Raw genomic sequence first — 72,089 nt, forward strand, 5'->3', positions numbered from 1 at the left:
GGGCCCACTGTGGCTTCAGGTTTTTGTTTCAGACACTGATCTTAGTTAATTAGCATGTATTTATTTCTCTTCTCTTATTCTACATGTAGAAAAGCACAGCAGCATGATTTTTACATTTGTAAGACATTTAGAAATATTTCTGTTTTTGCTAGAGATTTAAATGCTTAACTCTCTTTTGTTGATTTCATTATAGTTTACCCTTTCTCTGTGCAGTTTTTCCCCTTCGTTGTATCTTATTAATGATAATTAAAAATTAGCAGAGCAGATATGCTGGCAAACAACACAGGATAATCAAAGGCTGCAACTACTTTAGATAGATAGATAGATAGATAGATAGATAGATAGATAGATAGATAGATAGATAGATAGATAGATAGATAGATAGATAGATAGATAGATAGATAGATAGATAGATACTTTATTAATCCCAAGGGGAAATTCACATAATCCAGCAGCAGTATACTGATACAAAAAACAATATTAAATTAAATAGTAATAAAAATGCATTTAAAAACAGACAATAACTTTGAGTAATGTTAGCATTTACGCCCCCGGGTGGAATTGAAGAGTCGCATAGTGTGGGGGAGGAACAATCTGCTCAGTCTGTCAGTGGAGCAGGATGGTGACAAAAGTCTGTCACTGAAGCTGCTCCTCTGCCTGGAGATGATCCTGTTCAGTGGATGCAGTGGATTCTTCATGATTGACAGGAGTTTGCTTAATGCCCGTCGCTCTGCCACAGATGTTAAACTGTCCAACTTTAATCCTACAATAGAGCCTGCCTTCTTAACAAGTTTGTCCCGGCGTGAGACCCACTAATTAGTAAATAATGGATTAATTAAACAATTACAACACCTAGAAAAGTAGAATGAAAATCAAGATATATATATATACTTTTTTTTTTTTTTTAACAAACTTAGTTTTCTAATTTCTATTCTGTTCCCAAAACACAGAACTTGGGAAATAACACAACACTTAATTAGCCTAGGAATCCAATTAAAAACAGGAGCTGGTTGGAACAAAAACCTGCAGCCACAGTGTGCCCTCCAGGACTGAGATTGAGAACCCCTGGTCAAGAGTATTGTCCATTGCTGACTGAAATACATTGCTATCTTCACAGTATGACTCTCCTTTTTTTTCTCTTTATCCATCCTCCTTTTTTTTTTTTTGTTTTCTAATTGTTTTATTTATCAAGTTCCTTATTTATCAGTGAAAGGCAGTATATGGCATATAGATTGGTTTAGCTTCTTTTGCATGCCATTTACTTTCTACACCTCAAAGCCTTCTCTAAGACACAAACTGTTAATGTTATAAATGGTTCACTTCAAACTTTAACATTCATTTAGCTCTTTTGTTTTATTTTACATTTGGCCTTTTGGAACTGAGTCATGGTTTAAGTAGGAATGTTCTGCATCCAGTCAGGTAATGTAGTCTATCTGTCCACCTGGTGAGGTCAGTATATCATGCTGATAATGCAGTTATGGTCAACACCTTCATCATGTCAATAGTTCAGTGAAGAAAAATGAAAAAGCAGCGGTGGAAAGATCAAATGAAAAAGACTGGAATGCCCATCCCTTTGACCATTTTGATAATCCACCTAAATTATCTTTAAGGTGACAAGAAAATGGAGCATACCATGACCACAAGGCAAGAAACAAACTTGGATAGAATGTCACTCTATCACAGGGCACCATTTGACCAAAACCAGGGTAAAACTGGGATTTGGAAAGTAAACTGGTGCATATGGGCACTAGGAGAACATGGAAATTCCACACAGTCAGTGACCGGGCTGGTGTTTGAAAAGAGTGATTTGGAGCTGTAAGGTAGCATCACTAGCCACTATACCAGTGGAATGGGGTAAAATAAAATAAACAGAATTACTTACTAGTTGTTATACTTACATACAAAATTAAGATTTCATATTCTGAGAGATGGGGACTTAACTCTCATGTTCCATCAGCCACCATAGATTTGTTCGCTGTTCTACTTCAGGCAAAGATTACATTTTAAAATATTAAGTAAATTGGGAGTGTTTATCTTCAGGTGGTCTGCATGATGTTTTAGTGTAAAAGAACAAGACAGTTTTAGTGATAGAAGACATAAAGTGACCTGCAGACCAAAACGGTCACTAGTCAGGTGGGTTTAGAGGGCAGATTGTTACACTGGAGTCCCATACAAACCCAAACCCTGGATAGAGCGGCTCAGTAAAGGAGGCGTTGAACGTGTGTAGGAGGGTCATTGTGTGTGAGATGCTATAAAATGACAGAGATCCAGCAGACCAGTCCAGGTACACACCAATTCTGTGACTGCAGGGGGCGCTGATTTGCATCGTCTTGTTATTGTGCCATGCGGTGTAACCGGAAACAGAGCAGCAGAAATCCCAGGACTTGTCATTGCGCCCAAGAGCACTTTCATCTCTTTCTCCTTTCCTTGCTATTCCTTTATATGTCACTCCAATGTCAATCTCTTTTCCACTCCACTCAACCTCCCAGTAACAACGGGTCCCACTCAAAGCCTCTCTGCACAGAACTTCAAGCCAACTGTCAAATCTGTCAGGATGTTTAGGATACGGGATCTTTTTCATCTGACTTGTCACCTTCTTGTTCCCTGCCGACAGGTATAGACAATTGTTTGCCGTGTTGGGATCCAGTGTGAGTGGACAGAAGTCTGAATGAAGAGAAATTAAAAGAAACCAAGTTGAAGAAATCTGCTGGCATTGTGACATATGAGACTTGAACCTGAGGGTAGCAGTGCATCTAACAGAAACAATTACATTTGTGACTTTCATGATGTTACTGACATATGAGTAGATCTGAAATCAAACATCTATTATCATTAATGTGAAGACAGTGTGGGTAGCAGCTGCAGATGTCACGTGGTCCAGAAGAGGGCAGCACTTGAGTTTTTATAGTCAGGGAGTTGGTCCTGTCCAGTGAGGTCGGGATGCAGATCCGAGTTGGGAACAGATGGAGTGAACAGTGGAAGCTTTGAAATGAGTGGATGAGTGTCATGAAAGAACATAAAACAGTAAGTCTGAGGTCAAAAGAGGAAAGTGGTGATCAGCAGCACAAGGAGCAGAGTGACAGGAGGAATAAAGAAATATGGGACCACAGGACAGGTGGAGGAGAAACATAGAGTAAAGGAGGACATAGAGAGAGAATTGATGTTTGAGAACAAAAATTTAAAAGACAGGAAGAGCCAGAAATGAAATGGGGTAAAGGCCTTGTTTAGAGAACACTGAAAACATTGAACATGGGGACAATGACTGGGAAAGAAGAAGAGAGCTGGCAGATTTGATGGAAAGGATGAAAGTGGGGTGTTGTGTGCAGAAAACAATGTGAAAGGGAAATAAGACAAGAGAATTGGGAAGAGGATTTAACTCATTATAAAGTGGTGGAAATGAGCATGGAGTAATAGTGTAGGTCTAGTAGTATCCAAAGAACTAAAAGATAGACTTGTCAGTGTGAGTAGGAGGAGTGATAGAGTGAGGAGTGTCAAGCTAGGCTTTGGTGAGACTGTAGTTAATGTCATTTGTGTATATGCTCCTCAAGTGGGCTGTGAGGAAGAGGAGGATTTCTGGGCAAAGATGTATGAAGAACTTAGGGAAGTACAGAGGGAGTAAAGGTGATTGCTATTGGTTATTTAAATGGTCCTGTGGGAAAGAGCAGGGAGATGACAGAAAAGGGACATGGAGGGCAGTGAGTAGGGGGATCAAAAAGGAAGGGGAGAGGATAGTAGATTGAGCCATGTCATCTGATTTGGTAAACCTTAACACATTTTTAGGAAAGAAAGTAAATCAGCCTGTGACTTATACCGTGTTTTTCCCAAAAGAAGACCTACTTTTAAAATAAGCCCTATAATGATGTTCAGGCTGATCTGTAATACTTAAGATCATCAGCTGAAAAGTAAGGCGCCTAAGGCCAGGTTTATACTTCACGCGATGTGACGCGTGTGCCCGAAACATCCATTAAATTCCGTGGACACCTTGCCATAATATCTCTGAAAAGGATGTTTAATGATTACATCCATCAATTCGGGGATGCGTCAATGCCGGCATCAACTCATCACAAGGCAGTGTGTTTGAATGGAAACTGGAGCACACAGTGGAAACCCACCAGGAAAACATGCAAACTCCAGGCAAGGATCACAAGGGACGTGATTCCCTGCAAGACAACGGCGCTATCACTCTGCCACCGTGCCACCTCATATGTGTAATTATATTAACAGTATTTATTATTTACATTAAGTTAACGATTTATCTGTAAAATCTAACATACTGTACATACTTTAATGCATTTCATCATGAAAGTGATATGAAGTATAAATCTAAGGATTCTAAATGTGCAGAGAGCTGGAATATTATACATTTAATGTCTTCTGTGTGGTGATCTATTGCTGCTTGTTGCTGCTGTCCGTTCAGGAGGAAGCCCCAGAAGTGCATTGCGATTAACAACTGGGTTGGTTTTAAGATGACGTTTACGATGGTCTACTTTAATGATAAAATAAACTACGAGGTTAAAGTGGACATTTCGAGTTTAAAGCCGAAACTTTGATCACAAAATAGACATTTTCATTATGTCCTTATTTTTTTTTCTCTGTGGCTCAAATACGCCGCTATACATTCTGATGGTATTGTAAGGTACAAAAAAAAAAAAAAGGCACAGAAGATGGTATGTGAGACTTTTAAAATGTATCGTGTCATTACTTTGGGAAATATGTGATGCTTGAATATAAAAGCAACATGAATACATTTGTATGTCAGGCATTTTGCTTCACAGCATCAAACATCAAATCACTTACTTCGATACTAGAGGATCCTAAAAGCGGCTAGAGTAGCAAGAAATTCAGGCTGGATTTCAAGGTTTCAATATGGAGAGTTATGAAGATATTCCAGAAGAAGATGACATGACTGTATTTGGATAAATGTATATTGTTGTACATGAATAAATATAAGATATCCCCTGAAAATAAGCCCTAGTGCATCTTTTGGTGCAAAATAAATATAAGACCCAGTCTTACGGTAGTACACGGTAGTACTGGAGGAAGGGAAAGCCAAATAAACTTTCTAATGTGTAGAAGATCTCATTTGAAAGATGAGACAGGTGGCACAGTGGTAGTACTAATGCCATGCAGTAAGGAGATCATGGGTTCAGAACCCCAGTCCTCCCTGTGTGGTAGCACCTTGAGTAGTGAGAAAAGTGTTATATAAATGTAATGAATTATTATATAAAGAATTGTAAATTCATAAATGGTGACAGTGCAACATAAAGTGGTGGTGATGGGCAGGGAAATCAAAACCAGCAAGAGAGTGAAACAACAGCAGCACACCAAGGGTAAAGAGGTGGAGATTAAAAGAGGAAAGACTTAAGAACAGGTTTAGGGAGAAAGTCTGAAATGAAGTGCAATCATCTGAGAGTGTGTAGGAATGGTGGGAGTAGAACAGCAAAGCTGTATTAAGAGCAGCTGAAGATGTGCTGGGTAAATTGACATGAAGGAGCCCTCCTGGGCACAAGGAGACATGATGGTGGAACACATACAGGATGTGATAAAAGGTAAGAAGGAGGCAAAGAAGAAGTGTCAATCTGGGAGGAAGAAAGATAGCTATAACAACAACAATTATTTCTATCGCACATTTTCATACAATAATGCAGCTCAAAGTGCTTTACAAGATGAAGAAAGAAAATGTTATAAAAAAAACATAAAAAGATAAAATATAAAAATAAGATTAGATAGAGAAATGTATAGGCAAACAAACAAAGATGCAAAGGAGGAAGTGGCCAAAGCACAAGTTTTGGAGGAGATTTACCAAAAATTGGAGACCACAGAGGAAGAGAAAATTAATTTTAGAACAGCAAAGGCTAGAGTCTAATCAAGGATGAATTTTAGTCAAATAAGGAAAGTGAAAAATGAGCAAGGTATGGTCTTAAGTGATCATGGTAGGATAAAAAATAGATGGTACTTTGAAAAGCTGTTGACTAAAGAAAATCTAAGAGTACAGTAGTAATTTGGGATGGAGTCCCAGATGATGGGCTAGTACCAAGAATAACAATAAGGAGGGAGGGAGTAAGGAACGCTCTGAAAAGAATCACAAAAGTAAAGGCAACAGCACTGAAATACCAGCAGAATAGTGGAAGAGTTTTGGAGAAGACAGAGTAGATGTGGTGTGGCATCTAATGCAGAAAATCAACGAAAGAAGAGAGAATACCAGCGAAGTTGAGGAACAGTGTGATTGTTTCCATTTATAAGGAGAAGAGCGATACTCAGGAATGTGAAAACTATAGAGGGATAAACCTGATGTCACACACAATGAAAATTTGTGAAACAATCATAGAGGGAGGTATCAGGAGTATTGTGTGATTGAAGAATTAAGGCAAAGGTGAAAAGTAAGGTTTTTAAGACAGTGGTAAGATCAGCAATGATGTATGAACATAAGGCATGGACAGTAAAGGGAGTGCAGGAGAAAAGATAGATGTGACAGAAAGAAGAATGTTAAGATGGGTGTGTGGACTTACACAAACGGACAAAATAAGAAATGACACAGTCAGATGAAGAAGAAGAAGTTATAGAGAGAAGGTTTATGGAAGAGACCACCATAGGGTGGAGTAGTTTGGATTAATGCCAGGGAGAGGAAAAACTGATGCAGACTTTGCATTGTGACAGCTCATAGAGAAGCATTTAGAAAAACAGCAAGGGTTGCATATGTTGTAGATTGATTTTAAGAAGGCTTATGATAGAGTGCCACATGAAGAGGTCTGGAGGTACATGAGGGAGAAAGGAGAACCAGAGAAGTATGTGAGGATAGTCTAGGATATGTATGAGGGAGTGAGAACTCAGGTTAAAAGCAGTGTTGGGATAACAGACAAGATCCCAGTCAGAGGAGGTCTGCATCAGGAATCTTCTTGAAGTCCTTACCTCTTTGATCTGATTATGAATGTTTTGACTTGTGGGATAAAAGAGCAATCCCCTTGATACAGGCATTTTACTGGTGATATTGTGTTGTGTAACACCAGAAACAAAGAAGTGGAGAAGAAGTTGAAAGAATGGGGAAGGGCATTGGAAGATAGAGAATTGAAGATAAATAGGACAAAGAGGACAGAATATGAGGGTTAATGATGATCAGAATTCAGAAGTTAGCCAGCAGGGTCAACTACTGAAAAGAGTGAATAAATTTAAAAATCTAAGATCAGTGGTAGCCCATGATGGAGAATTAGATGCAGAGAAAAGCCATAGAGTGCAGTGTGCAAGGAACAATCGGAAGAAGGTATCAGGAGTATTGTGTTACTGAAGAATTAAGGTGAAGATTAAAGGTAAAGTTTTTAAGACAGTGGCAAGACCAGCAATGATACAGTACATGGAGCAGAGACATGGGAAGCAAATGGAGCACAGGAGAAAACGTTGAATGTGGCAGAAATGAGAAGGTTGAAATGGATATGTGGAGTTACAGAAAAGGACAGAATAAGAAATGAGATAATCAGAGGTGCAACAAAGTGGGAGAGATAGCTAAGAAAGTACAGGAAAGTAGGTTAAAGTAGACTGGACATGTAATGAGGAGAAACAAAGATATGTGAGCAAAAGGTTAGGTTGATAGATAGAATAAAATAAGATCTGAAGGAAAAGGGCTTTATTGGTGAGAAGGTGCAGGGCCAAGCTTTTCAGCGAAGCATGATCAAACACATCGACCCCACAAAGAAGTGGGAAAAGACTAAGAGAAAGCAGTAAAGAAGAAGCCCTCATTTTCCAAATCTAAGTCATGTCAAAGAATAAATATATATTTTATAAATTTTATTTGTATGTTCCAGAATAATTTACAGCAATTAAACAAATTTAACATCTACTTGGTATAAGCAACAGCCTGCTAAAGTGTCGGCAGTGACCTGATGAAGACCAAGTGCTGACAGGCCTCTATTAGATGGGAATGAGCAGTGGGACTGTCAAGAAGTGCTTGTCCATAAACATTGTGTGTTTAATCTGACATCTCAAGTAATCAAAAATAAACAAGTAAGAAAATGTATGCATGGAGTAATGTTCAGGGGTGTTTGGAAACTTACGTAAACGGATTTAAAAATAAGTTCATTTTACATTTTTTAGTTACTTATTCAAAGAGGTAGTTATCACATTTAAGTTTATTAAATATTGTTGCAACAATAAGTCATGTTCATAAAATAGAATACAATTACATAAAGTAGAAGACCACATGAAATGCTTTTTTAGCAGCACTTTACAATATCATGAAGCTAAAAATGTGCCTAATGACGCTTGAGACTCAACAGCTTTATAGATAGCAGAGTCCAATTTAAGTGATGTCAAAATGTCATTGATAAATTAATATGCTGTTGTTAGTTCCAGAGTGACTGGAGTTCAAATTTCCTAAACATAACATTTTTAAAAGAAGTTCCAATAGAGAGGTAAAATCTCTGTTAAAATCCAAAGGCAGCTTAGATAGAGAGAACTTTATTTGTTGTCATGGTGTAATACTACATTTTTCTTCATGTCACTGTATCTGGACAGTACTGTTATGAGTTTTATTCACATGTGCATGTTAACTGTGGCACACAGAGGCTCAGCAATTAGAATTGCTGACCAAGCATTGGATTAGATAGCCAAAGACAACTGGAGGCTTGTATAGTCAGCTTAAACACAGGTTAGGGTATTTCTGTCCTCTATCAGCACAAACCTTCTTTCCTTCTTGGGAGAATGAGAATCGACATGTAAGCACTATGATATTTCTGTATTTTGTGGGAGAGGAATTCAGCCCTTGTTTGGAAACGAGAAGACCAGCAAATGAAGCAAGAACCATATAAAAGGTCTGGACAGTGGCCAGACCCTTCGAGGCTGTGCCAACAATAGGTGTTGGAAACCCTCCCAGCGTAGGGACGGAAAAATGGCTGACTGTGTTGATCCAGATTCCCACCTGGATAAAGTCTGTCCATATGCCTCCCCGTCTGTAACTGCGTAAAACGTCAGTAAATGTAAGCTAAAAGATATTTTGTCTCATGTGATTCTTGTACCGCCGTAATCACTATGGGAGGGATATCGCCTTTTCTGGTATATTATGATATTGTTTAATTATTTAATAAGCCACAATATTAAAAGAACACATTTCCAAGAGAGCTAATGCCTCTGCAGGAAACATAATGGCGTAGTCGGCAGGATTGTGGCTACATTAATAATTATATTATTATATATTAATTATAATATTTTATATATATATTAAACATATGCTTACACTGATGAATGGGAGGCTCGGTAATAATATTTGATATATATATTTCGGATTGGTTGCGCGCACGGTCATGGACTCCGGCCGAGAATTAAAAACTGCCTTAACATGCCTGGCCTGATTAATTTATCCCATCAAAAGACAAGAGGCGGACTTGTCAAACTCGGCACAGTGCATGAGGCTGGAAAGAAAGCCCGACATCTGTCGGCGAATCGTGGTAGCGTCTGCTACCTACGGTATGAGAGTGAACTTTAAGGTTGGACTTTTAAGTTTAACGCATAAGTGGGACTAAAATTGGACAAAATAAATGGAATACAACAAGATTGAAACTGATGGCACGAGACTGGCTGTCCAGTAAAATGAAACGGCACTCACAGGGCAGCACAGATTAATTAATGGCCGTACGAAGCCCAAAATCTACCTAGAAAAGTAAATGCCGTGTTGGGAAACACGTATTTACAATAAATTACATCGCTAGCCTTTAGAAAACAATATTGAAGGCTATAAAGAACGGCGCGTTATTGTATATTAGTTGCGGCAGGCAGACAAGACATGCAGGCATTGCACTCACCTTGCCGTTTGCGTGGTAATCCAGCGGAGCTGAAAAAACTTAAAGATGAAATCAAAGCAACAGCGATAGAATCCATAACGTCTCAATCACGATCGCTAAAATAATTTGTAGAAATCTTTAATGGCATCCAAGCAGCCCGATGCAAAAATACAAGCTTCGTCCACGTGTTACAAGCAGTCTAAAAGACGCCAGCTGTTTCTATCAGTCTACCTACAAGGGTAAAGGTTACAGGTTAAAGGTTTTGGCAAAACCCCCACCTATTTTGGTACTTTTAAGAAATTGCCGTGTGTTTAAACACACAGAAATAATTAAATTACCTTTTAAATATAGCTTAAATAACGAACATACTTTATAAGCTAATGTTTAAAAAGAATTTGTAAAACGGTGTACACATATAGCGCTAAAATGCAAAAGAGCTCGAACAACAAAGTGGAAAAAGAATAAATACATTTGGGGTTAAAACTTACAATAAGAACAATTGGTTTAAAGCAAATCAAAAAAAAGAATGTCTCCACTTTTGTTTAAAACTTATAAACGTGCAAAACATTTTTTCTTTTAAACCCTGATCAAGTTTAAAGGAAAAATACTCTTTAATAATACTAAATAATAAGGGAGACAAGTTCTCACGGATATGTAGCATGTGCCCGATTGTGCATGAATGGAGGTTATGTATTTTGGGAACTCTTAAGGGAATGTATGGTGGCGCAGTGGTTAGCACACTTGCCCGGTGATATGAGATAAAGGTTCAAGCATGTATGTTTTCCTTGTTAAGTCAGAATATTCTTTGTGACCGCATAACTTTTCTGGGAACACTTTCTTGTTGTGGAATTGTGCTGCGTGATTTCCTCGCGTGGATTTTCTTGTTGTCGCAGAATTTACGGATCGCCACGGGTAATACGTTACCCTCGTTTGACGCTGAGTCGTAATGTTCGCCACGAAAATTCCATGATCTGGAAAATAGCGCGTATGAAACTGAGGTAAGAAGCATTCCTAATATTTTCAGTAATATCAGCTTGCGGCCTGAGATGTTGTTTGATTAATAATAAGCATGAAGGAAAAGACGTGCTTAAGTATGTTGCATGGTGAAACCCTATAGATAAACAAAAAAGCACAACCTCGAGTGAGTTTATAGCACGTGTGCTAGAAATCGAGAACTTTATTCTGTGAATGAAGTATTGTTGTAAAAGAGAACGCGAGTATGTGAATACATGTGAAAGAATGAAGCAATTGCCAAATACTGTGTAGAAATGACTGAAACGAGTGAAGGTTGATTGTCTGTTCTCTAGTGAACGAATTTCTGCTTTAGCTAAGTAATTCTACTTGGACATGAAGCAGAGTTTAGAATCTAGAAAAGAAAATAAAAGACGAATAAATTATTTTTATTCAGAGTCTGGGGTGGCAGATGCGTGTTTATGTCATTTGTACGTCTGTCTTTCTATGTTCGTCAGCTGACTAAGAATGTTAAACTGTAGAAATGGGAGACGTCCCATATAATAATATTCAAAGTTAAATGTAATACATGTGAATATCAATAGTGATCATGACTGGTGATTGATAACACAATCTGTGCCTGGTCTGTGTTTTGAAGCCTGCAAACAGATGCAGAGTTTAAATAACGCCATGACTTATTGACCTCGACGAATCTCAGAATAGCTTGTAACATGGTCAGTTAAAGAGAAGAATTTTCAAATCTGAATTTCATGAAAAGTGTTATAAGCATAAAAGTTGCATTTAAAATCTATAGATGTTCTTGTTCTCCAGATTCAGCAAATCCAGTGACCAACGGATGGAAAACAAACTATGTTTTTATACAAGTTGCAAAAAAATAGCTTAATAGCAAGTTTGGGCATAGCAATTAGAAATAATCTAATCGTAGGATAGTGAATATTTATCAATCATAAATTAATGAATAGCAGCTATTAGAATAATTTTCTTGCATGCTGATTTAGTGCAAGTGTTAAATGTTTTAATGACAATATGCAAACAATGAACACTAGACTGATTTCATTCTTTGAAAGAACAGTATAGAGGGTTTACATATTTTGATGTATGACAAATGATTATTATTATTATCACTTCAGTAATTACAAAATGTATTAGAAATCATGTATTGATTTGTTTCTGTAAGTGATTAATTTTAGAAGACTTGTTATTGCATCCATGTATTAGGTTAATGCTCAGTGATAATGCACACAGCTCAATGGATTATGCAGTTATACATTAGAAGCATTAGTCTATATGAACTGTTATAAAATCTTACAGATTTTGTCTTTTAATAAGATCAGCTATATGATATGGATGTTATAATGTAGGCAATGTGTGAATTTTGTGTAATGTATGATGATCCTACTGAAGAAACATTGTCACTAGCATAGTTTAAATGTATTACTCTATTTCTTGCTGTTATTTTATGAGACTGAACTGCGGGTCTAGAATTGTCATTTATAATGCTGCATTTGTATGATACATATGATTGGGAAATAATTGCTTTATGTTATGTATTTGCTCTACCTTCCACCCTTCTCTAGTTAGCATAGCAAGTAGCTTATGGTTTAGCCACTCAATTTAGTGGTTAAAGCCTCTCCATTCAGTGGTAAAGTTTATGAATGAAGTAACAGGTGGTGTATATACAAACGAAGATTTACAGAGACTGTACTGCGCTAATGACTTTTAATCTGTTGCACATACCTGAGAATAGCTGGTGAAGAAACACTTGCTTTCCAGAGGGAACGGAGTAAAGAACTAAAGAAAGATTGCAAGTCCAGCTACTCAGATTTGATGCCATGAACTAAGACAAGTTTTATGGACTGTGGCAGGGACAGGCTGTAGCCACTGAGGTGATGTGACAGCTGTTGAAGGCTCCCATGAATGACCACTGAATACAGTGCAAGCTTAGAGGGAAGTGAACCTCTGCTAAAAGGGACAGTCACCATGTGTTCATCTTATGAGCTCCCTACTGATAAAAGGACTGTTTACTTTCTGTTCCAGTAACAACAAACTTTAGTGCCTTGAAGCAGTCACACTTTGTTCAGACGGATCTGCAAAGTTACCAATCTGCAAAGCCACCAAGAAAGAGACTTTGTTAACAAACCACTGGGTTGGACAAGGCATATATATATATATATATAGCAAGTCTAGGAAAATACTTGAAACTATTATAAGAAGGGCTCAAAGGTATGAGGATATGCATGATTTATCAATGATGTGAACTTGTAAATTGGTAACTTGGAATAGAACATCTGATAGTGAAGTTGGGGAGGATAACAGATAGTGAATGAACAATTATGCAATAATACTAGTTAAGAACAATTAATAATCATAGCAATGAAGCTAGAATAGCATCTGAGTTATGTTACAACTATTGTAACTCATAAAGGGATCAGACATCAAAGGGTGGGCACATCTAGCAACATATTGAAGCTAGAAATGATAGAAGTGCCAAAGAATAGTGTAATCCATCAAGATGCTATATAGGATTCTAATATAATCTGATGCTATGACACCCACTGCATGAATTCAGTAATATGTAGATACAACACTGACTATGTAAGAAATAACGGCAAAAATCTCCACTAACACCATTGATGAGATATCACTACTTGATAACAGCATGTTAAATGTAACTGTTTGTCCATGTTTACGCTGGTTTTAGATGAATGGTACAGAAGCTATAGTGATACTACATCTCACATGTCCGTAAATGACTTGAAATATTGACACTGTGATGGGGAATCAAGTACCTTTTGTTTTGTGGATATGACTTTCAAATATTGTTTTTTGTCACAGATCCAGTGACAAAGGGTGGCTTGTAATACTACATTTTCTTTATGTCACTGTATCTGGACAGTACTGTTATGAGTTTTATTCACATGTGCATGTTAACTGTGGCACACAGAGGCTCAGCAGTTAGAATTGCTGACCAAGCATTGGATTAGATAGCCAAAGACAACTGGAGGCTTGTATAGTCAGCTTAAACACAGGTTAGGTATTTCTGTCCTCTATCAGCACAAACCTTCTTTCCTTCTTGGGAGAATGAGAATCGACATGTAAGCACTATGATATTTCTGTATTTTGTGGGAGAGGAATTCAGCCCTTGTTTGGAAACGAGAAGACCAGCAAATGAAGCAAGAACCATATAAAAGGTCTGGACAGTGGCCAGACCCTTCGAGGCTGTGCCAACAATAGGTGTTGGAAACCCTCCCAGCGTAGGGACGGAGAAAATGGCTGACTGTGTTGATCCAGATTCCCACCTGGATAAAGTCTGTCCATATGCCTCCCGTCTGTAACTGCGTAAAACGTCAGTAAATGTAAGCTAAAAGATATTTTGTCTCATGTGATTCTTGTACCGCCGTAATCACTATGGGAGGGATATCGCCTTTTCTGGTATATTATGATATTGTTTAATTATTTAATAAGCCACAATATTAAAAGAACACATTTCCAAGAGAGCTAATGCCTCTGCAGGAAACACATGGAGAAATGTGGCTTTTTACAAAAGCTAATGACAGACAGACAGCTGCACATTGTATCTGATTTACAGATCACTTCTTAATGTAAATGCATATTGTTTGCTTTTTTACATTCTGTTAATTTTGTCAATGTAATTTAATGTTTTATTTAATTTCTATAGAGTTTTAAATATGTAAAATCCATTGAGCCTGTCAGTGGAAAGTTAGAATTGATACAATGTAAAAACACATAATGAACTGAAAATAGGTGTCCTTTCAGTTAATCAGTTCTCACCATTAAGTAAGAATCTGGAGAACCCACTTATAAAAAACCGGACAATTCAATTAATAATTACTTGTTGCACATGACACGGTAAGTAGCTGCGCCATTAAACAATAGCACGCTGCTTCACTCTATCATTGACTTGCCAGCACCTATGCAGGTGTCCAAGCTGCTGGGAATGGAATCTGGAGGTCTTGAGTTAAAAGAAAGAAATAATACAAGTCTTTAATAATGAACTCTTAAACTCTTATATAGCTCAAAGCTAGCTTATAGAATATGTTTTGTTTCCTTGATACCTCTCAGTTTCACAGATGTTTAATGCCCCCTAAACATTCTGATTACAATTGGACTTTTCTCATAAGAAAATACTGTGACAAGATAAAAATGATAAGGCTGTCAGTTTGGTGACAAATAGATAGATAGATAGATAGATAGATAAAATAAGATAAAAGGTGGAGTTAAAGAAACAAACAGACCACTTAGAGGGGAAAATGGCAGAACATTGTCTGTGTCCACATGGAGCACCAGGGCTGCGACTGGAAGTCACTACCTTAACCAATCACTACACTGAAATGAAGATTTCCTGTAGCAGTGAATGTCGTCCAAGGTGCTGAATAGTTGGACCTGTGGTTAGTTAATTGAGATATTGAAGATAATAAAGTGAGACAGATTCAAGATGAGATCAGTAGTCATCTGGATTTGTAAAGTACTTTTCTTTGAAAACATTCTTTGAAAAGATTTTGTAGAATTCTCTCATATTTGCAAAATTTGAACACTAGCAGGTGAAGTTATTGACTTAAGGTCCCACAGCATGTCACTGGTGAAGACTGTAGTTTAAAGTTTGTTACTTTAGGCAAATGGCCAAGCAACCTGCTATGAAAACTAACATTCTCTGTTTCTCCTATTTGAAGGCACTGCCCTCCTGCCTCCAGTGAGACCCATCACTTTTCTGCCTGGCATCCTTTTCTCTTAACAATGGGAAATTGGCTTTTAACCACCCAGTGCAATACCTAACAGTCCTAGTGTGTAACAGTGCTACCTGGTGCACTCTAGTCAAAGTCACAAATAGAACATTTACTCCTTCACTGGTCTGAATTGAGCTATTATCCATAAAACACATTACATTGTTATACTCCACTTAGCACACAATAAATTATATTAAAAAATCAATGTTTTGATCCATCGTTTGATTAAACTCAACATAACTACAGACAGACTTACATTTTAAGAGTCCATTTCTGGTCCTCAAATTCTGTGGGATGTGACGTGAATCATCAACCCCTTAGAAAAGAAAGACAAGAGCAGAATATGAACCTTAAACACTTGTGATGAGCAGCACAGATTCATCTACCTGGTCAACTGAAAACACACAACCCACCAGGCTCACTGATCTTCACAATCTCCCAGCTGCTGATCTCCTCCAGACTCTTCTTCAGATCAGATAAACTCATCCTCAGAGTCTCAGGAAGCAAATCTTCAGTAACACTTGTGGCTGGTATGTCTTGATCTCCAAGAGGGAAACAGAGAGATGGAAACTTCTGCAAGAGAAGAAGAGAGAACGAGGACATAAGACACAAAGACTTGTATGTTACAAAGTCCTGCTGGTTTCCTTTGGAGTGAATCTCTCACCTTTAGGAAGTGGATGTGGTTATCTATTTGTGAAAGTTTGGCCAGCTCAGTGTTTCTCCTCTTCAGCTCTTTGATTTCTTTTTCCAGTTGCTCCATGAACTCTTTAGCCTTTCTCACTTTCCTTCTTTCATGACCTCTAATGACCTCAATGACCTCTGACCTCAATCTCTCTATGGACTCAAGTACAGACCTGAAGATCTTCTCATGTTCCTGCACTTCTCTCTCTGCTGAGCTCTGATCAGACGAAAACAGAAATTAATTTTAGTGTGAACAGCTTTACAGAAGTAGAAACTCAAATTAGAAAAAGTGGAAAAGCAAAGTGGCAAACAGTTTCTTCAAGATTAAGCATCAGAAATTACAATATTGAAAGCATTTAGGCCTTTATATATGAAAATGTTTTAAAAAATTGATGACAATTAAATTTTAGGTTTAAAAAGGTCAACATCTTTACTAAATAGCTACACATTTTTATGTTCAACATTTAAGTATGATAATGGCAAATCTATTTGTATAAAAGCTATTTTTATAACACCCTTGAACACACATGCACTGTGATGTTCTCACCTGAATCATCTCTATGGTTTTCCTCATCCGTTTAAGTTTGTTTTCTTTTTTTTCAATTTCATTTTTCACTTCTTCCTTTCTCTCCTCCAGCTGATTCTGTATAGAGACAAAATAGAGGAGAGGTATCTGGAGATTGAGGAAGGAACAAGAAGCAAGTGTTCATCAGCTGAGCATCATGGAGCTGAATGTGCTATGTGGTTTCTGAAATCTTTTGGGAATCCCCCAACAGGATGACACACTGAACCGCGATTGCTGCGTCTGTGGAGGACTGCTTGACTGTAACCAAGGCAACTGCTGGTTTGAAGCGCCACAGCATTGCGCCATGGAAACAACTACGAGTTGATCTCAGTCATGCTATAAACTCCTGTCTTTTGATGGGTGATGAAAAGAACATTATAAATGAAGGTAACAGCATTACTTGGCCACGACCCTAACTGATTGCTGTGTCTGTGTTTGGAAGAATGGTAGATCCTGCTACAATAAATAACCGTGCTCTTCCTGTTTCTAGCTGAATAAAACTGGTTTTGCTAAAGTACTGAGACTCAGCCTCATTTTTGGGGTACAAGACAGGGACTCACACATCATATTGCAAGATACGTAAAGGACAAGACTACAGGGAGGATTGAAGACAATGGGAAAAGAAGAGTGAAAGGAGAAAGGACAAGCGAGTCGATGGAGTGATGGCCTCGTTGAGCGATCAGGAATTTAGAAAAAAGATGGAGGAGTGAAAGTTAGAAGAAGTGAGGAGAATGTCTGGTTTATAATTTAGGATTAGATAGAAGAGATTAGGCTTAACTAAAATGCTAGAATTCTATTAGGAAACAATACGAACACGTAATCAAAGGCAAGGAAATTCTGAAGTATTTTTAGTTTAAATTTTCAAAATGTTTTAGTACTTCTTACATATGAAGAGATGGTGATCAAGCTAAAAGAACTGAGAGGTCAAGTTGTGGTGTGCATAAGAGTATAAAAATCATTCAATTATGTAGAACAAAGTATTACATCTGACCGGCTAACCTCACAGCAGTTTCATTAAGATTTGTTTTTAATGGCTTCCACAAGCTGGATCCTCAGTGTAGCAACAACAGTGGTCAGAATTCATGAACTGAGCACTTCTGTAGACCCTGCAGTTCTGAAACAGCCTCCAGCGTCTGCCCACAAAGATGTGATCAATCTCCTTAACAGAACCACCAGTATTGGACTACCAAATCCAACGATGCGGCTCAGGACACAGGAACCAGAATCCAATAATCTGCAGCCCATGGCCTTTGCAAGTTCAAGGAACATGGAGCCATTTTCACCACAGTCACCAGACACATGGGGAGCAACACATTTCTCATAGCCAGCCCCGTCAGGGCCAGTGGTCGCATTGAAGTCACCTCTGACCAGAGGGGTATCACCTTGCGAGCACTCATTAACCACTCAGCAAAGTTGCGAATAAAATGTCTCATTCATCAAGGCATCGCTCACCGCGGTCGGAACATACACTGAGACAACAGACAAGGCACCCAGAGAGTGCCATAATCCGAGTCTCATAATACGCTCATTGAAAGGAGTGACATCAGACACCACGGGAAGAAGCCAATCCACCACAGCAACAGCTACTCCCTGAGTATGACAGCCATTAGAGAGACCAGACCAATAAAAGGTATACCCATCTACAGAGATCTGGCCAGTCCGCGGCCTGTGCACCTCAGAGAGTGCAGCCACTGAAATACGGAGTTACGAAGCTCCTCTGACAGCAGAGGAAGTTGATCATCATGCTGGAGAGAAAAGATGTTCCACGTGCCTACTTGGATGGGCTGCCTTAGATTAGGACCAGAGTGCTGCTGTGTAGCAGGTGGCGCCTCAGCACTACACCAGTTTCAATCTCCAACAGGCCTGAGCCCATTGGTTCTCCAGCAGTTTCAACGAGGCTCCCAAGGACTTTTCCCCATTCCCTTCATAGAGCTTAAAAATTTTCTATGGGCGGCTGCAGCAGAGAAACTCCCATTGATAGCAGAAAGGAGTCCTGTCTGCCGTTTTGGAGCTGTGTGGAGTTTTTAATGGTAATGGAGTGCCAGTCCTGCCACCAACCTCCAAGTTTTTTGATGGGGTCTCATCTGGGTACTCGGTTTATTCTCCAACTGGCCAGAGTAACTTCTCTGCTACAATAATGATGTAGACAGTACTGACACATCACCTGCTTGGGGCAACCAAAAGCTAAGCAATCTATCACTCTGGGGTCCCCAAAACAGGTAGTCCTTGTCTTAATGAGAGACAAAAGGCCCACTGATAGTGATGAGGAAAACAAGCAGATTTGATTGTTTTGAAAAATTGACACCAAAATAATTTTCATAGGCGATTTCACAATTGCAAAACACAAAATGCCCCAAGTTTGGATGATCTAAAACAACAGTCAGGTGAATGAAACATCACAAAGCAACCAGTGTCAACAGAGTTCCTACTGAGATTTTACACGGTGGTGGAGAGGAACTGATTATACATCTTCAGGACTTTATTCCTAAAATGGTGGAGGAAGCTGGCACTTTAATCAAAGAAATGATAATGGCTAAACATCAGTGGGTCTTGTAGCTTGTGTGCCCAAACACTGGTTTCCCAAGCAGGTGTTTTATTCTGAACTAGACAATAACTCATAGTAGACTTAGAAATTGTTGCAAAGATGTCCTGATGCCCAATATATAGAGAGGTGTTGCACTGATATGAAAAATGAGAGAACTGTGCCCTTGGCACTCCAACATGATAGTGATCTCTTCACCAAGGTATTGAGCACTTCAGAAGCAAGCAATGTCAGATGAGTGATGGAAAAGAACATGCAGAAAGAAGCATGGCATCGAAAGAACAATGCTGCTCCACTCCATTCAGGAAAAGAACTACAGTATTGTGGTTGTGTTTTGTGTGAACTTGACTTAATAGCAGAAGACACACAGGTGATTAGAGGAGGACAATCCTGCGCTTGCACGAATGACAGTCGCTGACTGTGTGGTGGACCCCAACAACCTGTAACCTTAAATAGGATGAGGCAGGTTTGATAATTAAATGTGAAGAGACATTTAATTCAACATAAAGTCTTAAGGGTCATTACTAGAACAAGGACGTGACAGCAGCTCATCTCTCTTCTTAAGTCTCTGCATTGACTTCCAGTTATGATTAGATCTTTGGTCAAAACTGGGGAGAGCAACAAAGGAAGAACAAGCAAAATCTCAAACCATCTCGGAGACTAATGGATGAATGTACAAAAAACATATAGAGGATATGTTAATAAAGAAATACCATATAGTAAAATGTATAGATTTCAAACGGGAAAATATGACAAAACTCAGCTTTAGTGTAAGATTCTACAGGTTACCACATTTTATAGGCTAGAATAGACGAACCAAACATACAGTGAATGTCTTTACACTGAAATAAATAAATAAATAAATAAATTTAATGGAGAAGAATCAATTCGTGAAAGAGGAGCACTAAACTCTGCTAGATCCTGTGTCCCCCACACAGTCCCGACCCCCGCTCCTTCCCCCACAGTTAACCTTTCCCATCGCTACTCCTCTCCTCACCTGTCTCGCTGCTCGCTCTTCTTCAGGTGTCACCGTGTCGTGATTCTTATGTTCAGTCGCCACACAAACTAAGCACACACACGTCTGGTCGGACCTGCAGTAGATTTCCAGAACTTTCTGATGCTTCTCACAGATTTTCTCTTCGAGATTTCCAGTCGACTCTCCCAGTTTGTGTCTTTTCAGAACTTCAGATCGCAGATGCGGCTGCAGATGAATCTCACAGTAGGAGGCCATACAGGTCAGGCAGCTCTTCACGGCTTTCAGTTTTCTCCCCGTACAAACATCACAGGACACGTCGTCAGGTCCAGCATAACTCTCAGACGGTCCTCCGTCGTCTGTAGCCTCCTTCAGTTTCTCGATCAGTTCTGTTAATACGATGTTTTTGTTCAGCTCTGGCCTCTCGTTAAATGGCCGTCTGCACTGAGGACACTTGTAGCCCCCCTCTGTGTCAGGCTGGTTCCAGTAGTCATTGATGCAGTCCACGCAGTAGTTGTGTGGAGTGACCGGCTCCTTCAGGACCTCCAGACACACCGGGCAGGAGTACTGATCGGCAGAAAAAGCAGGTTTATAAGCTGCTGCCATCGCGAACGTCTAAACAGTGTGACAAACGGGCGTTAACAGTGAAGAACTGAAAGTGAAAGAATCTCCGAGGACTTCCGGACATGTGCACGATGATTTCACTTTAATAAGGCAGTTCCATTAAAAAAAAAACAGGAATGAAGACACGGGACCGATCAGCTGAGTTAGCATTTTCCAGGTTTTGGCTGTCTATTTAACACTTTAGAAATTCAGTTGTTACTTACTTCTCTTCATTGCAATATCATTCATATGCACAAGATGGCGGTGTAGGACACAACACGTACCGTGACATACTGTGATTTTTCATAATTTAGTTTTTCTCAATCGCTTTGGTGCATTTCTCAGATCAGAATTGAAATTCTCAAAACCACTTGTTCAAACTCCATATCTGTTTATTAGTTGTGGACATGAAATTCCCATTGTTTTGAACAAATAGAAAATGCTTTGTACATCCATGTATCTGATTGTGTACAATTGTCTGCTGCTTTTTACGTTCTCATTTGCTTTTGTCATCTCAGTCAAAATGTGTTATGCTCGTTCTCTGTTAATTAGTCCTCCCACTCAAAACATCTACTCATTATTTTATTGCTTTGGTCATTCCATGCAAAATGATGAACTAATTGTCATAATCTGTCTAGCATATTTATTTATGTATTTGGTAAATCTGAAATTTATAACAGTATTGAGTAATAGGTCTCAGGTGACTCTTAACTTATGATCATGAGGCATTAGCTGAACCAACGATCAAACTATTTTGTACAATTGTTCAGAGGTGAATTCCATAGCACACACATATGGTTTGTTTCTGCCTTGTGCCCTGTGCTGGCTGGGATTGGCTTCAGCAGACCCCCGTGACCCTGTGTTAGGACATAGTGGGTTGGATAATGGGTGGATGTATGTATGTGTGTATATATATAAACTGCTCAAAAAAATTAAAGGAACACTTTGAAAACACATCAGATCTCAATGGGAAAAAGAAATCCTCCTGGATATCTATACTGATATAGACTGGGTAATGTGTTAGGAACGAAAGGATGCCACATCGTTTAATGGAAATTAAAATGATCAACCTACAGAGCCTTGAAATCAAAGACGCCCTAAAAATCAGAGTGAAAAAATTGTGGCAGGCTAGTCCATTTTGCCAAAATTTAATTGCAGCAACTCAAAATTGTACGCAGCACTTTGTATGGCCCCTGTGTTCTTGTATACATGCCTGACAACATCGGTGCATGCTTCTAATGAGATAACAGATGGTGTTGTGGGGGATCTGGACCAGGGCATCACTGAGCTCCTGGACAGTCTGAGGTGCAACCTGGTGGCATTGGATGGACCAAAACATAATGTCCCAGAGGTGTTCTATTGGATTTAGGTCAGGAAAGTGTGGTGGCCAGTCGATGGTATCAATTCCTTCATCCTCCAGGAACTGCCTGCATACTCTCACCACATGAGGCCAGGAATTGTCGTGCACCAGGAGCCACTGTACCAGCATAGGGTCTGACAATGGGTCCAAGGATTTCATCCTGATACCTAATGGCAGCCAAGGTGCCTTTGTCAAGCCTGTAGCGGTCTGTGTGACCCTCCATGGATATGCCTCCCCAGACAATCATTAACCCACCACCAAACTGCTCATGCTGAACGATGTTACAGGCAGCATAATGTTCTCCATGGCTTCTCCAGACCCTTTTACTTCTGTCACGTGCTCAGGGTGAACCTGCTCTCATCTGTAAAAAGCACAGGGCACCAGTGGTGCATCTGCCAATTCTGGTATTCTATGGCGAATGCCAATCGAGCTGCATGCTGCTGGGCAGTGAGCTCAGGGCCCATTAGAGGACATGGGGCCCTTGGGTCACCCTCATGAAGTCTTTCTGGTTGTTTGGTCAGAGACATTCACACCAGTGGCCTGCTGGAGGTCATTTTGTAGGGCTCTGGCAGTGCTCATCCTGTTCCTCCTTGCCCAAAGGAGCAGATACTGGTCCTGCTGATGGGTTATGGACCTTCTATGGCCCTCTCCAGCTCTCCTCGAGTAACTGCTTGTCTCCTAGAATCTCCTCCATGCCCTTGAGACTGTGCAGGGAGACACAGCAAACCTTCTGGCAATGACATGTATTGATGTGCCATCCTGGAGAAGTTGGACTACCTGTGCAACCTCTGTAGGGTCCAGGTATCACCTCATGCTACCAGTAGTGACACTGACTGTAGCCAAATGAAAAACTAGTGAAGAAACAGTCAGAAAAGATGAGGAGGGAAAAATGCCAGTGGCCTCCACCTGTTAAACCATTCCTGTTTTGGGGGTCATCTCATTGTTGCCCCTCTAGTGCATCTGTTGTTAATTTCATTAACACCACAGCAGCTGAAACTGATTAACAACCTCCTCTGCTACTTAAGTTACCAGATTAATATCAATATCAATAAGTTTCATTGACTTTATGCTATACTCTGATTAAAAAGTGTTCCTTTAATTCTTTTGAGCAGTATATATATATATACCAAGCATAACACAGATTACTGAAACATTTTCCTACATGGTAATGGACCAACCACAAGCTAATGAACAGGCACAACAGTCTGGAAGAAGGCAAGTTAGGATGCAGGGTGGAAGAGTAAGAAGACAAAATAAAGGTAGCAGAAGAGAGGGCCGAGTACACAGGGTTGTTTCTGATGAAATAAGGTGGACCACGTTGTCAATTGAGGTCTTACAATGGCTAAGGTTAGTTGAAGAGTATAGCCAAATATTGGGCAAACTACCGTGTCCCCAATCATAGAAACATTTCGTCAGGAGTACAGGTGGGTACTGTAATGTAAAAATATGTATATTGTAAAGCTTCAAAGTACAGAGTTTGCAGTAACTTACTTTTCTGTATATTTTCATTTCATATTTGATGCTGTATCATACACTGGTATATTTACTGTATGCATTTTCTCCATTTTACAATACTGTCCAAATAGGACTGCAAGACTACCTCACAGGGTGGTCAAAGGCATCTTTTTGCTATTCAACACTATTTGTGCCATGGTGGTTGTAAATAATGCCAGTCGACTGCAGGAGGTACAGGGAGCTGTGACTGAAGATGACAATATATTTGAGAACATCTCATTTGTAAGTGTCTCAACAATTGACCGAGTGCTGAAAAGACAACAAATGAGCAAGAAACATATCTACCGGGTCCCATTTGAAAGAAATGATGACAGAGTAAAGGAGTTGCGTTACCAATATGTTCAAGTAAAATATTATTTGCATACTGTAATGTACAGTAAATAGTACAACTTTAGTTATATTTCTGCATAGTAAAATAAAGAAAGTAAAATCTGAACAGGTTTGCATCTATTTGATGAACTATGTTGTCCAAAGTGTGCGGCACGGTGGCGCAGTGGGTAGAGCTGCTGCCTCGCAGTTAGGAGACCCGGGTTTGCTTCCCAGGTCCTCCCTGCGTGGAGTTTGCATGTTCTCCCTGTGTCTGCGTGGGTTTCCTCCGGGTGCTCCGCTTTCCTCCCACTGTCCAAAGACATGCTGGTTAGGTGTATTGGTGATTCTAAATTGTCCCTAATGTGTGTTTGGTGTGTGGGTGTGGGTTTGTGTGTCCTGCGGTGGGTTGGCGCCCTGCCCGGGATTGGTTTCTGCCTTGCACCCTGTGTTGGCTGGGATTGGCTCCAGCAAACCCCTTGACCCTGTGTTCGGATTCAACGGGTTGGAAAATGGATGGATGGATGTTGTCCAAAATACTGTAAACAAAATACAATTTTACAGCACAGTATGTGCAATAATTATGTTTTTTTTTTTGTTGGTCTTTAGCGTATAATGGATCTGGACTCGAGAGAACCACATCATAATTTTATATATGTTGATGAGGTGGGCTTCAATCTGGCTAAAGGCAGAAGGCGTGGAAGGAATCTCACTGGTCACAGAGCTACTGTTGATAAACCAGGCCAATGGGGTGGAAACTTCAGCATGTGTGCAGCTATCTCTGACAACGGTGTGCTTACTCATATTCCCCTTGTAGGCCTGTACAACAAAGAACATCTGTTGGCCTTTTAGACACCCTGTACAGAGATGTTATACCTGAAAATGAGAGGGTCTAATCCAGAATGATCTCCCAAAATATGTGATAATTTGGGATAATGTGAGTTTCCATTGCTCACACACCTTCAGAGAGTGGTTTACTAATCATGAAAAGGATGATCACAGTATTTCTCCCACCCTATTCCCCCTTTCTTTAATCCAACTAAGGAATTTTTTTCTGCTTGGAGGTGGAAAGTTTATGATCATCAGCCCCATACTCAGTTGAGCTTGTTGGATGTGCTTGAGTATTAACTGAAAGCCCCAGGAATGGATGTCTGCATTGTATACGGATTAACACCTTTTAACTTTGAATCTAGAAAGTGTTTTGAAGGAACTTTCATGTATCGTTGACATTCCTGATTGTATACACAATGCATGCAGCACCTTCTTAAAACAAGGTAAAAAAAGCTTTTGTGTCCTTTGAGCATCTTGCTGTAATTATTCAAGGAATGACTAAGTCTCTCATTTTGATCATTTATAAACCTCTTAAATAAAATGTATCCTTAACTGAGGAATTCTCAGCATCTATAATAATAACTAATTATGATAGGTTTCTAATTGTGGGGGATTTTAATTTTCATTTGCATATTCAGTGTGACATCTAAACAAGTCTGTTTATTAACTTGTTGCACTCCTTGATCTTAGCCAGCATGTCAGCCATCCTACTGTAAGGGAGAACACATACTGCAATTACTAATTTCAAAAGGATTAAAAGACAATATGAGGCAGGTCATGGATATCGGTATATCTGACTATTTTGGCACATTATCAGTCATGGAACTACTGAAACTACAACTGTAAAGCATTTAACTAGAATTTAGTTCTTTATGCAGTAACTTCCAATGATGCCACTAGAAAGGTGGAATATATGAATGATAAGGTGAGAGCTGCAGCTGACATAGCAGCCCCTGGAGAAATTGCAAAGAAATCCTCCAGCACTAAAATACCCTGGAAAACGTATAGTGTGTTGGATCTTAAGACAAAAATGAAGAAAAGCCAAGCATAAAGAGAGGAACCCTAAACTAACAGTCAACTAAGAATTATTAAAGGCACATATACTGTAGCTGAATATAACAAAGCAGTTGACCTTGAGACAGCAGTTCTATTTTTCTAAAGTTATAAGTGATCATGCAGGACACCCAGTTTTCAATGCTTGATAGATAATCTTCTAAACTCAGCTCATTCGATGGAATGCCTCCTGGAATCTTCTAGCAAAACTTGTTTGGTTTTTGCCTTATTTTTAAACAAAAAAATCAACAATATTAGAAACAATTTAAAACATTCCTCCAAAATGAATGTTTTTGAACCTCAGCATGCTCTTTTTTAAAAATGTAAATTCCTGAAACAGGTTTTCCTGAACTCTACAGAGTAATTTCTCAACTAAAACCGTCCCCTTCTGTCCTTGACCAGTCTCAACAAGATTTCTAAAAGAAACCTCAGATGTGTACTTGACAACTTCAGACCAATTTGTAACCCGCCATTCTTAAGTGAAAGTTTAGAAAACATAGTTTTTCAGCAGTTAAATGATTGTTTAAATAAACACTCAGTTCTTGATAAGTTTCAATGAGGTTTTAGATCAAATCAAAGTACAGAAAATGCATTGGCTAAAGTAGTACATGTCCTGCAGGTTAATGTGGAGAAAGGCCTCATATTTGTTCCTGCTTTCCTAGCACTAGAATCCCAAAGCCTACAAAAAAACTCATAATTCCAGGCCACCTTAAATTCCTTTGCACTTCTCTATTAGTGTCTTTTGTTTTGTAAATGTGTCAGTCAGCACAAGCAGCAAGCAGCCTGCTATCCCATCATCCCCACCGCCGCAGCTCAACTCGGGCAAAAACTTCTCCCAGTTCAAGTCTGCTTATCTGGGTGTGCGGTGCCTGGAGTTGTATGGGGTAAATAATATATTGTTATTTAGAAAACATATGCATTTCATGTGTGTTCAAAACTCGTCCGTTGCAAGAGATGGACGTCTGAAATGTAGCTCCATTAGCAGCGGTGTTATTTTTTATATCATTTCCTTATTATCCTGAGATATCCTGTATTTATCCAACCTGAGGGTTCAACTACAGCATATATAAACATGGTCGGCAAGAAAGGGGCTCAGAAAAAAATGGAAAAGAAAACTAAAGCTGCATCCAAGCCCAGACTGACAAGTCCAAGTTCAAGTTCAAGGTACGGCCTTTCAGAGACTGACCTGGAACAGATGGGCGAAAGCCAAGACTCCTCGGGACCACGGTCTCCAGCATCGTCTCCAGTTGAGAGCGAAATGGAGAGGGAATGTGTGAGTGATGCAGGTCACGATAGCTTGCCAATTGGAGAAAATCATTTGAAACTGGAAAAGGCCTTGCAGTCCGCACATTCACCTACTCCACATGAGCTGGGATCATCGTCTGTGATAGAGCTTGTCGCTTCACCTACGGTGCTCGAAAGCAGAAATGATCTGTCCAAACTGAAGGTGATGATCGCTGAGCTCAAGCAAGAGATAAAGAATGATATAAAGAAAAGCGAGAAGGCAAGTGAGAAGCTGCAGTGGGAGCTGCAAGAGCTGCGGCAGGATAACAAAGACTTGGAGAGATGCGTTAATATCTGCTTTGAGGCGGCCTTTAATAGTATTCTGGATAAAATTTAGGAGCACATTCAGGAAAACGTGTCTAAACTGAACACACTTGCCAATCAGCTGGAGGATGTTAAGCAGGCATTCACGACTAAAATTGAAATAGCCGAAAATCTAGCATCCACCCTTGATGGAAAAGCAACAGCTGCCAGTTCTGAATGCAAAAAACTTGGAGACAGACTTGCTGTTCTGGAAAATGGAAGCAGAAGGAATAATATTAGAATTGAAAGTCTACCTGAGAATCGTGAAAGTCCAAACCCAGTGAAATTCGCAGCTGAACTATTCTCTAAAATAATTGGAGAGGACTTTAAATTAGAAAATGAGATAGCAGCAGCTTATCGCATACACGTATCAAATACCTTTAGACTTAGGTCTTTTATTATCCGCTTCAAGAGATTATTATGTAAGCTAGATGTGATGGCACTCCTCAGACACAAGCAAGAGATTATATTTGAAAATAACCACATTCATATTTTCCCTGATTTCTCTCTCGCAACAGCTGCTAAACGTGCAGCCTTCTACAACATTAAACAGTGGTTACGGTAAGCCGATATCAAATACAGCCTCTTGTACCCTGCCAAACTGAAAGTGGATGTCCAAGGCCAATACTACATCTTCTCCAGCAAGGAGGAAGCAGAAAAGGAATTAAGAAAGCTGATCTCAACACTATTCTGAAACATAATAGTGAGTCGTATCCTGTCATGACATGGCAAGGAGATATCACCTGCTGTCTGATCCACTTGTAATGATACGGCTATTATAATACATAGTATATACATCCTTTTCATTATTCGGATGCTTTCTGTTTATGTTTTAATTACAGTTATAGACATGTGTGTGGAAGAAATTAACTTTTTTTTTTCCTACTACCCTAAAGGAGACTGTTTAACATCATACCCTTGGTTTATTGTTATTATTGCATTAAGACTTACTATGCTTATCCTGGACCAATTTCTAATACCATCCCCTGAGTTTATTATCTTATTACTTTAAGATTGCTGAAGATTATATTATAAATTTTATGCTTATAGTTTGTTAATGAACATATATAATCATAGTTTGTTAATGATTATATTTTAGGCATATAGTATTTAGACTATATTGGCAATAGATATCTCTACTTTTTACTCCTAAAATGCCGCTGCATGGGGGCTTGTTTTGCTCTGTCTCTAAGTATGTCAGAGGACCGAGACTTTGTGAAGTGGGGTCCAGCCTGACGTGGAGAGGCAAAATAGGGGGGTCGGGGATAAGGGGGCGAGAGAAAGAGAGCAGGCTTTATCTAATCTATCCTTTTAATCCTTATAATTATAACTACCAATGTAACAATAGGTTGCATGGCAGTAATTCTTGGGGAAATAGGAAATTAAGGTTAAAGCTGTGTCACTTCCAGTTAATACTATAAAATGACATCAAAAACTCAGAATCAATATCTCCATGATGGGGCAGTTAACTTTGTGAGCTGGAATGTTAAAGGCCTGAATCACGAACTAAAGAGAAATAAAGTACTCTCTCACCTAACAGGTTTAAACGCTAAAATAGTATTTTTACAGAAGACCCACTTACTAAGCAAGGATCAGTTCCATCTGCAAAAGGACTAGGCTGGCTTCCAACTGAGGCTAGCTCCCCTCCTATTAGCAACATTTACAGAAGCTAGAGACAATCAAATTCTACCTCGAACTTTTCACCAAGCATTAATCACTGTCTTTCCTAAACAAAATAAGGACTTATTACAATGTGCATCATACAACCAATTTCACTTCTGAATAATGATGTTAAGATACTCTCAAAAATTATAGCTAGAAGGATGGAGAAAGTGCTGCCTTTGGTAATATCACAAGATCAAACCGGATTTATCAAGAGTCGACACTTATCCTCCAATCTTCGACACCTGTTTAACTCTTTTAGGGCGGATGTCGACTTTTGTCGACAGGAGGGGTTGAGGGCGAATGTCGACTAAAGTCGACATCCAGGGATAGAGGGCGATAATCAGCTGTTAATGGCGACAAATCTCACTGTCACGTCACAGGCATTCCCTCTGTGCTTGGAAGAATGATAGACTCGTTGACTCGGCAACTAATCCTAGCGTGTGCGTGAGTTGCGAAATGTAAACAATGGCAAGATGGTATCGACATGTGACAATAGAGCGAGGCGAGTGCAGAAAAGAAAACACTCGGCAGACAATGACAATGTTTTGCGCATTATCGCGGAGTTGGACTCTGATTTTTCAGAATCGGATTTTATTGACAGTGATCAGGAGATCGAGCAAGAGAGTGAGAAGTCGGCATCAGCTGATCAAACACCAGCCGATGTCGCGCCAGCAGATCTGCTGCCAGCTGGCGCTTGGCGCAGCCGATGCATCTACAGCAAGGTTCGCGTGGGATAAATACACAGACATTGATCCGTTGAGAGCCGAGCTGGCTACTGGACTTCACAAGACGGCATGGCTTGCTGTTGGACACGACAGATCACCAGCTGCTGTACTTCAGGCTGCTCTCTCCTGATGCTGCTTTTCAGCTACCGTCAGACGAGATAAACAGGTAGGCAGAGAAATTTTTTCAATCGCGGGCTGCGTTTGCATCGCATTCTCATTTTTCAAAGTGTAAGCACACAACAAAAGACGAGATGAAGCATGCTGTGGTATTACAAATAGAGATGGGACAGAACTGGTGATATAACTTCAGGGAGCATTGGTCCAAACGTGCTTTGTCCCCTGGTGGCTTTGGACAGGTTATGTAGCATGGTGATAGGTACGTGCTGCTGCAAAGTTTTATTCACTTCTGTAATAAACAGAAGCAAATCCCATGGGGTGAGCCAGGCTATAATGCCATGCATAAAGTTTATAAAGTTTCAGAAGATGAAAAGAGGTGACAATACGGTTTTCATGTGGGCAGAAAACTTGGTGGGAGTGGAATGGCACAATGGCAAAAGGGTGACTTGTCTCTCTCTCTACAGCACACACTAACAATATATGTGAGAAAGTGCAGCAACAGACAATTGAAAAGTAGGCACCAAAGCAACACGTATTGTGAGCAGTGCAATGTGGCAATGACTGAAATTGGCTGCTTGGACCGAGATCAGACTTTGCAGGACTTTGCTGTGTAAAATGTATGTGATATGTATGTGAAATCATAGAGTATGCAGGCTCATACAACATGCAAGACAGTAATATTTGTCAAAAGTAAATATTTTTTGTTGATTTGATATGTTAAACAATTGCTTTGTGTTCTTTTTTAAAAAATGTTAGTTTTTGGAAAAATATTCAGCCCTGGGAGATAAGAAAAAAAAAATTAGCCCTAAAAGAGTTAATGTAATATAATCACCAACAAAGTCAAACACCCCAGAAATATTATTATCATTGGAAGCAGAAAAAGCATTTGACATGATTGAATGGAAATACCTTTTCACTACATTAGAGAAATTTATGTTTGGCCAGAACATTTGTGCATGGATCAAACTACTGTATACCAATCCAGAAGGTTCAGTTTGTATTAACAACATTTGTTCAGACTACTTTAAACTAGAACATGGTACCAGACAAGGATGCCCCTTGTCACCACTGCTATTTGCAATCGCCATTGAACCATTGGCGGTTCACTGTTGAAATGTTGATCAGATAAATGGGATTATCAGAGAAGGACTGGAACAGAAAATTTCTCTATATGCAGATGATATGGTACTGTATATATCAGACCCACAAAATTCTGTGGCTTCAGTCCTAACAGCACTCACAGAATTTCAAAAGATCTCTGGTCTCAGAATTAATCTGAATAAAAGTGTACTCTTTCCAGTGAATTCCCAAGCATATAATATTAGATTAGACCCCCTACCTTTTATCATTGTAGATCAGTTTATATACGTAAAAGTAAACATCACAAGTAAACACAAAGCTCTTTATCAACAAAATTTTGCCGTCTGTATAGAAAAAATTAAGCAAGACTTGCATAGATGGTCAACCGTTCATCTCACTCTAGCTGGAAGAATTAACATTGTTAAGATGAATATTCTTCCTAAGTTTCTTTTTTGTTTCAAAACATTCCAATATACATCAATAAATCATTTTTTTAGCAATTAGATTCAATAATAACCTCATTTATTTGGAACTCAAAACATCCATATATCCAAATAGCGACCCTACAAAGACCTAAGGCAGAAGGTGGCATGGCTCTACCTAACTTTCAGTTTTATTACTGGGCAGCAAAGATACAAGCTATTAAAACCTGGACACAAATAGATGAACATAAACAGGCCTGGTCCACAAAAGAAATAAAATCCTGCAATACTTTATATTCCCTGCTTTGTAACCCAATAAATGCAAGGTATCGGCAATATACTAATAAACCAATTGTGCTTCACTCACTCAGAATATGGAAACAATGTAGAAAGCATTTTAAGATGGTGAAGTTTTTATCTGTGGCACCTCTGCAAGAGAACCACCTCTTTCAACCCTCGCAAACATATGCAGTTTTTAATATCTGGAAAAAATTTGGGATTAAATTGCTCAGAGATCTTTATATAGACAACATTTTTGTATCCTACGAACAATTACGCTCAAAATTTAACTTTCCAGCTGCACATTTCTTTCACCATCTTCAAATTAGGAACTTTGTTAAACGGAACCTGCCTGATTTTCCTCATCTTACACCCTCGTCCATGCTGGAAAAAAATATTGCTCAATTTCAAGGACTTAGACACCATCTGTGCAATATTTAAAATTATTCCACTGTCCCTCCCTTTCAAAGATCCAAGAGGACAATGGGAAAAATCAATATATCAGAAAGGGAGTGGAAAGTAGCAAAGCAGAGACTTCTCTCGAGCTCCATATGCGCAAAGCATACAATTATTCAATTCAAAATTATATATTGAGTACATCTGTCTGGCTTAAAACTGTCCAAAATGTTTCCACTGCAAGATCCAACCTGCGAATGCTGCAATCAAGTCCCAGCCTCACTAAGTCACATGTTTTGGGCCTGTGCCAAATTAAAATTATTTTGGACCAAAATTTTTAAGTGCCTTTAAGACAGCCTTGGTGTCACAATCCCTTCTAACCCATTAACAGCTGTGTTTACTGTCCTTTCAGATGGGTTTAAAGTGGAGAAGGACAAACAAACTGTGATTGCATTCACTACACTTTTGGCACGCAGACTTATTTTGCTAAACTGGAAGAATCCTAACTCACCTCTTTTAAGTCAGTGGGAAACCGATGTTTTATACTATTTGAAATTGGAAAAAATCATATTCAGTTAGTGGATCTGTACAGAATTTTTTTAAAACCTGGCAGGATATAATCAATAAAATTTTAAAATAAGCTCATAAAGCACAGAGGAAGCAATTATCTCTGCATTTCTTTTTCTTCTCCATTTATCTCTATTGCCCTATTAAACTCATCAATTTAGGTATGTTTACAAGCCTTAAGTTATACCCCGTTGGCCATGGTCTCTCTCTCAGGGGTGGGGGTCGAATTGTTTTTCAATACTATTTTTTGTAAAAATTGATTGATTTGTATGAATGATTACAATAAAATTATGGAAAAAAAAAATCAACAATGTTTTTTTGGAAGAAATAAGTGGATAGGACTGGTGAGCTTTGTTGGGCTGAATGGCCTGTTCTTGTCTACATTGTTCTATTGTTCTGAAAGTACAAGATTAAAATGAAGAATGGTCAGGGTGGACTTGTGGGAGAATAAATGATATAACAGTGTGTAGAGAGAGGATATGAAAAGTGACCAGTCTGGTGGAGGGTCTCAGGGTTACAATGCTGTCTTTAGAGAAAAGCCAAGCAAAATGACACATTTTATTGGCTAACTAAAAAGATTACAATATGCAAGCTTTCGAGGCAACTCAGGCCCCTTCTTCAGGCAAGAATTTATTTATTAAAGGAAAATTTGTGGTTGAGTTCACCTCATGTTCATCAGTCTGTCGACTGGACACTGCAGTCTTTCCAGATTAGACACAGGGTTTGTGTTGTGAGTTTGGGATAGTCAGAGCCATAAGGTTACAAGAAATAAAATTCATGAGATGCACACCCACATTCATTCAAACACACACACACACACACACACACATTCACTTGTTGTTCACTCACCTCAGTTTCTTTAATTTGCAGTTTACACTCCTCAGCCCCTCACACAGCTGATCCACTCCTGAATCCCCTAGGTTGTTCTCACTCAGGTCCAATACAGTCAGTTGTGAGTGTGGAGCAGAAAGAACTGTGGAGAGATCTGAGCAACAACTGGAGGTGAGATGGCATAACCTGAGGCTGTGGAGAAGAAATGAGATGAGTGAGGACTTAAGGAGAGATAGACAGAAAGACAGAAGGAAAAACAACTCAAAGGTTCATTGCCGACTTGTATTCTTATGAAGTAAGATGCTATATATCTGATGGTGTATCCTGCCTTCATGCTGCATTGGCTGGTGTAAAGTAATTCAAACAGACATGTGGACATCAACACTGGATAAGAACGTCAAAGAAATGAGATTGCGGGCATCCTGCACTTATGTGACCAGTTGGACTTGTCAAAGGTGAATATGGGGTAAGGATGAAAAAGTGGAATTTTTGTCTGCCATTTACGACTCACAACGTGGCAGCCGGCTGATGACCAGCAGCAGGTCTGTTTGTCTCTGTTTTTGTCTGTCTTTTTTTTATTTGTTGAAATTAGTTTTTGTAATCATGCCATAAACAAAAACACCAAATGGACATTTTCTGCACTTTGTATGCAGTTCTTGAATACACTTGCAAAATATTCCACACTACTTTTTACATTACACACTTTCTTTACAAATTTAAAAATCCACAAAAAACAGTGAAGCTCTGGAGTGAAGATTCAATCCAAAGTCTGTAAGGCTTTTAGACAGGTAAATACTAATCAAGCACAAGCTGCTCAAAGGAATTTAAAACTTGGCATTAAAAAAAGCTAAAGGTGATTGTAAGGACAAAACTGAAGAGCCATTGTCCACACAAAATTAGATCATTGTGATCGGGCATTAAATCCTTATCTGGATATCATCAGTCAAAAAATAAAAAACATGTTAGGGTTTGTGGTTTAAACTCCAGCTCCTATTTAGCTAACAGGTTTACACAAACACACACACACAAAAACTGGAACCTGAGGCACGATCACAGAAACAATCACCTCATGTACCAAATCTCTTTATCAATACTGTAAAACAATATGTTCGTTCTCTGATTAGCACTCAGTTAGCAATTTCAAAACACAAGTTTTGCAAAACATTACACACAGTTCTCCACATTACACACAGTTTACAAAATGGAACCATGTTGGGTATTCATTGGAACCAAAACACAGCCAATCATTGGTTAACTGGCTATACCCGAATCTCAGGTATGAGAACACTATTTGGTAATTTTTCCACTTAGATAGCAAAGCATGAGCAACAGGTATGTTATCTTGCTTTGGACAACAATGGAAACAAATATTGCTCAGAGAGGAAGAGGTAAGAAGGTAAGAGGAGGATGTGTATGAGGAAGAAGATTAAGAAGGTCCATAACTAATTAAATACATGCCACCATGGTTGATCATGTTGTCAACCATGGTTTGAGTATGTGGGAGCCTGGCCAAAGAGTCCAGCCAAACATTAGCTGCTTCATTGTAGCTGGTATCATCTGAACATTCAGAAATGAAAACAGGTTAAGTAACCTATAGACTTCATGGTGCGATGATAGCTTTTAGTAATACTTTCACATCTATGGTAGTTCTGTAATGTATATTGTCTAGACATAAAAATTACAGCAATTTCGTACTGCAAAACATCTTACACCCTACTCATTCACATCATGATTATGCAGAACTGAAAGAAGCATATTATGAATATGGTCTTGGCAAACAACAACATTCGAATGAGAGACCTTCAAAGTTATATTCTGTCAGATACCACTACCTTCATTTTATGAGATTGGTCAGTTTGCCAGCATTGACCCATCTCTTTCAGTGGCATCAAATCAGAATGAAGCAGCTGTACAGAGTGCCATTTGAGAGGAACTCTGGCAGAGTAAAAGAACTGTGCTATGAATTTGTGCAGGTGAGCCTTTCCTAGATTTGTTTGCCATTGTTATTATAGTTACTGTACAGTCTTGGCCAAAAGTTTTAAGAATGACACAAGTATTGATTTTCACAATATTTGCTTCTATAGGGTGTCCCAAAATCCACGCAAGATTTGAATTTGGCACCATTTGTGCAGTAAAGTGTTGCCAACGAAAAAAAAGACAGTGTGACAGCTCACAGTTCAGGGTTATTAAAAATGGAACGCTACACGAAAGAACAACATGTTTTCATTGTTGAGCAATATTTTAAAAAATAATGAAGGTTTGGCAGCTACAGTTGGCAATTTTCGTACAAAATATGGTCGGAATAGTGATTTAACTTCATCAACTTTTTTGAACAAAATCATCTTCAGCAATGAGGCTCATTTTCATCTTGATGGCTTTGTTAATCGTCAAAATTGTTGCATTTGGGGTTCAGAAAATCGACGCGTGATTGTTGAGAAACAAATGCATCCACATGTCACTGTTTGGTGCGGATATTGGGCTGGAGGCATCATCGGACCATTCTTCTTCAAAAATGAGGCTGGTCAGGCAATAACAGTTAATGGTGCTCACTATCGCGACATGATAATCCAGCTTTTTGTGCCAAAATTGCAAAATATGGATGTGGACTACATGGGTTTCAACAAGACGGTGCCACATGCCATATAGCCCGAGAAACAATTCAATTACTGCATGAGTCATTTCCTGGTCGTCTAATTTCCCGTTTTGGTGATCAGAATTGGCTGCCCAGATCATGCGATTTAACGCTGTTGGACTTTTTTCTTTGGGGTTTTTTTAAGTCTAAGGTTTATGCCATCAAGCCCATGACCACCCACACCTTGAAGGAGGAAATTGAGCACTGTATCAACGAAATTCAGCCACATTTATGCAAAACGGTCATGGAAAATTTCGACAAAAGAGTGCGTATGTGCCAGCAAAGCCATGGAGGCCATTTACCTGATATGCTATTCCATACATTACCCTATACTGTATACTTTATGAATCAATTAAAAATTTACAATTTTTAATTAAAAAACCTGTGTTCTTAATCAAAATTACTTCTTGCGTGAATTTTGGGATACCCTTGCATACTGAAATATAATTACAAGCATTTCATAAAATTCAGTGGGTTTAATTGACAGTTACATGAAGTTTATGCAAACAGTCAATATTTGCTGTTGTGGCCCTTCTTTCTTTTTCAAGACATCTGCAATTTGGCCTGGCATGCTGTCAGTTAACTTCTGTGCCTGAAGCCTGAATCCTGACTGATGGTAGCTGCCCATTCTTGCATAATCAATGCTTGGAGTTTGTCAGAATTTGTGGGTTTTTGTTGGTCCACCTGCCTCTTGAGAATTGACCACAAGTTTTCAAAGGGATTAAGGTCTGGGGAGTTTCCTGGCCATGGGCTGAAAGTTTCAATGGTTTGTTCTCTGAGCCACTTAGTTATCACTTTTGCCTTATGACCCGGTGCTCCATCATGCTGGAAAATGCATTGTTGATCACCAAACTGTTCTTGGATGGTTGGGAGAAGTTGCTCTCAGAGCACTGTGCCATAAGGCAAAAGTGATAAATAAGTGGCTCTGGGAACAAAACATTGAAATTTGGGGTCCATGGCCAGGAGAAGACAAACAGAATGTAACCAAATAAGTAGCAGTTGGATTTAGCTTGACAGCTAGAGGGCTTGGATGTTTTAATAATACCAAATATTTCCTCCACATTTGGGAGTTTAAAACTAGTAAGAAAAGAAGAAGGAAGATCATAAAATACTCAATGTACGTAATTTCCAAAAGTAGTCAGCTGCTGCTGGATATTTCCAGTCTTAATATTAAAAAAGGTCATAAAAGAGTTACACTGATCAGTGCAGTAAAATTGAGGTGGAAGACTGTCAGGTGGCCAGAGGATTGCTGTTCACAGTTGAAAATAAAGCCCTAGTATCCCCTTCAGCAGACCCAATTAGTTATAAGTAATATGTAGCTTTTGCTACAGACAAAGCATCCTTATAGACACACATGTGTTCATCATACAGATTATTATGCACATCAAAGCCTGTCTTTTTATAAAGGCGTTCCAATCATCAGCCCTTAGCCTAAAGTTGGTGAAGTTTTAGGGTGAACCAGGGAGTAGAGTGGATGAAAGAGACCGTTTGGGTTTCAGAACAGTAAGATTTTCTAAAAGGCTGCATAATCCTTTGTTATAGTGGGAAACTAGTTTATCTGTGGTAAATAAATTGTCACTACTGGGCAGACTGTCAACTCCATTGGAGAAGGCAATTAAATCAATATTCTTAATATTGCGAAATGAGATAGAATGGAAAAGATTTGATTTAGATAATATTAAGTCGACATTAAGAGACAATCAGTTTGTGATCGGATATCGACAGGTCATATGCTGTACAATTATAAAGAGTAACACCAGGGCAACAAATAAGATCAAGAATATGGCCTTTAGAATGAGTAAGAAAGTCTATAAATTAACCCAGTCACAGGGGATACACAAACCAGTGTGTTTCTTCGTGCCGGTCCCAAGCCCGGATGAATGAGGAGGGTTATGTCAGGAAGGGCATCCAATGTAAAATTTTGCTAGATCACTATGCGGACAATTTTACAAATTTCCATACCGGATCGGTCGAGGCCCGGGTCAACAGCAGCCACCACCAGTACTGTTAGCTAACAGAGTGCTAGAGGAAATTGCTCTACTCTAGGCCGAAGAAGGAGAAGAAGAGGGGGGAGATGTGTCCAGAGGCAGAAGGATGGTGGAAGGTAAAGAGAGTTGAACTGAGGGTAGGAACTTTTAATATTGGCAGTATGACTAGTAAGGGAAGAGAGTTAGCCGATATGATGGAGAGAAGAAAGGTTGATATATTGTGTGTGCAAGAGACTAAATGGAAGGGGAGTAAGGCCAGGTGGATCGGAGGTGGATTCAAATTGTTCTATCAAGGTGTGGATGGGAGGAGAAATGAAATTGGGGTTATTCTGAAGGAACAGTATGTCAAGAGTGTTTTGGAGGTGAAAAGAGTGCCAGACAGAGTAATGATTATGAAGCTGGAAATTGAAGGTGTGTTGATGAATGTTGTTAGAGCATATGCCCCACAAGTTGGGTGTTCGATGGATAAGAAAGAAGATTTCTGGAGTGAGTTGGATGATGGTGATTGGAGCGGATTTTAATGGACATGTTGGTGAAGGGAACAGAGGAGACAAGGAGGTGAGGGGTAGGTATGGTGTCAAGGAGAGGAATGAAGAAGGTCAGAGGATAGTGGATTTTGCAAAAAAGGATGGACATGGCTGTGGTGAATATGTATTTTAAGAAAAGGGAGGAACATAGGGTGGCATACAATAGTGGAGGAAGATGCACACAGGTAGATTACATCCCATGCAAGATAGGGCAAAAAAAAAACCCACACGGTCACTAATTACAACCGCAAGATTTAATGCGAATAAATATCAATAATATGAGTAATGTTGCATCCATGCCACAATGTTTTCCGAAATGTACTATACAGGTCATAAAATGAATAATTACAAATATCATATATACCTATGTCTCTGTTTTTCATAGACCATAAGGTGCATACTAATTCAGCGTGAGCAGGAACACTCAATAAAAATGAATAAAAAAAATTCAAGTGACGGTGAGATACGAAGAAGGCAGATTCACCAGCGTTTGTGTGTCAGCTTTTATCCCTCCAGATCAGAGAATGTCCAGCTCCATTGTCTCAAAACACCACTCACATCTACAGTTACTCCCAGTTTCAAATAAAAACTAACAGCGTCAGATCCCAAGGGCGGTAGTATGTATCGCGATCGTGACTGAGAGAATAAAAGTGACAAAAAAGGTAACTTTTACAAGTACTATAAATGTACACCATCTGTTACAGACACAAACCAAATGTATGTGTGTACTGTATAATATTAACAATAAGAGCAGCTCACTACTGAAAACAGCAAACATAGGAGTCAGTCGGGATTGAACCTGGGACTCTTGATTACAAGTCAGCAAATCTTACTGCTACACCACAGAAGCTGTTGTATCGTCCTTGAACCTTTTGTGAAAGTGTTCATTTGATCTTTGGACTTCAGGCTTCACGCATTATATAGTTTATGCCTACATTTTGTCGTTAACTACTATAATATGAAAAATGTTTCTGTTTTAACAATGTGTTTACACAGATTATTGTAGAAACGGAACACACATGAAATGCATGTGTTCCAAATAATGATCTATTATTTCCACTCTAAAACTCCAGCACTTTACTCCAAGATGATCAAGGCATGAGCTGGGAGAACTTTGGTCTGCGGCGGTTGGGGGAAGGAATAGCAGGCTGCCTGCTGCTTGTCTTTATCTGCACATTTACAGGACAAAAGACGCTGACGGAGAAGTGCAATGGGATTTAAGGTGGGCTGCATCTACAACTTTTTTTGTAGGTTCTGGTAATTCTAGTGTTAAAAAGTCCTTATTCATCTTGAGAAGTTGATAAATGGTGGCAAGTATAGAGGAAGTAGGTCCATTGATTGGCAAGACAATGGATTCAAATGAGGCATACTGAGGCAAAGTTTTAGGTGATACTTTCAAATTTACGCTGTAGAATATCACAAGATCTGTGCCATGACCCGGGGAAACCTGGGGGAACAGCTGTATTAAGCTGTGAAAGTCACTGGTTTGTTGTCAAGTCTCAGTTAAACAAAAAAAAAAAATCAAACTTATTGTCAATTAACAGATCGTAAAGTATAGGCCCCTTACCAGATAGTGAACAGACTTTGAATAGCACAATGGCAAGTTTGATTTTCCCAGGTGTTGCTATAGCAGACCTTGTTAGGTTAGCTACCACACTAAGGTCAGCAGTCTGTCCAGATCTCCATGAAAGTAGACCAAGAAGATCGTATTGGCTTACAGTCATAGTTGAAGTTCCTTCGAGACCCGTGGTGAATGTATTTCCAATGAGAAAAATGGAGAATATCTTGGTGATGGCACCATGCCAAAGGTGTCTTAGACAGGTGACACCAAAGTCTAGGTAGCTCCACTGCAGGATACTTGTAAATCGATGTCACTGGATAAAGCATGAAAAAAGACAATCCAGGCAAACACACTCCAAAGAAGCAGCTTGTCAATCCATAGCATGGGTAAATGTCCAGCCGGAGAAGCAGATCACCAGCAACCAGGTAAACACTGGATTTATCAGATATCGTTAAAACACTCAAACAAAACTCTGGCAGATATTAACCACAAATACTGGAATACTGTTACTTAGACCAGCATTTCTCAACCTCTAAGTATTTGCAACCCGAGTTTTCATAACAGTTTTAATCACGCCCCTCCAATGTTTTTTTGAAACCATAATAAAATTTATTCCTTTATTATTTGCTGCCCTTACACCGCTATAAGTTTAAAATTTCCCTATGAATAGCAAAATTATGCCACATATGGCAGCATTTGCACCCCCTTTTTTTGTTACTTCCCCCCACAGTTTGAGAACCGCTGGCTTAGACAAAGACAGCAGATTAGCTAATAATGCGTAACTAGGTTTAGGTTTAGGTTTAGTTTATTTATATAGCACATTTACAACAGCCACACGACTGACCAAAGTGCTGTACATTTAGAAACAACAACATAAAATAGAAATATACGATTTAGCCAAAAGAAGCACAGCAGAAACACATAAAAATAATTTGTATAAATATATCTATACATATACATATATCTACACTTACACACATCTAGGTAGGCAAAATAAGGCCTAGTAAGCCAGAGAGAACAGATGTGTTTTTAAAATAGATTTAAAAATAGTCAGACTAGGAGCCATTCGGATTTCAATAGGCAGATCATTCCAAAGACGAGGCCCAATTACAGAGAAAGCACGGTCACCTCTACGCTTTAGTCTGGAGTGTGGAATTAAAAGAAGGTTCTGATCACCGGATCTCAAACTTCTCAGGGGTATATTGGTGAAGCAATTCAGATAAATAGATGGGTGCTTGTTGGTGTAGTGTTTTAAAAACAAATAATACGATTTTAAAATGTATTCTAAATTGAACAGGCAACCAATGAAGGGACTTCAGAAGCGGAGTCACATGATCCATTTTTTTCTTTTTTAAAAGAAATTTAGCAGCTGCGTTCTGGACCAATTGAAGACGGGCAATTTGGGATTTGGAGATGCCATAATAAAGAGAGTTGCAATAGTCGAGGCGAGATGTAATAAAAGCATGTATGGCCATCTCCAGGGTCTTGTCAGTGAGATAAGGTTTAATTTTTGCAAGCGTGCGAAGCTGATAAAAGCTCGATCCGATCACGGCAGAGACTTGTTTGTCAAGTTTTAATGAGTCATCTAACAGGACACCCAGATTCCGAACCTGTGAAGACCTGAAAGCTGATAAAGGTCCCAGGTCAAATTCCGGGGCCTTCATATGTTCAGAAGGGCCAAAGACTATCACCTCAGTCTTCTCTTCATTTAAGGATAAGAAGTTTTGGGATAGCCAAGATTTAACTTCATCTAAACAAGACAACAAGGCATTCATAGCCAGTGGATCATTTTTCTTAAAAGGTAAATAAATTTGTGTGTCATCAGCATAAAGGTGAAATGATACCCCATGTTTTCTAAAAATAGAGCCTAGAGGTAGCATATACAGAGAAAATAAAGTGGGAGACAACACAGAGCCTTGAGGAAGACCACAGGAGAGAGAGGATGTCGAGGAGGAGAAGTCTCCTAGCCTAACCATGTATTTTCTATCAGATAAAAATGACTGAAACCATTTTAAAACTGTGCCAGAAAGACCCACCCAGGACTCTAGTCTATTTAGTAATATCGAATGATTAATAGTGTCGAAAGCAGCTGATACATCTAATAGAACAAGGACCACAGAATCCCCCGTATCAGTGGCTAAAAAGATGTCATTTAACACTCTCAAGAGGGCCGATTCGGTATTGTGGGCCGCCTTGAAACCAGATTGAAAATGCTCAAACAAATTGTTTAAAGCAAGAAAAGATTGAAGTTAGAAAGAAACGGTAGGACCGAGATAGGGCGATAGTTTTTTAAAACTGACAAATCGGGTGAAGGCTTCTTGAGGAGGGGAGTAATAGTAGCCACTTTCAAATTAGAAGAAACCACGCCTGTTGAGAGGCACTTATTAAAAAAGGACGCTAAGCCCGGTCCGATCGAATCAATGTTTTGTATTAAAAATCTAGGATGGATAGCGTCATATGGAGAGGAGGATGGCTGCAGTTTAACAATAGTATCTTTGAGTGACTGTATAGGGACTGGTTCAAAAGTATCCCAAGACATAGACAACGGCAGAGGAGCAGGCTGCTTGGTAGAGAAGATATGGGCTCCCAGACCAGGTTTACTTACTTTGTCTTTAAAAAATCTCGAGAAGCTTTCACAAAGGGCAACAGAAGCAACTGACCCAGTGTGTACCGGGGGATTGACAACAGAATTAATAACAGAAAACAAGACCTTAGGTCTAGACTGATTGTGCAAAATTAAATTAGAAAAATAGGTTGCCTTAGCTGATTTGGCAGCTCTCTGATAAGCCGATAGACTATCTTTGAACAGCTGTAGAGAAATGTGTAACCTGTCCTTTTTCCACTTACGCTCAGCCTTTCTACAAATCTGCCTTAGTAGCCGAGTCTCTGCAGAATGCCACACTTCAGATTTAGGTTTGAGCTTAAGAGGTTTACAAGGAGCAGTTTCATTCATTACATCAAGCCAGGCATTTTGTAACAGACTGAGATGTTCGTCTGCATCCAAGTCTGATAATGGAGAGTCCAACAGTAGATGAGAACAAAGCTTTGTAAAACACTGACTAAAATTAACACTAAACTGAGGTGAGTATACCCTAGTCAGAGATGTCACTTTAGAAGAAACATAAGGAAGGCTAGGAAGGCACATGGAAAATAAAACAGGCTTGTGATCAGAGAGCATAAAGTCAGAGACAATAACATCAGTAATATCAACTCCATAAGAGAGGATGAGGTCAAGAGTATGTCCATGAATGTGAGTGGGACTTTTAACCCACTGTGTCAGGTTAAAAGCCTCGATTAGATTAAGAAATTCCCTCGAGAGAGGGTTTGACTGACAACAAACATGAACGTTAAAATCGGCCATCAATAAAAAGCGATCAAATTTAGTAACAATATTACCAATAAAGTCAGTGAATTGCTGAAGAAAGTCCTTATCTGAGTGAGGAGGACGGTAAATCAGCCCTAGGCAGATAGGACCGTTCCAGTCGAGGTGAATAAGTTGAGCTTCAAAGCTGGTACAGTAATCCCTCGCTATATCGCGCTTCGACTTTCGCGGCTTCACTCTATCGCGGATTTTAAATGTAAGCACATCTAAATATATATCACGGATTTTTCGCTGGTTCGACGCTTTCTGCGGACAATGGGTCTTTTAGTTTAGGTTACATGCTTCCTCAGTTTGATTGCCCAGTTGATTTCATACAAGGGACGCTATTGGCGGATGGCTTAGAAGCTACCCAATCAGAGCATGTATTACATATTAACTAAAACTCCTCAATGCTAAAAGATATGCTTTCCGCGTGGCGCTTGTTTTGTTTGCTTCTCTCTGTCTCTCTCTGCCTGACGGAGGGGGTGTGAGCAGAGGGGGCTGTTTACACAGTGGCTGTTTGCCTAGAAGATAGGACACTCCTCTACAAAATGCTGCTTTATCCCGGTGCTTCTGTATACTTAAAAGTATGTATTGATTTTTTGATTGTTTGCTTTTCACAGCGAGCGCTCTCTCTGACATTATCTGCTCTTCACGGTGCTCCTTTGAAAATAAGATATGTTTGCATCCTTTTAATTGTGAGAAAGAACTGTCATCTCTGTCTTGTAATGAAGCACAGTTTAAACGTTTGACTAAAGGGTGTTATTTCATGTCTAGAGGGCTCTAATAATGTTAACAGTGTGGGAGAGTTTATAAGGGCTTAAAATATATAAAAATAACCATACAAACATATGGTTTCTACTTCGCGGAAATTCATTTATCGCGGCAGAGTCTGGAACGGATTAACCGCGATAAACGAGGGTTGACTGTATAAATATCCGGAGAGATCGAGGAACACTGCGCACGATGAGAGTTTTTCAAAACAGTCGCTAGCCCACCCCACGTCCGTTTTGGCGGGGGGAATTAAAAAATGTACAGTCTACCGGGACCAACTCAGCGAAGGGGGTAAGATCACCACATTTAATCCATGACTCAGTAATGAACATAAAATCCAGATTTTGCGAGGAGAAAAAGTCATTCAACAGAAATGTCTTGTTTACTGCTGAGCGAGCATTGATTAAAACCATTTTAGGTGAAGGAACAGCGTCGGGTAAGAGAGAGACTCTACACAGCGGCCGTAGCGTACCTGAATCAACTCCAGATCTGCGGAGATGGTGGCCGATCCGAGGGAGTCCAAGCCAGGGGGTTGAGGGTGAGGACAGGGGAAGAGCAGGTTGAAGCCACCGGTGCGCCTGATCCACGAGACGGCAAATCACAGAGCCACCTTGTAGCGGCTCGGAAAACGGACTTGTAATACAGCAGGCGGGCTTTCAACTTGAACACGAATCCTCCCCTGCATCCACGTTTCCTCCTGCGTTTTCTCTGAAGAATGTTTAAAGGCCAGCGGCGAATACAATCCGGAATGACAATTTTGAAATTCTCATGTTGTTTGTTAAAAACACACTACATCTCCGACTTGTGAAAATTAAAAAGAGTTGATCGAATATCCAAGAGAGACTGATGATCATAGACTATAAGGGCACTACAGTTTGAATACAGTGCACTCAACCAAACTATCAGGCAGGAGAGCAGTAGACGGCATGCCGACACAGGCGCCATCTTTTAAGGGTTCCAGATGACAAGTAAGGATGACAAATAATAAAAACCATCATTTAAAAACTGCATTTTGTGTATACTTGTGTTATATGTGACTAATGGTTAAATGTGTTTGATGATCAGAAACATTTTGTGTGACAAACATGCAAAAGAATAAGAAATCAGGAAGGGGGCAAATAGTTTTTCACACCGCTGTATATTTTCCTGGCAATAGGATTTAAAGTTAACAGAGCAGAATACAAACCCTGAAGAGACACTTAAAACTGACCAGATATTCTTCCAGCTCTGCTTTGTCCTTTTTGTAGCTCGGAGACCAAAACTGCACACAGGACTCCAGATGAGGCCTCTCCGGTGTGTTATAAAGCTTGAGCAGAACCTCCTTGGACTTGTACTCCACACATCAAGGCGCTATATAACCTGACATTCTGTTAGCCTTTTTAATGGCTTCTGTACTTCATCTTTTTCACATAATCATTTTTACAGACGGTGTGATGTTTGCTTCCAGAATTTGCTCGTATTTACTTGACTCCACTCTTCCCTCTACCAATGAAATGCTGCCAGTGGCACAGGGAACAACACAAGCCCAAAGCCTGATTGATACACTACCATGTTTAATAGTTGGAGACTTGTTCTTTTCCTGGAATTCGGCCTCCTTTTTTCTACAAACATACCTTTCCACATTGAGGCCAAAAAGTTCTATTTTGACTTCATTAGTCCACTGGACTTGTTTTCCAAAATCCATCAGGCGTGTTTCAATGTTCATCTGCAAACTTCAAGTGCTGAATTTTGTGGCTAAGTTGTATTAAAGGTTTTCTTCTGTTGACTCTACCATGAAGGTCATATTTGTGAAGGTGTCACTGCCCAGTAAAACTGTCACAACACCACCATTCCAGAGTCTGCTAAATCTTCCTGAAGGTCTTTTGCAGCCAAATGGTGGTTTCTATTTGCCTTCTCTAGCAATCCAATGAGCAGTTCTTTCAGAACACTTTTTTGGTCATCCAGTCCTCAACTTGACCTCCACCATTCCTGTTAACTGCCATTCCTTATAAAATTAGGAACTGAGGTAACAGCTACCTGAAAACGCTTTGCTTTCTTCCTATAGCTTTTTCTTGCTTTTTCAGCACCATTTTTTTCTTTTTAAAAATGTCCTAAGCAGCTGCTTAGAGGAGTCCATGGCTGCAGATTGTTGGGAAGAGGTTTGAGGAGTCAGAATTTATAAAGCTTTGAACTTTGCATCACCTGGGGTTTCCTAACAATGACTGTGAACAAACCATAGTCCTAACAAGCTAATGAAGGTCTCAGAACACCTTGGGAAAAGTTATTTGAGACCTCAGATATCTTAGGGTGCCGAAACCTTTTCATGGTGCTCCTTTCCTTTCTTTACTGTACAATTGTACAAAACAAAAACAATACACTAACCTTGCACAAAATGCTGAAAAAAAGTGTGTCATCTTTAACTTTATGGTTTTTGGTGATCAGTTCATCTTCTGCTTACTTCACTATTCACTCTAACTGATAGTTTAAGCAAGTGGGCCCAAACCCTTGCATGCCACTGTACATGAAATAAGTGGTCAGGTAGTAAGGTAGACATTAGACTTTTAGGGACTTTCACAACTCAACTTGATTTTATTTTAGAAGAATTAAATGGATAGGACTGGCGAGCTTTGTTGGGTTACTTCATGTCATTTCTTCCTTTCTTCTCCTCATTGCCCCTGCCTCTCTTTACATTGTCCTTCATTCACCTTGCCCTGTTCTTCTTCCCCTTTCCTGCCTTTATTTTCATCCTGTCTGTCTCCATACATAATTGTTATTACCCTGAGCTATTTGTCAATTTTATTGCTTGCTGTTTCTCTCCTTTTTTTATTTTTTCTTTTTCACTCGCCAGATTCTTTCAGTTTATTGATCTCAGATGTTTTATTTCAAATCAAGTCAGTGACATCACAGTAGCCATATGCCACTCAAAGGTACATGAAAGGTGTCCAAAGAAATTCTTTGTGTTTGACACTCTGGTGCCCTCACGTTCAAGTATCAGGTGTCTCAATATTAGCAGATTTCTTCACTCTTTTTCTTTTCTTTCTATTCAGACTCCTGTCCACTCACCTTGGACCCCAACACAGTGCACAGAAATCTCCATCTGTCAGAGGAAAACAAGAAGGTGACGAGTGAGGAGGAAGAGGCCTCATACCTTGATCATCCTGACAGATTTGAAAGTTGGCTCTAGGTTCTGTGCAGAGAGGCTCTGAGTGGGACTCACTTTTACTGGGAGCTCGAATGGAGTGGAAAAGGAGCTGAGATTGGAGAGACGTATAAAGGAATTGGAAGAAAAGGAGAGGGAGATGAGAGTAATCTTCGACACAATGACAAGTCCTGGTGTTTGTTCTGCACTGATTCCAGTTATACTGCAAGGCACAATAACAAGAAGAATGAAATCAGTGCCCCTTGTAGCTATAGCATAGGTGTGTATTTGGACTATTCTGATGGCTCGCTGTCATTTTATAGAAATAAAATAAATAAAGACTCATGGCCGAATACCACACAGTTTCATCCAGCTAGATTGGCCTTCTCAGTTTATTGCTCACAGAATTTCCTTCACAGAGTTGTAACAAAGCGTTCTTCCAAACAGGTAGCAGCATTCCTAAAACTATAGGGAGTTTACAATGATTTTGTTAAAGAAAGCTGTTCTTTATGTCACTAAATAATTCTTAAACAACAATTTACAAATAATTATCATTATGTTAAATATTAATCAGCATCACAGTGAGGGGTTAGAGTGAAATTTTAGAGTCCCCACAATATGTGGCCTTAATTTGATGATGTGAACTCCTAAAATGGTTGGATTGATCAACACTCCAGTTAATTTTCTTTATTTTTCATTTAACTGTTGACATCATAAAGGTGTTTGCCAGCATCACATTATAAGATCAATATAGTGACCTTACCAAGTGGAAGAGTCTACTTAATCACCTGACCATGGTGGATGAAGAGAATGTTCCACCACAATCCTGACAGAGGTGATCCAATACCAAAATTCTTTGTGTTATTTATAAAAAAACTAGCAAAATACCCGCGCTTCGCAGCGGAGAAGTAGTGTGTTAAAGAAGGTACGAAAAAGAAAAGGAAAAATTTTAAAAATAACGTAACATGGTTGTTAATGTAATTGTTTTGTCATTGATATGAGTGTTGTTCTCATATCTATATATATATATATATATATATATATATATATATTTGTTTTCATATCTATCTATATATATATATATATACCCTTGCAGCGAGAAGTAGTGTGTTAAAGAAGGAAAGAGAAAGAAAAGGAAACATTTTGAAAATAACGTAACATGATTGTCAATGTAATTGTTTTGTCACTGTTATGAGTGTCGCTGTGATATATATATATATATAGCAAAATACCCGCGCTTCACAGCGATGTCATGTGTTAAAGAAGTTATGAAAAAGAAAAGGAAACATTTTAAAAATAATGTAACATGATTGTCAAAGTAATTGTTTTGTGTATTTGGCGGCAGCGTCACAAAGTTGTTTTCGTTAGCTGCATCAGAAAATGTACCACGACGTCTGACACGCCTCCTTTTTACTGTTTTCTCAAAGCTTGGAATGCTGCTGTCATATATATACACACACACACACACACACACATACACATACATACATACATACATACCTATCTACATCATATATACACACACATACATACATACACACACCAATTATATATATGTGTGTATGTATGTATGTATGTATGTGTGTGTGTGTATATATACACATACATATATTTGTGTGTATGTTTGTATGTGTCTATATGTGTGTGTATAGGTTTGGTCACTGAGTGCAAGGGAAAAATAATAAATTATAGTCTATAAGTTATTAAACAGTAAAACATTAACGTTTTAAGAAGTACAGGTACATTGAAATTACATTTTCTATGTGAGCGTTCAAATTTGTGCCTCTGGTAATGTGCCTTACCGGCATTTAAAGAAAATTAGTTTTTTGTCCTCTGCAGTGTTAAGAGAGAAAGGCTTTGGTTTGGGATAAAAGGTGTAAAGAAAGGAAAGTTGCCTTTTTCTTTTATATAGTATAGAGATGTGTTAAGCTGGCGTTATGATCGCCTTTTGGGGACAGTCGCGGTGGGTCTTGTGTAGACTGGTGAGGCGTCCCGCCATTAATCGGCTGTGATGGCACTGTCAGTCCTCCACTCCTGTGCGTGTCTTCATAATCCGAGCTGAGGACCTCATAATCGTATACGTGCAAAAGAAAGTGTGAATCGCCTTAATATTATTTTGCTGTGGTGTAGAAAAGGGGTCCCGTGTTTGCACTTGTCTGGGCTATAGCGCAGGGGGAGGATGAAAAAATTAAAAGTGCTCACTTTGACTTAAGGCAGAAGCGCAGTCAGCGTCTCAAAGGCCGGCACAGCTATGCACGCGCTGGCTGCTCGACTTTTGCTGGGCAGGAGACCCCAGTGTTTGCAGACACGTTCATGATATCAAAAGTCTCAGCGCTCTTTGGAGGTCATTCATATATATATATATATATATAGCAAAATACCAGCCCTACAGCGGAGAAGTAGTGTGTTAAAGAAGTAATGAAAAGAAAAGGAAACATTTTAATAATAACGTAACATGATTGACATTGTCATGAGTGTTGCTGTCATATATATACCTGCCTAAATAAGTCACCCTCGCTTTGCTCTTACTTTTTTACCGTTCATTTAATCATGGCTAGTGGCGGAAAAATTATAAAATGGAAGGAGGATGGCTTTACCAAAACAATTATTGATGGTGAATCGATTATTCATAAAGCTTGAATTGGTGATCTGTTTTCTGTGTTAACCTCATATTTTTCATACTTCTTCTCAAACTAAGGTGGTGCGAGGGTAAAATGAATCGGGATGCGCTGATCAATGTAATCGTGTACCAGGAAATCATGCATTGACAAAAGCTCCCTTTGCTTGTAATGCAAAGTGTGATTAAATGCATTATTTTTAACGTTATGGAGCACATGCATCGAAGCTTCTCAGCTGTGCTTGTGCTAAGAAAAGGAAAGATTTTAAAAATAGCGTAACACGATTGTCAATGTAACCTTTTGTAAGTAGTGCCTGGAGGATTCAGTGTGGAAACTCTAGAGACAGCGTGGGATTAACTTGTGGATTTTTCTGTGAGTATTTGGTGGCAGTCTGACGAAGTCAGCGTTAGCTGCAGAGCTCAGCTCAGAGCGAAATGAGATGAATGGGAGGGGAGATGATGGCGTGACTCCCCACCCGCCTTAACTGTCAATCCCCCACAAGCACAGTCTCTCGGAATTTGCATAAGCACACCCCTTCACCTACAATTTTAACTTAGTTACAAAGTGATCAAAACTCTCGTTTATATCCTGCGTCCTCTCATTAAACTTGTATCCCGCATTACCTGTGGGCATGTGAAACGCCAGCGGTAGCCTGTCTATGAACTTAATTTAAAGTTTAGGTTTACACCTTGCTTTCTTTCCGAGGTAGCAGCAGTCATGAATATGGTAGTATATGTCACTCGCTCGCTTCTTATTGTTTCGCTGCCTTCTCAATTATATAATGCATGTTTTCTTAAGCGCTTTTTGGAGGTCTTCCTGGTTTTCTACGCACTGCGTTGACAGTCAGTTCACGTGATTACGTGGGAGGCGTGATGATGTCACACGAAACTCCGCCCCACGTCTTTCCAGCTCAACTCTATTACAGTTAATGGAGAAAAATACCTTCCAGTTATGACCATTAGGCGTAGAATTTCGAAATGAAACCTGCCCAACTTTTGTAAGTAAGCTGTAAGGAATGAGCCTGCCAAATTTCAGCCTTCTACCTACACGGGAAGTTGGAGAATTAGTGATGAGTCAGTGAGTGAGTGAGTGAGTGAGTGAGTGAGTGAGTGAGTGAGTGAAGGCTTTGCCTTTTATTAGTATAGATATAAAATAAATTATTATATCAGTGAGTCTAAAGTGAAGTGTTTATAATGATGGAAAAGAAGGCACCAAATAAAATTGCATCGATCTTCATGTCATATAGGCTGTGGGAGAATTGAGTGGACTGGAAAAATAAAAGAAAGAATGAATGAATCTGAAAGCTGATATTTCCAATAGTGAATATTTATGGAGTTGACTGCAAAAGACTTGTGATATATATAAATTTAATTAACTGGCCATGTACTGCCAATTAAGTTACAGTTGAAAAAACTGAGGAGGTTGCGAATTTGTGTGCAGCCCTTCAGAGCAGTGTCTAGGTGTGCACAAGTACGTGAGTCCAACTGCCACTGAGTTGTGATGTTGCTTAGCTCACATATCATACCCCTCATAACTCCATAATCTGTTCATCGTTATTTCACACAGGTCTTATGAAAAAAAAAAAAAAAAAAGACATATTCAGTTTTCTCCCCTTTCTTTCCACTTAATCCAATTTATGGTCTCCTCACTCAAGGAGGCACTCATCTGTTGTGTGAGATGGATGGCTAGAGCTGAGCTCCGTTAGCAGTTTTTTTTTTTTTTAACTATCCTCTCAAAGTATCCTGTATTTATATTATACATGAGTATAAATAAGCATGAACAGTAAACACAGTGGTCAGATGGAAAAGGAAAAAGATAAGGATGCTAAACTTTCACCAAAGTCAAAACTGGCCTCAAATTCACGGTATGGCCTACTAGAGACTGTCCTGGAACAGACAGGCAAAGGATTAGATCTGCCCGGACCTGACACTGCAGCATCGGCTTCAGCTGAAATCAAAAGTGGGAGTGAAACTGTGAGCGAGGTGGCCAAGGAGAATTTGTCAATTCCAGGAGAATTATTAGAACTGAGTATGGCCTCTTTTATCCTTGCTGTCAACTACAGCTAATACCCGCTGTGAGTCAGGAGCAACAACCCCATCCAAATCCATCTATAGTGCACAGATTGCCACACTTGGGGAGGGAAGACATAAATGAGATAAAGAGTGATATAAAGAAGCATATAAGGGTGATAAAGAAAGAAATAAAGGATCTAAACAAGAAAAATGAGAATCAGTATCAGGATATAAAAGACTTAGGGCCTCATGTATAAATGGTGCGTATGCACAAAACTGTTGCATACGAACATTTCCATGTTCAAATTGCAATGCATAAAAGCTTGGCATAAAGCCATGCACATTTCCACGGTAGCTCATGCCCTGGCGTACGCAAGTTCTCTGCTCAGTTTTGCAGACATGTTTTGGAATAAACATGTTAGAACATTAGAAAACATGTGACAAGAATAAGCCATTCAGCCCAGCAAGTTCACCAATCTCATTGTTCGAAATAACATCAACATTTGAAAGCCCCTAAAGTACTAGGGCCTCATGTATGAATGGTGCGTACACACAAAAATGTTGCATACGCCCGTTTTCACACTCACATCACGATGTGTAAAAACTAAAAAGCCACGCACATTCTCATGCCAGCTCAAACCACTGCATACGCACGTTTTTTCCTCAGTTTTGCAAACTGGCAGCACCCAACGTCAAAGCAGTGCTACTGTTCCTGTGTGGTTTCCCTTTCTTTTTTAGATCCACATTCCTGACGCAGCTTTATAAATTCACTGAAATTAACCACATATTGTTTATTAGTTTAATGCATTTGATTGTAATTAACCTGTAACAATATAATGGTCCACAGAATGGTCAAACTATTCCAAATACCATAGCTGCTTTAGCATTGTTACTCTCACTGCACCTTCTTTTTCTTCTTACAGCTGCTCCCGTTAGGGGTTGCCACAGCTGATCATCTTTTTCCATATTACTCTCACTGCACCACTCAGAGTATTTATATCACTGTATCTGAGTGTGAATCATAGCAGCAGCTGATCGGAAAGAGAATTATCGGTATACAGTTTCATGGACACGCTGTCTCAGCCATGCTGTCTATTGAGCTGCTCTCATATGACAAACGCTTCAGAGCCTTTCCTGTACCTCACACTTCAGAAACAGTTTCATCCCAAGAACTATAAATGCAATCAATCAGTCCATCAAGTGCTCCTTGTAGAACTGTTTGTACTTATAAGTACAATTACCTCACTGTAAACTTGCACTACAGTTATAATATTGCACAACCTGAGCCACTTTATAAAGCGCGTATTTACATATGATGACAATATTATTTTTAAGATGAAATGCAGTAAAATATGCTTATTATATTATACAGATAAAACTTTAACTTAATTTAAATAATCTATATTGATAATAAATAAACATGTGAAAAAAAGGTGTCGCAGTGCTAGCAAGGAGCTGGTGCTCCGTTCACGGATTGTTCCTGCCATGCGCCGTATTCTTGCTGGTGCTGGCGCGACACTAGAAGGATAGATGGATAGAATGATTAAACACGTACTATAAAGATATTTCAATGTTCCTTAAAAGTTTTGAAGAATCTGCATTCTAAGCTTACAGATGGCTTAATGTCTATTACAGAGCCAATTGTGTGGTGATTGGGTATTTGGAGAAAGAAAAGCAAGGACAGGAATTTGGGTGTTAGTATGTTTGAAAGAGACAGTACTCATGCAATAAATCATTTCATCAAAGGTCATGCACGGCGCAGCAAGCATCCTGTGTAAGGCATGAACAATCATTGCGCCACTGTGTTCCCATGTTTAATAACGTGCTTTAACTCCTATCATCATGAAAATTATATCAAGTATACATCTCAGTATTTTAATTATTCAGAGAGCTGTAATATCATGAATGTAACAGATTCTGTGTCCTGTCAGAGGAAGAGAAACCCCTTTTAAGAAGCACTTAGTGATTCACACACATAGAGCACATAGAAAATCAAATACAAAACAAAGCATTTAACGTGCTACTTTAGTTGTGATGGGATTTGAGAAACTAGTAAATTAAACAATTTTAAGATAAAGTTTATGATGTTCTACTTTAATCACAAAATAAACTACGTGAGTAAAGTGGAAATTTAGAGATTAAAGTTGACATTTCGTACTTTTTTCCCACTGTGTGCCTATATTTTTCTTTTCTCTATACCAGTGCTTCCAGATTCATTTTACCCTTGCACCACCTGTGACGAACGAGGTCGATTTCGCAACCCCTTGTTTTGAGAAGAAGTATGAAAAAATATGAGGTTAACGCAGAAAAACAGATCACCAATTGAAGCTTTATGAATAATGGATACTTTATTCTCCATCAATAATTGTTTTGGTAAAGCCATATTCAGTGTAATCCTCCTTCCATTTTTTAATTTTTTCGCGACTAGCCATGATTAAATGAACAGTAAAAAAATAACAGCGAAGTGACGGTGACTTATTGAGGCAGGCAGGCGAGAGCACAATAGCACGCGGGCTTGATGTAGTGCGCATCAAGTCGATCTAAAATGCGTGGTCAGATTCGAAAAAATATATCTTTTCAAGTTCTATTTGGATATAAGTAGAATCTATTTAGTCGACAGAAATATCTTTGGTAGGAATGTAAGTTGAATTTAGTCTTTAAATTTCTATGGTGAAGAAAAATTTATGCAATGATGACTAGAAGTTTAACTTACATTCCTACCAAAGATATTTCTGTCGACTAAATAAAACGTACTTACACTCACCTAAAGGATTTTTAGGAACACCTGTTCAATTTCTCATTAATGCAATTATCTAATCAACCAATCACATGGCAGTTGCTTCAATGCATTTAGGGGTGTGGTCCTGGTCAAGACAATCTCCTGAACTCCAAACTGAATGTCAGAATGGGAAAGAAAGGTGATTTAAGCAATTTTGAGTGTGGCATGGTTGTTGGTGCCAGACGGGCCGGTCTGAGTATTTCACAATCTGCTCAGTTACTGGGATTTTCACGCACAACCATTTCTAGGGTTTACAAAGAATGGTGTGAAAAGGGAAAAACATCCAATATGCGGCAGTCCTGTGGGTGAAAATGCCTTGTTGATGCTAGAGGTCAGACGAGAATGGGCCGACTGATTCAAGCTGATAGAAGAGCAACTTTGACTGAAATTACCACTCGTTACAACCGAGGTATGCAGCAAAGAATTTGTGAAGCCACAACATGCACAACCTTGAGGCGGATGGGCTACAACAGCAGAAGACACCACCGGGTACCACTCATCTCCACTACGAATGGGAAAAAGAGGCTACAATTTGCACGAGCTTACCAAAATTGGACAGTTGAAGAATGGAAAAATGTTGCCTGGTCTGATGAGTCTCGATTTCTGTTGAGACATTCAAATGGTAGAGTCAGAATTTGGCGTAAACAGAATGAGAACATGGATCCATCATGCCTTGTTACCACTGTGCAGGCTGGTGGTGGTGGTGTAATGGTGTGGGGGATGTTTTCTTCGCACACTTTAGGCCCCTTAGTGCCAATTGGGCAACGTTTAAATGCCACGGGCTACCTGAGCATTGTTTCTGACCATGTCCATCCCTTCATGACCACCATGTACCCATCCTCTAATGGCTACTTCCAGCAGGATAATGCACCATGTCACAAAGCTCGAATCATTTCAAATTGGTTTCTTGAACATGACAATGAGTTCACTGTACTAAAATGGCCCCCACAGTCACCAGATCCCAACCCAATAGAGCATCTTTAAGATGTGGTGGAACGGGAGCTTCGTGCCCTGGATGTGCATCCCACAAATCTCCATCAACTGCAAGATGCTATCCTATCAATATGGGCCAACATTTCTAAAGAATGCTTTCAGCACCTTGTTGAATCAACGCCACGTAGAATTAAGGCAGTTCTGAAGGCGAAAGGGGGTCAAACACCGTATTAGTATGGTGTTCCTAATAATCCTTTAGGTGAGTGTATATTTAAAACTAGCAAAATACCTGCGCTTCACAGTGGAGAAGTAGTGTGTTAAAGAAGTTATGAAAAAGAAAAGGAAACATTTTAAAAATAACATAACCTGATTGTCAATGTAATTGTTTTGTCACTGTTATGAGTGTTGCTCTCATCAAGGATTTGATTATCATTATTTCTTTCAATCAGGTTCGTATTTGGAGGACGTGTTGTTTTGAAGTTACATTCCGTGTTTGTCAACCGTTGTAAAGATAACAGGTTTCATTCATCGAAGTGTTCACTATGCAAATCACTACTTGTGAATGTAAGATGTTTAACAGGCATTTCCGGTATTAACTTGTGCTAAACATGCTATGGTGTGACGTAAGGAGAGCTGACTGTAAAAAGGCAAGGAGGCTCGTATTTTGAACGAAAAGGGAGAAGACAGTGAAGGAGTGGAAAAGTGAGAAGGAAAACTGTTTAAATAAAGAGCTAGGAAGGTGAATGGTAAGAAGCAGCCAGCGGTAAAGCAAGGAAGACTCCGTAATAAGGACGGTTGGGTGCACGTAGAAGGTGTAACAATAAGATTGTTAAGCCTTATGATAATGTTACCGCATGGAGGGTTTAGAGAGACGCACTGGGAGAAGTATAATCTGAACATTTGTACAGTTTCGTTTATTTTTGGGTTGTAATGTTCATCAAATTTACGTATCACCTGGTGACCAGTGCCAGACCGTGCATTTCACACCTAGGCCTTCAGTAGTGATCCGTCTGAATCAACCCCCAAAAAACTAATTAATGGTTATAAATGGTTAACTCATCAGGTCTTACATCACCGGTCAGCGCCTGACACAATTCTCTGACGCTCCCTCCAATAAGATAACGGAATAATCTGACCTTAGTGTTTTCCTCTACCTCCGGCATTGCAAGTTCTGTGTATAATGTGAACTTGTCCTTCCATGTTCTCCATGACTTCGCCAGGTCTTTAGCATCGAGGCTTTATACCCTGCGTCTTCTCATTAAACTTGTATCTCGCGAATATCTTGTGCGATCTTGCGATGTCCACTGCTTTATTTAATTTTAGCTCAGACCAGGCACTTAAAAGTTTCTCTCGCACTTTTGCTGACTTTGTGCCAAACACTATTCTATCCCTGACCATCTCATCTTCATTTGTATAAGCACAGCCCTTCACCAGCAATTTTAACTTAGAAAGTGATCAAAAGACTCGTTTATACCCTGCGTCCTCTCAGTAAACTTGTATCTCGCGAAAATCGTATTCATTGTAGGCATGACAAACGCCGGCGGCAGAGTGTCTATGAACTTAATTTAAACTTAAGGTTTACATCGTGCTTTGTTTCCACATTAGCTGCACTTATGAATATGCTTGTATGCGTCACTCACTTCATATTGTTTTGCTGCCTTCTCAATCGTGTAATGCGTTTTTTGAACAGGTTTCATTCATTGAAGTGATCACTACCCAAATCGGTACTCGTGAATCTAAGATGTATAATAGGCATTCCTGGTATTAAGTTGTGGATTTGCCTGCGAATATTTAGCGGCAGCGTGTCTATGAACGTAATTTAAACTTAAGCTTTACACCTTGCTTTCCTTTTGATATGTGTACAAAGGCTTGTTCAGCGACAGAGGGTTTCCGCAGTAGCTGCACTTATGAATATGCTAAGCACAGTCCTTCACCCGCGAATATTTACCTTATATGGGTAGGCACTCAATTATGTGGGAGGCGTGACGATGAGGGACGCAACTCTACCTCACACGGCGACCGAGCTGCAGGCTATGGCCGTATATATATGGACGAAAGTAGGTTCCAGTTATGACCGTTACGCGTAGAATTTCTAAATGAAACCTGCCTAACTTTTGTAAATAAGCTGTAAGGAATGAGCCTGCCAAATTTCAGCCTTCTAACTACACAGGAAGTTGGAGAATTAGTGATGAGTGAGTCAGTGAGTGAGTGAGTGAGTCAGTCAATCAGTCAGTGAGGGCTTTGCCTTTTATTAGTATAGATTTAAATAGAACTTGAACAGATATGATGCATGATCAGTGCATAATACCCACGCAGCACTAAGTGTGCGTAAGAGCGGAAGTCATCTGTTTTAACAAGCAGCATATTGCACTGATACGAAATAGCCTGCCCATTTAATAATTTAGGAATGGATAGATAAATTAAGATTTTGTACAAATAATGTTTTTCATTTTTCTTTTACGATGGATTCTGGCACCCCCAGCAATAGTTGCGAGCACCTCCAATCGGGAAGTGCTGCTCTATACCGTAATAAGCTTTCATTTGACACTCAGATGGTGGGCTACGACTCGCCTTTTCACGGCGACTATCTGACTTTGATATGTTCTTTTTAATTTCGGGCACTGTGCAACTTTGTGAACTTGAGCTTTCGAGTTTCTCCGACACTCTATGTCACTCAATCAACTTCCTTTTGTTGTTTATACCACTGTTTAAAACAACAAATTGTATGTTTTTCCTTGCCTCCACTTGGTATTCGCTGAAATTCTTCTATATCCCCCCATGATTTTGCCATTGCCTTTTCACAGAACGCTGAGCTTAAGGGCTATTTATATTGATTTGCATATTCATGTAATTCTGGGAGGAGACGGGGCGGGACAGCAGGCACGTGCACATGCATTACTTTTCACGCTGACCGGGATTTATGTAGCAGAAGAACGTGGAAGTCGGCATTCGCGCAAATTTATGCATCTGGATTTTTTTGTGCCTAAGCACATTTCCACTTTTGTCCGTACACCATATTATAGTGTGAAATCTATGCACGCCGTTATGCATGAGGCCCCTGGAGAAACATTTTAGTACTAAGTTAATTACAGCCTTTACAAAAATTCTAGAAATAATTAATTAAAAAATACAGGAAAATGTGACTAAGCTAGATAGTAAAATTAGAATACTTGATGCACAGCTTGAGGATGTTAAGCCAATGTTTATGACTCATATTGAAATAGTTGAACAATGGACATACACTGCTGATCAAAAAGCAAAGGCTGCAAAATCAGAATGCAAAGTGCTCGGTGACAAACTAGCTGTGCAGGAAGATATATGTAGAAGGAACAGCATCAGAATCAAAGGCCTCCCTGAAAAATGTGAAAGTCCAAACCTGGTGAAATTTATAGCTGAACTGTTCTCTAAAATAACTGGACAGAACTTCGAATCAGACACTGAGATCTCAGCAGTCTGCCATATATGTGGATCGACATACTGCAGGCTAAAGGCTTCATGTCCCATCTCAGACTGAAAGAGGAGTTTATATTTGAAAATAACCACATTCGTATTTTCCTAGATTTCCCCCTTTTCAACCACCTTTCCTTTTAATCTATCTATCTATCTATCTATCTATCTATCTATCTATCTATCTATCTATCTATCTATCTATCTATCTATCTATCTATCTATCTATCTATCTATCTATCTTGTAAACTTCAACTATTATATACTATTGAAATTTATTTAATTGAATATATGTACTTTTTGGCAACTACAAAGTAACAAGCTACTTACAATGATTTTTTTTTTTTTTTTTACTTCATAGCCTTGGTTTATATTGTATTGGGAATATACTGTGATACGTTATCTCATTCTCCATGGGAACTGTTTAACATCATTTCCTAGGTTTATTGTATGTGGACATTACTTTCAAAAGATACCTCAATTTTAACATTTTCTGCACTGCTACTTTGGTTCATTTTGTTCTGGACATACTCTGTCTCCTGACATGTCAGAGGACTGTGAGTTCATGAAGTGTGGTCTGCCACATTTGGTGAGGCAAATTGGGGGGTGTTGTGGGGAAAGAGAGTCACTTAAAATGTTTAAATGCCAAGACAGTATTTGTACAGGAGACTCACTTAATAAGGACCAGATAGACCAAATTTTTCACTCCCGCTATAGAAATAAAACTAGAGGTGTGGGAATCTTAATACATAGAACTATCTCATTTATAGCGTCAGGCATAATATGTGATCCTGAAGTGCACTATGTCATGGTGATGGGCAATTTGTTTCATACTAAAGTGATTCTGATAAATATTTTTGCACCTAACGTGCATGATAGAGATTTCATACAAACTGTATTTACATCTATTTCTAATCTGGACACTCATAAAATTATAATGGCCGGAGACTTTAATTGTGTTCTAAATCCAGACCTGGATAGATATTCAGTTACAGCGGCGATAACATCTAAATATTTTTTTTGCCCATTATGAAATTTCGTAAGTACAACACTATTGTTATCTCTGACCATGTCCCTCTGATCATGGAACTTAAATCACTGTGCCCCTCACACTCATCTATTAGCTGGTGTCTTAACCTCCTGTAATTAGCTGATGAGCACTGTACAGATTTTTATATCCAAGAAAATTGATTATTTTCTGGAGACCAATGCATCCTCAGAGGTCTCTGCAGAAACACTCTGGGAAACTTAAAATATATTTTTTAATAAGATGGATTATTTAATATCTTTCTCATAAACAAATAAATTGAAGATCAAGAATGTATCTGAGTTACTCAGCAAAATTACCAGAATAGATCTAGAATTTCCCAGGTCACCAAATGAGGCACTTTAAAGGAAAAAATAGGTTTTGCCATCAGAAATGAACATCTTGACTACTAAAGAACCAGAACATCTCATTTTTAAATCATGGCATCGTTATTTTGAATACGAAGAGTAGGCCAATAAGATTGTAGCTCAACAAAACCACAAGCAGGAAGTCCGCAATGCAACAACAGAATTTACCAACACAGTTGGAGATAAAATTATAGGCCATAAAAATATAACAAACTAGATTCAATCATAACCTTATTTATTTGGAATTCTAAACATTCACACATTCAAAGGAAGACTCTACAACGACCTAAAGCAGAAGGGGACTTGGCACTACTTCACCTTCAATTTTATTACTTGGCAGCAAATATGCAGGCTATAAAGACCTAGACATCGACACAAATCAATGAACATACACAGGCCTGGTCTACAATTGAATTAAAATCTTGCAGTACTTCTTTTGTATTCCCTGTTCTGTGCTCTATTAAATGCAAATTATCATCAATACACAAATAATCCAATTGCCCTTCATCCACTCAGAATATGGAACCAATGTAGGAAGCACTTTAAGACAGAGAAGCTATCTCTAGCCCCATTTGTGCAAAGTATTCAATTATTCAACTTAAAATCTTCTATCGAGAATACTTATCTTGATTAAAATTGTCCAAACTTTTTCCAGGGCAAGATTTGACTTGTGAATGTTGCAGTCAAGCTCTGGCCTCACTGGGCCACATGTTTTGGGCGTGCACCAAATTAAGCTCATTTTGGGCAAAAAACTATGAATTTCTATCAGATAGCCTTGGTGTCACAATCACTCCTGACCCATTAAAAGCTGTGCTTGGTGGACTCCCAGATGGGCTTAAAGTGGAGAAAGACAAACAGACAAATCATAATTGCCTTTCCCTCTCTATTAGCACTTGGACTTATCTTGCTCAACTGCTCTGTCACCTTCGGCCTGGGGACGCTGCACGCTGTGGCTGGATGGAGGCTGAAGGAAGGCGATTTTGCTGCTCGTGCAGTGTAGTGTCCCTCGGGAGGCTCCTGGCAGCAAGCAGTTTCACTGCCCGCCCACCACACACGTCTGCCCCGTTTGTTCTCAGTTGTGGCTGAATAGAGGCCATTGAGGGTGAATGGGGCGGCGGGGGGTAGCATTGTAGTGTGCCTCAGATGTTTGCCTGTTGAATGGGGGTGGTGGTGGGCAATTCACTACATGCCTTTGGCCGCACCGTATTCGTTCTCGGTGGGCAGATGCTGCAGGTAGCATACTGTAGTGGAGGTGACTGTGTGGTGGACAGGTGGTGAACCACCCCTTGCCACCCCCATTCATTCTCAATAGCAAGCGTGCTTGTATTGTTACGCACATAGCATGAAGATGTCTCTTGTCAGTACATCAGACGTGCCGACGAGGGGTGCCTTCCTGCTGTGATAGCGTGGACAGCGCTGTGCAGAAGAGCTCATCTTAACCTTTTGTCTTCACCCTTCAAGAATGTCTCTGAAACACAAATCTGATGCAAGTGCTGGTGATAGAGTATAGAATAGAAAAACCATCACCATTGAAAATAAAGTAGAAATAATAAAAATGTCAGAGAGAGGTGAAACTCCATCATTCATTGGCAGGGCACTTGGTTACAGTCAGTCAAAAATAGCATTTATTAAAATAATGTACCTGTTCCAACTTACATGCAAATTCAACTTAAGTACAAACCTACAGTCCCTATCTCATATGTAACCTGGGGACTGCCTGTATATACTGTATATATTATAAGGTTTCTAAACTCTTTTGAGGCTCCCCCCAATGTGAAGACACACTGAAGAGCATCCTGAACCACAACTATCAGTGGCTGGGGCAACCGCAGTGCTCCCAGAAACTGTAGTGGCTCGCAGAAAAAGCAAGTCCAAACCGATCGAGTTCACCCTATAAGCGCCTGCCGTCAATGGGTGATGGAAGGAACATTATAAAGGCAGGACACAGTATAACTTGGCCATTAACCTGCCTGATTGCTATATATGTGTATAGGAGAGTGGAAGATCCCACTGCAATAAATAACCGTGCTGTTCCTGCTTTGAAGCTGAATAAAGCTGGTTTTGCTAAAGTACTGAGACTCAGCCTCGTGTTTTGGGGGACTCACGCATCTCTCTCTCTCTCTCTCTCTCTCTCTCTCTCTCTCTCTATATATATATATATATATATATATATATATATATATATATATATATATACTGTATATATTGGCACTTTTTAATCAGAGTATAGCATAAAGTCAATGAAACTTCTGGGATATTAATCTGGTCAGTGATGTAGAAGAGGGGATTGTTAATCAGTTTCAGCTGCTTTGGTGTTCATGAAATTAACAACAGATGCTCTAGAGGGGCAACAATAAGACAACCACCAAAACAAGAATGGTTTAACAGGTGGAGGCCACTGGCATTTTTCCCTCCTCATCTGTTTCTTCACTAATTTTGCATTTAGCTATTGTCAGTGTCACTACTGGTAGCATGAGGCCATACCTGGACCCTAGAGAGTTTGGTAGCACAGGTAGTCCAACTTCTCCAGGATATCAGGCAAATCAATATATGGCATTTCCAGAAGGTTTGCCGTGTCTCCCAGCACAGTCTCAAGGGCATGGAGGAGATTCCAGGAGACAGGCAGTTACTGTAGTAAAGCTGGACAGGAACCCTCGTAGAAGGTCCTTAACCCATCAGCAGGACTGACCGGTATCTGCTCCTTTGGACAAGGAGGGACTGGATGAGCACTGCCAGATGCCTACAAAATGACCTCCTGCAGGCTACTGGTGTGAATGTCTTTGACCAAACATTCAGAAAAAGACTTCATGAAGGTGGCTTGAGGGCCCGATGTTCTCTAGTGGGCCCTGTACTCAATTCCTGGCACCATGGAGCACGATTGGCATTTGCCAAAGAATACCAGAATTGGTAGGTCCACCTCTGATGAGAACAGGTTCACAGATGAGAACAGGTTCACCCTGAGCACATGTGATAGACATGAAATGGTCTGGAGAAGCCGTGGAGAACGTTGTGCTGCCTGTAACATCATTCGGCATGACTGGTTTGGTGGTGGGTCAGTGATGGTCTGGGGAGAAGTTTATATATATATTATTAATGTAATAAATATATTAATTATACCCATTATTGTAATGACGCTGACAAGTTATATTCGTGAGGGGTGAGTCACCCACGTATGAGCAAGCATTACGATTGGCGGGGGCACCTATATTAATGGCACGCCTGCACAGTCGCATAATTTTCCAACTAGTGCCGCAAAAGGCAAGCCGACCTCCTTAAAGCGACATGTAAAGAAAAGATAATCCATCCATTGTGGCTCTCGGCTCCGGCGCGACATTATGCTATTGCCAAATATGACAAAATGCATCAAACACCTCACTTATTTGAACATTGTAAAGTAAAGGTTGTTTTCCCTGCATTCAAACACACGTATTATTCTGCAAATAATAATAATAATAATAATAATAATAATAATAATAATAATAATAATAATAATAATAATCCCTACGGTGGGCTGGCGCCCTGCCCAGCGTTTGTTTCCTGCCCTGCGCCCTGTGTTGGCTGAGATTGGCTCCAGCAGACCCCCGTGACTTAGGATATAGCGGGTTGGATAATGGATGGATAACAATAATCCTTAACCTCAGATCAATAAAGTTATTTGTGACTTTTATTTTGACGCATTTCGTTCGCCCTCTACCGGAAGTACTTTTTTCCCCGTTTCTTGCTGTTGCACGCTTCTTTCCTCCACAGTAGCCTTCTATGTAGTGAGGCAGAGGAGCAAGTAAATTTAGAAAGAATGCCATCATCAAGAGACAGACAGAGGTAAGTAATCGGGGTTCGGGGCGAACTCTTAACACCCTTCATACCTGGAAGGTGGAAACGAGCGCGATTACAAATGCGGTGTAAAATATCGGACTGCGCTGTCTCCCTTCAGTGGAAGGGAAGTTGGGAATTATACCGAGAAAAATAAACAGGCTGAAACAGCTTTTTTTCCCCCTCATATCCTCATGACATAGTGAGTTGCGTGATAAAGTGACATTCGATTGAAGCCTTTGGGGGCGTAGAGGTAGTAGGGCTTCTCAATGTGAAACTGCGAGCGTCGGGGTGGCGCGGCGTGATTCAGTGATTTGATCGGGGGCGGGGAGAGACTGGGGTCGCCACATGAAGCTGCGAGTAGCGGCGTGGCGCGATTCAAATTACAGTGAAGAGTGATCCCCCGTGAATGACCCCACTGCCAGCGACATTCAATCAAACTGTAACTGAAACTGACTTTGGGAGATCGTGCAGCAGAAAGCGTCCGTATATGGACCACGCCGTGACGCCTGATCTGTAAAATGACCACGCCGTGACGCTTCAGACTTTAGGTGAGCAGTACGCACAAAACACGGGTAGCGTCGAATCTACCATCGTTCTCAACAGAATCATAAAGAGCACAATTTTCTTATGTCCGTTTTACTCAACTAAGGGAGAATGCTGGGGCAGCTGCCATAAACGTCTGTTCCCAAAATCATGTAATGTCTAATTTATGATGTGGAGGGCTATTAGACAGGCAGGCAGATTAGAAAATGGATGGATTGACTTTTATTTTTATAGCCTTCTCTTGTACAAATGTAAGCTTTTGTAGTTCACTGTGATGAGTGCGTTTTAAGCTCCTTTAAAATGTGGCAGTTGTCACCTTCTGGATACCCCAAATTAGATAAATCGATAAGGCAATGAACGGATCGATTTGTCTTTTACTCATTTAATATTCTTCTGTACAAATTTGCAGCACAATGTGAAGGGTGCTGTTTCTGATTATGTTTAATATACAAGACGCTACATTAAATATACCTACCCCGTTACAGTACAGTATAAGGGAATAAACATAATCATTTAACACTTTAAATCATTTATGATAAGTGAAAAGTTTCAAAAGAAGTTTAAAGGAGAAGAACACATTGTGATTGGGTATTTCAAATATATTCCCACCCATTTGAAAATGATTGACAGATACCATGCAATAAAATTGACGCCGTACATGTCCTTGTATGTGAGGATCCATTCAAGTAACTTAATAATTGGCTTATAAATTATCAACCAATCAATTATTCAGAGGTTGGAAGCATGCGCTGATACAGAGCATCACCTCACCCACCACACAACAAGCCACCTCAGCATCCCAGATTAGGACCCGAGGGCAGCCGTGCAACGGGTGACATCTCAGCACCACACTAGTTCAGATGGAATGGAAGAGTGTGAGGTTTTTTTTCAACCTGTGAGTTTTCTCTGCTGTCAGGGACGCAGGTTAACGTCATACCCATGATGAAGCAACTGCAGGTTAAGGGCCTTGCTCAAGGACTCTGCAACAGAGTGGAATCCTTTCTGCCGTTTACAGGATTCAAACTGGCAACCTTCCGATTACTGGCGCAGATCCTTAGCCTCAGAGAAACAATTATTCAGAATGCCCTATAATTATGTGATTTGTAAAACTCCTTTGATGATGGGTGTTTAATTCTGTGAAATAGAATTCCTACTTCTCCCGATGTCTGTCATCATCACATTGTTCCATTTGTCGCTGTGAATGTATTATACTCCCAGTTTTGTAATTTCCGTAAAGCACCTTATGAATGGCACTTTCTGGTAATGAGGCCTTTTCACACGCTAAGCTGGCCTTTATGTGCCATACTAATACTGCTATCTCTCCCTATTTCTATTCTCTCCGTCTGAAAAATCATGTTTACACCTTGACAGTTTGTAGCTAAGATTCATTATCCAAATTGAAAACCCGTTGACGTGTCCATCAGAGAAGGGAGAGGATGAACAGCGCGTTGTGGTCGTATCTCTTCTGTTCACAGTGTGGCGTCTTGTGCTTTCAACTCTTTAAAAATGATGTGTTTTTGCTTTCTCATAATTATTGCATTTATTACATTATTAAGCATTTCCTTGACTATTTAAATTACAGCACATGTTCAGTCCAGTTTAGAAGAAAGTGAAATTGTTATCCAATTTTTATCAGAGTAATTATTGAATTTACTTGTGTACTGTACACAAATAGAAATGTAGTAAGTCTGTTAAGTGTGACATATTTAGGTAGACATTATGGTGGTATGGATTGTGGACTATCTTACAGACAGACCTCAATATGTGCGTCTTGGGAACTGCAGGTCTGACATTGTGTGCAGCAATACAGGGGCGCCACAGGGGACTGTACTTTCTCCGGTCCTGTTCAATCTATATACATCAGACTTCCAATATGACTCGGAGTCCTGCCACGTGCAAAAGTTCACTGATGACACTGCTATTGTGGGCTGCATCAGGAGTGGGCAGGAGGAGGAGTACAGAAAGTTAATCAAAGACTTTGTTAAATGGTGCATTTCAAACCACTTACACCTTAACACCAGCAAGACCAAGGAGCTGGTGGTGGATTTTAGGAGGCCCAGGCCCCTCATGGACCCTGTGATCATCAGAGGTGACTGTGTGCAGAGGGTGCAGACCTTTAAATATCTGGGAGTGCAGCTGGATGACAAATTGGACTGGACTGCCAATACTGATGCTCTATGTAAGAAAGGACAGAGCAGACTATACTTTCTGAGAAGGTTGGCATCCTTCAACATCTGCAGTAAGATGCTGCAGATGTTCTACCACTGGTTGTGCGAGTGCCCTCTTCTACGCGGTGGTGTGCTGGGGTGGCAGCATAAAGATGAAAGACGACTCACGCCTGGACAAACTTGTTAAGAAGGCAGGCTCTATTGTAGGAGTAAAGTTGGACAGTTTAACATCTGTGGCAGAGCGACGGGCATTAAGCAAACTCCTGTCAATCATGGAGAATCCACTGCATCCACTGAACAGTGTCATCTCCAGACAGAGGAGTAGCTTCAGTGACAGACTTTTGTCACCATCCTGCTCCACTGACAGACTGAGGAGATCGTTCCTCCACCACACTATTCGACTCTTCAATTACACCCGGGGGAGTAAATGCTAACATTAATTTTATTATAATTTTTTTCATTTTTATTATTATTTAATTTAATATTGTTTCTTTGTATCAGTATACTGCTGCTGGATTATGTGAATTTCCCCTTGGGATTAATAAAGCTATCTATCTATCTATCTATCTATCTATCTATCTATCTATCTATCTATCTATCTATCTATCTATCTATCTATCTATCTATCTATCTATCTATCTATCTATCTATCTATCTATCTATCTATCTATCTATCTATCTATCTAATTTGTGTTTAAAATGCTTTATTTTATGCAGAAATCCTTGGTGGAATGTTCTGCATGTTGTTATTATATTTGGGGAAAATTGGTTGGCGACTAAGGATGTACTGGGAACATCTTTTTCTCCACTGAAGATAATTAAGGGGGGTCTCTTTGGTCTGAGAATTTTCTATCAGATGTTTTCTTAAACTGTCTTTATTGGGATAACAAAGTATAGCTGTACTTAGTTCCCCCTCAGCTGTCATATACATCCAGTTGATGTATTTTAAGTTTAATTAATACAAGAAACACATCTGTTTTTACATTTAAACACTGAAATAATTCATAGTAGCTCCAACTCAAGTGAACTATTTACTTATGTAGATGAGACGTTCACAGTTAAATAGAACAAAGTATTTTGAAACTTTTATATATGAAGTATTTTTTTTTTTTGTTTTGTTTTGTTCTTAATCACTTAGTTCAGTCCAACATCATTAGTGGCTCATAGGACAGTAGATATTTTTATAAGTTTTATTAATTTAACACACAGAGGTCTCTGCTTGACCCTATCACCAAAAATCGAGCGTCAGATTCATAAATTACACATTTTAGCCTAAGCTAGCAAACCTGTTATTTCACCTGCTTGTCACCTTCTACTGCTGCAGGCCGTGCATTTGAACAAAGTGAAGTTTTCCCTTTTATCTTCCCCTTCCTGACGTGCATCTGTGTCTTAACACAGTCCCAAGGTCCTACTTGTGCAAACATTCCTCATCATAACCAGTAACACGATTCTTGAACCCCAACACACAGGCTCAGGAAGCACTGCAGCTCCCCCTGGCAGTGGCCACAGAGCCCAACAAGGATGAGCTCCAGTGTAACATAATTGTGGCCCCGATGGAACCCAGAGGGGCTGCCACCAAGTGTTCTGGGGGACATAGTGTGCATACCATGGCTGCTCCCCCGGATCCAGTGCCAAAGAGGTGTCCTGGCCGTCCCCCACAATATATACAGTAATCCCTCCTCGATCGCGGGGGTTGCTATCCAGAACCCCCCGCGATAGATGAAAATCCGCGAAGTAGAAACCATATGGTTATTTTTATATATTTTAAGCCCTTATAAACTCTCCCACCCTGTTAACATTATTAGAGCCCTCTAGACAGGAAATAACACCCTTTAGTTAAAAGTTTAAACTGTGCTACATGACAAGACAGAAATGACAGTTCTTTCTCAGAATTAAAAGAATGCAAACATATCTTCCTCTTCAAAGGAATGCGTGTCAGGAGCAGAGAAAGAGCGCGAGAGAAAAGCAAACAATCAAAAAATCAATACGTGCTTTTGGACTTTTAAGTATGCCGAAGCACCGTGATAAAGCAGCATTTTTTAGAGGAGCGTCCGTATCCTCTAGGCAAACAGCCCCTCTGCTCACACCACCTCCGTCAGGCTCAGAGAGAGTGAAGGAGACAGAGAAAAGCAAACAATCAAGCACCGCGCGGGAAACATATCTTATATCATTGAGGAGTTTTAGTTAATACGTAATACATGCTCTGATTGGGTAGCTTCTAAGCCATCCGTCAATAGCGTCCCTTGTATGAAATCAACTGGGTAAACAAACTGAGGAAGCATGTACAATAAATTTAAAAGACCCATTGTCTGCAGAAATCCGCGAACCAGTGAAAAATCCCTGATATATATTTAGATATGCTTACATTTAAAATCTGCGATGGAGTGAAGCCGCGTAAGTCGAAGTGCGATATAGCGAGGGATCACTGTATATAAAATCCTAAGCCTAAAAGTGCAATGGAAGTGCAACAATGACGTTTTTAATGTCCTGTTTTTTGTCACACTTTAAATCGGGCTTATTTTAAAACCTACATATATATGTTTGGTGTCATTCTTTTCAGAATTTATCGATTGTGATGTTGTTAGATTTTCAAGTTCTTGTCCCGTTTTTAAGTTATTAACTAAAACATTTGAAAAACTCGCGTCTCACGAAACAGGACTTTGTGCCAAAAGATTTAACCACAGCCCAGGGCCGGAAATAAAAGACAAAGAGTAGGACAGCTGCTATACAGACTTTTAAATGTTTGAAGTGCCGCACGAGATGCAGATCATGCAGTATGGCAGCAGCAGCAATCCAGCAGCTAACCGAGCAAAGAGGAGGTAAAAAAAAACCTATTTGTTTCCATTGTATCACAGTTTAAGAGGGGGTTTCAGAGGAGCGAGCGACAGAGACGTGAAGTAGCTGGCGAGTGAAGTGAGCAGGGGGGAACCCCATAGTTTGATATAAAGCAGTGGTCTCAAACTGTGGTCCTGGTGGGCCCCAATGGCTGCAGGTTTTCATTCTAACCCTTTTCTTAATTGGTGACCAGTTTTTGCTGCTAATTATTCCCTTTTCCTTTCATTTTAATTGACTTTTTTAAAAATTTGTTCCTCCGAATTTCTTCGTTTCTTTCTTTAAATGGCACCCAAACAGAAATTAAATGTGTAGTGAGTGAGCCAACAGAAGACCAACTAAGTCACGGCCTTAAACTCCAACTAATTTCTCTCCAACCGGTTGCTTAATTAGACTGTCGAGTCTTGTCGTTCATTAAACTTGTTCTTTAATACCATGGCTTGTTGCTGCTCTCATTGTGCAATAGCAGACATTTCCAAAATTATTGATTTTCCTCTTTTCTAAGAGCACCATTAAAATGTTGTGTGGACTTGAGCAGATCAGCATTCCTGAGACCTTCATCTTTCTTCATTTTCAGGTATTGAGTGATCAACGCAGTTTGCTGTTGTGTTTTGGGTCATTTTATATCTGATTATTGTTTGACTGCTAATTAAAGAAAAAGAAACAATTGAGGGGTCTGAGTCTTCAAGAACAAGTCAATTAAAATCAGTTCAAAAGAAGTTCATTAGCAGTAAAAAAAAAAAAAAAAGGTCACTAATTAAGAAAAGGGAAAACCTACAGCCACTGTGGCCCTCAGGGCCTGGAGTTTGAGACCACTTGATATAAAGAGTTTTTTTTTTTTTTTGTTTTTTTTTACTGTTAATATGCTAAGGGTTGTGTGACTTGACTTAAACAGAAAGGATATTTCTAACATGAAATTGAAATGTCTTTAGATCTGGAAAGTGCAATTTTGATTCAATTAAATCATTCTTTCCACATAGAGAAACAAAATGTTCCCATTTCCTGTAACATCAAGTTGGATTTGAAGAAGGAAACTTGTGAGGCTGACATGAATACCATGGAGACAAAGACTGTAAATGTTAAGGAGGAGGAATGTGAATGGGAGTCTGTTCACTCCAGAAATGAGAGACTGGGCGTAAATGAGGACAGCAAACTGTGGTCAGTGGGCATTAAAGAAAAGGCTGAAGAGAAGTCTATCAGCATTGAGACTTCCAAACATAAAAGTATTGAGAGTGTCAAGGAAGAAGAGCTTCATGATGGGTGTCAAGGTGGAGTGGTGAGCGGGTTGGTCTCTTCTCAAAGCCGACGCTGTTCATCCCCAGAGTCTTCCCTTGATGTGAAGTCTGAATTACTACAGCCTGACCCAAACAGGACTGAGGAAATTTCATCAGTTAGGACACCACAAGATCAACCACCACCTACAAATAAGAATCAAGAAAGTAAGTATAAAATAAAAATATTTTTAAGTTTTAGGTTTGGCTGTTTTAAGGTATACCACACTACTTGGTTACTTATTCCATGTGTCTGTGGCGCTGTGTGAGGGAAATATTCCTATTGTCTGTGTGAAATTTCCCCTTAAAAAATTCCAGCTATGTCCCCATGTCCTTGATGAACAAACTTTAAAATAACAGTCTCGATCCACTGTACTAATTCCCTGCATAATTTTACACACTTCAAACATGACTCCTCTTAATCTCCTTTTGCTTAAACTGAAAAGGCTCAGTTGGCTCTTTTAATCTTTCCTCATAACTCGTTCTCTTTAGCCCTGGAATCAGCTTAGTCGCTCTTCTCTGGACCTTATCTAGCACTGCTATGTCCTTTTTGTAGCCTGGAGACCAAAATTGCATCCAGTACTCCAGATGAGGTCTCACCAGATTGCTGTAAAGTTTGAGCAGAACCTCCTGTGACTTGTACTCCACACATCAAGGCGCTATATAACCTGACATTCTGTTAGCCTTCTTAATGGCTTCTGAACATGGTCTGGAAGTCGATAACTTAGAGTCCAT

The 72,089-nt window shown here is 39.6% G+C and overlaps 2 protein-coding genes across 3 annotated transcripts in view; one reads left to right on the top strand and one right to left on the bottom strand.

Moving 5' to 3' along the window:
• Positions 1-1,017: 1,017 nt before the first annotated feature.
• On the bottom strand, positions 1,018-20,851 carry LOC120533403 (tripartite motif-containing protein 16-like). 2 transcript variants are annotated; one of them, XM_039760264.1, is made up of 6 exons: positions 20,270-20,851; positions 16,713-16,808; positions 16,149-16,382; positions 15,898-16,057; positions 15,741-15,800; positions 1,018-2,664 (listed from the first exon to the last, which is right to left on the bottom strand). In XM_039760264.1, the coding sequence occupies exons 1-6, from the start codon at positions 20,849-20,851 to the stop codon at positions 2,126-2,128; spliced, it is 1,671 nt and encodes a 556-aa protein (XP_039616198.1). In that variant the 3' UTR covers positions 1,018-2,125. The 2 variants fall into 2 exon arrangements, with proteins under 2 accessions (XP_039616198.1, XP_039616200.1); XM_039760266.1 differs by lacking the exon at positions 16,713-16,808.
• A 43,595-nt stretch (positions 20,852-64,446) lies between these two features.
• The window catches only part of LOC120533429 (zinc finger protein 501-like), a 17,446-nt gene continuing 9,803 nt past the window's right edge, over positions 64,447-72,089 (top strand). The window contains exons 1-2 of the mRNA XM_039760312.1: positions 64,447-64,546; positions 71,064-71,522. Coding sequence (XP_039616246.1) covers positions 71,132-71,522 — 391 coding nt within the window. The 5' untranslated portion in view covers positions 64,447-64,546; positions 71,064-71,131. The remainder of the gene's footprint in view (positions 64,547-71,063; positions 71,523-72,089) is intronic.

This window comes from Polypterus senegalus, chromosome 8 (genome assembly GCF_016835505.1).
Source record: "Polypterus senegalus isolate Bchr_013 chromosome 8, ASM1683550v1, whole genome shotgun sequence".
Lineage (NCBI taxonomy): Eukaryota > Metazoa > Chordata > Cladistia > Polypteriformes > Polypteridae > Polypterus > Polypterus senegalus.

Bases quoted from the DNA above. Each gene is read 5' to 3' on its own strand.
- LOC120533403 (XM_039760264.1), bottom strand. From the start codon at position 20,851: ATGGCAGCAGCTTATAAACCTGCTTTTTCTGCCGATCAGTACTCCTGC. The intron at 16,383-16,712 runs GTGAGAACATCA...TCGTCTGATCAG, and splicing joins AAACCATAGAGATGATTCAG to AGCTCAGCAGAGAGAGAAGT. The intron at 16,058-16,148 runs GTGAGAGATTCA...CTTCTCTTGCAG, and splicing joins ACCACATCCACTTCCTAAAG to AAGTTTCCATCTCTCTGTTT.